Consider the following 72,089-nt stretch of genomic DNA (forward strand, 5'->3'; position numbering starts at 1 on the left):
CTGATTATCTTCCTTATTTAGATGTATTGCCATATTGGACCCCAGTTCGTAATGTGGCGCTAATATGGTCCGTTCATTAGGCGAAGATCTGACGGTAGAAGTTATGTTTAATTTAGGGATTTTTTCCCTAGAAGGCAAACTCTTGCTATATATGAGGGGATTTTATTGCATCTACGTAGATCTATATTCTGAGCGAGAAAGAGAGAGGAGATTGTGTGAGATCGAAGAGGGAATTACATCAAATCTGCTATAGGTTGTATCTCTTTAGTTTGCTGGATAATATAAAAGGAAGGACTGGATGTTTTTCCATGGACGTAGCCCAAACTGGGTGAACCACATATATTTGTGTCTCTCTTGTTTTATTTGTTTTCTGTGTTTATATTTCTGAAATATATTTTATGTGTTCCGTTGCTCTATAATATATAATTTTCTAACATATACAATTTTTAATAATAATGTTATGAATGCATACCTCTTTTTGCCCCTTTACATTTATCCCTTTTTTATTTAAGAGAATCACATGTACTACAAACCCCCATCCTCGTCTTGTTAATAATACAAACATTGTTTAATTTTCCCCTCCATAACTTCATAAAGTATTCATATGTATTAAAATTACCATCCTCTTCATCACCTTCTACATATTCTTTGTATAAGTTGTAGATTTCTCATATTGAGAAATTGTCTGGAATATGTATTGTGTCTCTATTTTGCATACACTCTCCATGATTTGAAAATAAGTTTTTCATCGATGATAATGTAGTGTTTGCTAATGGCCCAAACTGATCAGGTGCTCAAAATTATGCTCAAAAATAAAAGTTGTCAGAATGGTGTTGAACCTGAAAAACACTTAGTGCTTGTCATCCTGAATTTGGCACAACTCGTTTCGCGTGAAATAGACACCGTATGGATTCAAAAATGTGTTCTGTTCACTTTGGAAAACATGTGATTTTTTTGAAAAAAAGGGATATCCCAGTCAACTTTCCGTACTGCTGACTAGGCTTCCCAGTTGGTGCTAACCGTGCAGCTGAGGTGGCACTATAATCTCATCAGTGATTGGTTGAGTGCCACGTGGCACGTTCATACAGGCATGAGTTGGCAAGATGCTATTGGTTGAAGGATATACAGGTGGACCAATGCGAGGGTGAAACGTGGTAAACCTGGAGGCCACCACGTTCCCTCTCAAAGGTCGAATAAAATTTTATGTGCGGACACTGGGGTCAAACCCGCCACCTCACCCACAACAACACCAAGCATTACTGCGACACCTGTAGGTTGGTTCTTAACTAACATATCGCAGGAGGGTTGGCATTAAAGAATCGGCCCCAAAGCAAGCCAAGGTGCAATGTGATAATTAGAATCACACATCTCAACAAAGAAGGCATTAAAGAATTGGCTCCTAGAAGGATTAGGGTTGCGATGCGATTGCACATCGCAAAAGGAACGACACTACAGAAATCGGTCCCCAACGTATCAGGTTGCGATGCGATAAGATTATGGGCTGCAGTTGATATTCCACTGGGTCTGTTGTTTATCCCAATCACATGTCGCCCCATGCCACATTCACAAACCATAAGGCCCACTGGTTCTTGCCAATTGCAATTTGCGATGGAGTTGTCGGTGTCGATAGTTTATGACTGGAACTGTCACCTTAACCTCCAAACCTAACAACCTTGCATATGAACACTCAGCCTTAACCATAAGATAAACGAGTTCATTGGCAAGGAAGTGGGAAGGACCACCAATTTCAACGGAACTACCAAAATTAACTTCAGATAATGAATTTAACTGGCAATTAGCCAGATTTGGAGGAGAAAATTGTGGAAAGGCTGGCAGAAGTCTTAACTAAGGGAATTTTAGACCAAATGAGGAGCATAAAGAGGTTGGGATACCATTTTTTAGTATTCTGGACTCATTGGAGTAGGGTTCAGAAGCATTTGAGCATTATAAACACATATTTTTACACTTTTGAGCATAATAGAGAGGCCCAAGCCGTTGGAAGCTGGACCAAGGAGACGTAGCCCAGGAGGGGTGAACTCCTTTATCATGTTCCTATTGTAATGTGTTTTTAATGTTGTTCTGTACATTTTTATGCTACTGTTTAGTCTCTTATTTATGTTTAATTAATCATAAAAGTTAACATAAAAACTCATTTTTCACTTGCAAAAATTCATGAATCCTTAAGCACAATGAAAGCATTTTGTTTCTAATCTGAGGATGATCTTAGCACAGTAATGTAATATTCTAAATCATATCAATTTGGTATCAGAGTAGGTTTTCTTTGTGAAATAAGGATTAATTGTTGTCAATTTTATGTCATGCTTACAAGGTTAAAACTCAAAAGAGGTGAAGGAAAGCTAGTTGTAAGCACTGAAGTTGGGTCAAGGGGAAGGAGAAAAAGGTTACCACAATCTCCAACACTAGTTGTAGTTGAGACTCCAGAGATCATGTCTAAAAAAGGAGAACCTACAAACATGATAGAAGATGATAAGACCTTCAAAAAGGCTTTCTTTGACATGACAAAGATGGTGAAGGTCCTCTATGAAGAGAGGAATACCAGGTTGTAAGGGTGTTATAGACATTTTTGTGCCTTACAGCATGAAACATGAAATGTCAATAATCTGAGGGATCCAAAGTCCCTAAACATGTTGTTCTTACCCCTAGAGGAACAAGGTCAGCAAACCACAGCACTGAAAATCAGTTCTCCACCTGAAAACACTCAAAAACAAGCTATTTCTGGATCATGTCAGCTGCTCCACTGAGCATCTGCGCTGAATGTCAACTGCTCCACTCTGTACCTGCGCTGAATGTCAAAAGCAATGAAGGCTACCTGCGCTGGGCGAGATTGGCCAAGTGGCACAGTCATTCTGCAAGGTGTCAAATGCCCAGGAAGCTTCCAAAATGACACTTGGATCAGGGAATTCGCCTTGTGATGAGTAAGAGGATCTAGATCTCCAAGTGGAAGAAAGAAACTTCAAGTGGACTCAAGAACTGAAGAATAACTGAAGTGGGAGAGGACACTAGTCAGCTTCATGCCAGTCTCAAGCTGACTCATCCTTTCTCCAAAACTCCTATATATAGAGCTCTCTCATGAGGTCTATGGAGGCTGGAATCTTGTGAATGTAAGGAAGTGCTGTTGGTTTGTGAATAGAACTATTGGGTGATTGCTTTGAAGGAGGTGAAGAGGAGATTTCTTTCTGCTGGGAGGTGTTGCTGGATTGGGCCTCTTATGGTTGTAACACTCTTAGAACTTTACTTCTTCCATTAATAAAGCATTTGAGGTTCTTCTATATGCATGTGTCTCTGTGGCGTATTGATGCTTGTATATTTGATTTATTCTAATCCTTGAATCAATTATGGATGTATGCTTCTTGTAGTTTCCCTTTCTTGTGCTTTTGCAGGATCTTCGTGTAGTTGGGCCAGTGAAAGAGCAAGGAGCTGGAGCAAGCAGCAAAGAGGGAAGATTGGATCAACCATTACCGGAAGATAACGGTTAGTGGATCTCTTTCTCCTCTCTCTTACATCTCATAAAGAAGTAATCTTGAATAGCTTTGCTTTGATTGTTGCTGAGGTACTATCACCCTTAGAGTGGGATAGGGTCATTCCGTATTGGATACTTTTCCCAACAACAAATTGGCGACTCCACTGGGGATCGTATATTGTTGGTTGTTTGTGTTTTTTCTATTCATTTCATAAACAAAGGGAGTACCGAATCGAACTGTATTTGAATCTTTCAAATGCAAAGTAGAGGGCAGCTACTCTAGCTCAGTTTCTGGGCAAGTTTATGATTTGAAGAGCTGATCCACAAGGACTCTAATAAGCTCTTAGTGATAGCTTTTCGTCCTCTTTGTCATCCCTTAGTGTGTCCTTGACTGATAGCTTCTGATTTGGCCAAAAACTGTGAATTTTTGAGCAATCTGTGACCCGGAAACCAAGAGAAACGAAAGTTTCGTTCTTCAGTGCAGGCTGTGTGAAGGCTGTCTGCATTTCAGCGCAGTTCCCGAAGGGGCTACCTGCGCTGAAGGTCAAACTGCCTGTGTTCCACCTGCGCTGGACTAGTCTTGCCTTGTGCTACTGGGGTTTCCTGCTGTTTCTTGTCCTGTTTTCACTCTTGTTTTTGCTTCCTGTTACCAGTCAATGTGCCTATCTGAGACCAACTTTCCTTACCACTATTCCGCCTCGGTTGTATAAAGAAACTGTATTTGTTCTTTGTGTATTTCTTATATCATTTACAGTTTCCCGTAACGAAAGTGAACTAGTCTTGCTGTGGCCTCTTAGATCTAGACCTGTGATAAGTTTCGTTTTGATCTTAAGAGTTAGTTTGTTTGCTGTTCATAGCTGATTGAGCTTTTGGTTTCTTCATATGGTTTGAATTTATATATTTCTAGTGTCGAAACAAGTAAATCTTAAGGTGTCTTTTGATTTTGGACAAGCTTGTTTGCTTTCACTTGAAATTGAATTCAAAGTTATACAACAGCTTTCTTTTTGTATTACATCAACATTAAGAAAGAGAAAAGAAATACCTGCATTGTGCATGTGCATTTTGACAGTTTGCATGTTGATTTAGGAAAAGTGCATTAGTGTGTGCTCTATGATCTGTGTGAAAAGATGATGTCTTTCTTTTCCCTCAGTAGTTAAGATTTTCAAAGTTGAAAGATTGAAAAGCTTGGTTATCATCTTAGACTGCATTTAGGAGTGTTACTATACATCTCGTGGTGATCCATAAAGGCAAACTGCTAAACAAGATCAACCTTAAAATAAATTGAATTTACATAACAACGCATTGAAACATAACGCAAACACATAGAGGTATAAGCTAGAGACGTGTTCCGGCGTCGTTAAACGTAGTGACTGTCGGTCTCGAAGAAGGTGGGTGATTCCTCCTGAGAGTCGGTGGCACTAATACGGACTTGTGCTCCCATGTACCGTCGCGTATATATTGGGAGACTCCTATAGGAACAAAGCCTTTATCCATAGGAAGCCGTGTCGACCGCCATACTGATCGCAATGCAGTGAACACAGCATTCACGATGATCGACCACCCGTACCGTAAAACGTATTCTGTGGTTTTGCGAAAAGTTTGGCACACCCTCTGCCTAGATCTCCAGAGTAGTTTCTTTTGGCCTTTTTCAAACTCTATAATTGAAAAAGTCCATCCGAGCATTTGTCACTTCAGGCTCGTTAAAACATCGAAGGAGACTAGAGTCATCTTTAGCTTTTTCTCAACTCTTTAAAAGTGAAAAAGCAAGTTGTGTCTAAAGCGTCGTTATAAAATTTATTTTAAGCGGAATAATCATCACCTTTCCCTCGTTGATCTTCGAAGTTAGTCTATCACCAGTGAAGTTCCTGTAGAAGCGCTAGGCAATCTATTGGATAGACTCAATATGTCTGAACAACCGTCGACGTTTAGGACTGTGTCGTCCAACACAACAGCGGCAGAGCCGACTGCCGCTACTCCAACGATGTTCGCTGGTATACCATCTGTCCCAGTAAATTGTCAACAACAAGCCGGAGTCCCATCAGGGACGACGACATGGTTAGTTCCTATTTCTTCATCCGGATTATCATCTGGTATTTCTTATGTTGAAACTCAACAAATTGATCCAATGTGTCTTCAAAGGCCAATTTACCCTTTAAGTACTGGGTTTCCACCGTATGGAGGGCAGTATGCTCTTTCATTGTTCCCTCCTAGAGAACAACCATATGGGAGTTTACAAAAAAGTTCAGGTCAAACTGGAATTACATCCAGCGGTTGGGTACCAATACTGCCTCGACAACCAGGGGTTGTATATTCAATGCAACCAGTACACCCTGTGTCGGATATTCCCACCACACCTGCTATGGTGAATGCGTCGCTAGTGCAAGTGCTACCTGTTGTATGTCAACCCCAAGTTTCTCAGGTTACAATACAACAACCTCTTGTCTCAACGACTCAATCACAATCTCAGGGTAGTGCCTCCTTATTTGGAGCGACTCAGGCTCAAACAAGTAATGTGACTCCTCATCTTGGTCAATCATCCAGTATTGGTCAACATCAAATGGTCCAACAACCAGAGCTGGTTCAATCTCAACAACCGCCATTCCAACAATCATATCAAGGACCTGAGCAACAATTCTTTGTAAGTAATGGGCAACCATGCTATAATGGTTATGCCCATCAACCTTGTCAAAGTTTCCAGCATTATGCTGGTCTGCAAAGACCCATTGCTCAGGCGATACCATCTTATCCTGGATATGCTTCACCTAACCTGAACCAACAGTTGCCCTTTGTAGCAACTCTAGAATTACCAGATCTAAACCGGTTGACGAATGATCCAATTGCTTATGCCCCTTGGTGGCCAACGATTCTGCATAAACTTCCGTCAGATATTCCTAAATTTAATGGAAATCCGGGTGAAGATCCGTCGAATCATGTGATGACATTCCATCTATGGTGTTCATTGAACACCCTGAATGATGATTCGATAAGACTTTGCCTCTTCAGAGGACGTTAACGGGTCCAACGGCAAAATGGTACATTGAATTGCCTAGAGCTTTGTTAGACAACTTCAGTACCTTATCCACAACCTTTTTAACCCATTTTCAATTACCGATAAGGTATGAAACGGGAGCAGAACTCCTTACCAACTTCAAACAGACGACTGCCACCCACATATCTGATCATATACATGAGTGGCCTCGTCGTCGTAGGATGGTGAAAACATATGTTCCCGATTAGCTGTTAGCTGAATGGTTTATAAAGTCGTTACTTCCTGCTATAACGGAAGATGTGGCCAAGGGGGGAGTCGTAACAGAGGAGCAAGTTATCGCTCGTGCACAGTATTTGGACTTAGTTTATACTCAGTCTGGCACGCTCTACGACAAAATACCCGACGCTCCTAGACCGGAATTTTCAATTCCTCCTCCTCCTAAATCAAACAATGACTCTCACGCCGGCGATGGCGTGATTGGCAAGCACAAAATTTATAGTCAAAATGCAAATGAAGAACTTCTTGCCTCAGAAGTAAATGCCATGTCGACCGACAAGGGCAAACAACTGAAGCAACCAGGGGGCAAGAAGAAAAAGAAAGGGAGAAAAAGGAAACCCCCAGTAGGGTGTCATATATGCGATGAGGATCATTGGACGAAGGATTGTCCACATATATATGAAGTTAAGAAACTCTTTAAGAGTTCAAAAACCTCAGCAGTATTGACTGATCCGTTTCCCAACCCAGGTCAAAATCTGGTTGCTAATCAAAATGCTTCCCGATCCCAAGTGCTTATGTTGTCTGTCTCGAAGCAGCAAAATGATGCTTTGACAAGGAATAAAGATTACGGGAATCCACGACTGTCGAATAAAAAGGCTAATGAACAACCTAGTAGTTTGACGACAACTTTAACCAAAGTTGTGCCACCCAACATTCCTGAACCAATGATAAAGTCTCCAAAGGGAGTAGTACACAAATCGACATTTAATCCTCGTGCCAAAATAGCACAGAATTATAATATAATAGAGGACCTGGCTCAATCATCGTCCGCTATGTCGACACTTGAGGTGTCGCAAAATTGCCCCTCCCAAGAGCAAGCTTTATCATCGGCAATAGGTGGGATTGGCCCAATGGATTCCAATCTTGTGGCCTTTGATCATAAAGGATATGACCCTCAGTTACCAGCTCAACTAGCTTTCCTTATTCAAGTGAAAGCCCTCAACAAAACTGTTCATCGAACAATTATTGATGAGGGGGCATCTACATGTCTTATGTCGATGAGTTGCTGGAAAAATTTAGGCTCACCACCCTTGTCGAAATCATCAACTACGTTAAAAGCATTCGATGGACGATCATACACTCCATACGGGATTTTAAGTAACTTGCAAGTTGAACTGGGGGGCAAAACAGTAGGAATTGATGTTGAAGTAATTGATGGAAACCTCGATTACAACATCCTACTAGGAAGGCCCTGGATATATGCCATGGCCGCAGTTGTGTCGACCTACTTCAGGAAGATTGCATTTCCCTTTCAAGGAAGAATTACAATCGTCGACCAACAAACTTTCCTCCCCGACAGTTCACAAGTTACGGGAAGCATTCCAATGATCCATGGAAGCGATCATTCGCTTCAAAATATTGGGGTAGGCCTCCTAAAAGACCCTGCCTTAATGGGTACTTTCGCCCTACCACCTCCAAGCAATCTGGCGAGAGTGGCCACAGTGGAAACCTACAAAATGAAATCTTCTGTATCTAATGGATTCGGAAGATTCCTAAATATTTTGTCGGCATGGATCATCGCCCTAATAGAAATACTGTAAATACAGTGGGCTTCGAGGAGGGTTCTTATCTCGTGTCAACCTCATTAAAAAAATGAAACAAGGAGTCATGAGGATAGTTCTTTTACTGTGTCAACCTCATTAAAAAATGAAACAAACCCCCCTTCCAAATCTCAAAAGTAAACCTTCATTCCAACCACCGAGTTGAATGCAATGAAGCTTGGGGGGCGTGCACCTCGATTTGCGTTATTATGCTGGGGGCATGCAAACTTATCTTCGAGCAGTTTTAGCATAAAGTTCATGCTCGTTAAAAAATAAACGCAAGATCCGAGCAGTTTTAACGCAGTCTTCATGCTCGTTAAAAAATAAATAAAAGCAGTGAGCAATGTTTCCACCAGAGTTTAAGCTCATTTTTATCTAAAAAAAGAACCTATTCCAGTAAATAACCATTGTGATCGTAAATTTATTAGCCATAAAAAGCCTTGGTCGTGTTTGCACTTGCCACCTCCATTCCATTTGGCCGATCGTTCACCCCCATATGATTGTTTACCCATTTTGAGGAACAGCTGCGAAGAGTGATTTCACTTAGCCATCCTTGTAACACTGCCGTGATTGGAAAATTCCAACCTGTACCTGGAATCTGCTGCTATCCCTGTTTATCACTTGTTCCTCAAAAGACGAGTCTTCTTTGAGCTCTTTTCAATTGACTCGTAAAATATGAAAAGTTTGCTGAGTTTTGGCCTTCCAGCTCGTTAAAAGGACCAGAAGAGCTATCCCTCCTATAGATTTTAATCTTTTTGGACCTGAGGGATTATTTCACAAAAAGGTCGAGCGCTTGTTTTATTCGACTCGTTAAAATTATCGAAAACTCATCCCTTCTGTATTATTTTATACTTTTTCGGACTTAAGGGATTAGATGACGAAAAAGGAATTTTGGAGTTAACTTTCTGTACCTTTTCAGACTCTCTAAAAATGAAAAGACCGAGTTGTCTTTGTCACTAGACTCGTTAAAATGATTAAATAGCGACAAACTTGTCTTTAGACGAGAACGAGTTTCCCTATCGCTGGGCTCGTTAAAACATAGCGATGGGCTTGCCCGAAGGGCAGGTTATAGAACAAGCATATGTTTTTTTTTTTTTTTTTTTTTAACAAAGTCGGTTACTCATATATTATAAAAGCCAGCAATCCAATATTCTAGTACAGAAGGGGAATAGCTCTGAGAGCTGAGGTTCAAAAGTGGGTTCGCAGACCCATAATCCTCGAAGCTTCTCTTGATTGAACACAAAACTAGAGACAAACGGCTATATTGCCTGACAAAGGAACCACCTAGCCAACTGAATTTACAATGCATAAATATCAAGGGAAATGCTGAGTGACTGAATCGTCCGGGAGCTGATCCCTCCAGCTTGCTTTGGTTGAAGCTTCGGCCTGCTGGCTTTCGGTGAGGGAGCGGAGATGGTCTATGGCAGCCTCCAAATGGATGCAACGATCCTTTAAGTCTTCAATCTCTTTCTTCCTTTTCTCCAGTTTCTTGCGCTTTGAGTTCCTATCAGAGTGATAGTCATCTGTCAGCTCCTTCATCTGCTTGATCAAGCTATTAATCATGATCGTATGGGACTTGCACATATTACACTCCTTATTATTGAAGATGTTTCCCATAGAATTTCTGGGCTGAGCCTGATTGGCTGGTTGATTGTGCTGCTCCGCCATCCTGGCAATCTGGGAACCGGGATCAGCAGTGACCCGAGGAGAGGAGGTTGAAGTTACAGAGGGCAGGAGGACGATGCCACCGATCTGCTGGCACGTTAGATTATGGGAAGAGGGACTCAGACGGTGTGTGAGGGCGCTGCTGAGGACATAAACAAAACTGTTAGCAATAAGCAAAACACTGGAATGCAAAACAACGATTACCGGGGACAGAGGGTGGACGCCTGGATCCCAGAACGAGCAAACGGCCTTCAAACGATGCCTGTGCTTGAAGAGAGCAATACGGGCTGTGGGAGTCTGGTAAACTTGACTGCAAACCGAGAGGAGCTCGATGTTTACCTTAAACGAAAAGCTGATCTTATGATCCTGGGAGGAGCCCGCTAACTGAAGTCTTCGCCTGTGGAGATCACCGCGCCTCTGTCTCAAATATCCTTGCACTGTGGTGGTCCTGAGATGCTCATTGTCATTTATAGGAGCGGAGAGGACTTGCTCGTTCTTGTTTCGAGCAGTGGTGTATCTGTTCTTGGTATCAGTGAGATCTTTAGAGGTGATTTTTACCTGTCCTAGGTGCCTGCCATCAGTATGGGCGTGATCGCACCTCCTGATAATGTCTGCGCCGTTCATTGAGAGAATCCATACCCTGCCTGCATTCCTCGGATCCTGTGGGCGATATGCTGTCCTGTAACGCTTGTTTTGGCAGTCGAGAAGGATAGGAAATGATGAGGATAAAATGTGAACGGGCCAGAAGCGTTGATACGGATGCCTGAGGTGACCGATAATCTGGAGAGAGGCGAAAGAGGGCTGTCTATGGAATATCCCTTTCATAAGACTCATTGTTTTCCTTTACCTGGCCCGTGGGTCTGCCCGTTGCTTTGTTTGCCTGCTCATCCGCTTCCACGTTGTTGCTTCTTAGGATGTGCTTGAATGTCACTTTGCTGAAGCCCCTGGTCTGATCCATGATTCTGCCTTTGATTCTGTTTAAGGTTATTTGGTTAAAATCTTTTCCAGAGTTCATAGCTGCTATTATGATTGCAGAGTCGCCCAATACTAGGAGATTTTGGATGCCTAGCTTCCTGGCGATGGAGGTTCCCAATAGAAGACTGTAGGCTTCGGCCTTATTGTTCGTCATGGTACCCAAACCCCACTCATATGTGACAATTGTTTTCCCTTGAGGATCCCTAATTATTCCCCCGGCTCCAGCTCTGCCTGGATTATTTTTTGAAGCCCCGTCAAAGTGGAGTGTAAACCTCTTTTGGTTTTGGATCCATTGGTTGACTTCGTCCTTTGTCCCTCTCAGTTTCCAATCCTTTTGTCCTGGTCCTGTTATTGTATTATTTTTCGCTCTTGGTTTATAGTTGAATCTCCGAACCCATTCCTTCACCCTGTCATCTGTGTATTCCGGGTCTGCTTGGGAGATTCCCTTTGCTTCTATTGTTTCTGTGATGAGAGCAGTTGTTTTGGCCAGAATGCTGGATATGCTAGGTTTCTTATTTTTGAAAATACTTTCATTCCTTGCTAACCATAGCTGCCAACAGAGATTAGAAGGGATGCTGGTCCATATCCTCTTTGCCAGATTCATGTTTTTGTTGGCGTAAGGGAAGATTTTCCCCCAACCTTTCTGGAGGAGGGAAAGCTGATTGGGAAGGTCTCCCATATTTAGAGGACTAGTTATAAGTTTCCAACAGGACCTTGCTACTGGACAGTCAATGAAAAGGTGATTGATGTTTTCCTCTGCCTCCCTGCACATAAAACAAAATGAGGGGCCCTGTATACCCTTTTTCCTGAGGTTTTCTGCTGTTAGGATTTTGCCATGAAGCAGGGTCCAATTGAAAAGTTTTATCTTCGGCAGGCTTTCAATTCTCCATGCTGCTTTATATAGATGCCAATTGTTGATTGCTGTTGAATTTTGGAGTGCCTTGTAACCTTCTTTCACTGTGTAGTTGCCCCCGGTTGGATCCCAAACATAATTGTCCTCTGTCGTTCTGTTTATAGGGGCTGACCCTGTGAGAGAGAGCTTAAGGTCATTCCAGAGACTCTCTATTTCATTGGGGAGATGCAGTGCTTTCCATCCTATCCAGCTGTTTTGGTCCCAAAGGGAGATGTCAAAGAGGGTTTTAAGATTAGCTTCTATCATCCACTGGTGGAGGGGTCTGAAATTGTTGGACTTTTCCCTGGCATCCGTGCCCATAATTCTATCCTCCCAAATGCTGGTATGCCTTCCATTACCAGGGGCTTTAGATATGCTAGACTTGAAGAGGGGAAGAGTTTTTTTGATCAATTTCCAAACAGGCGTACAGTGTCTGTCGGTGATAACTTCAGTGAGGATGTTGCTGTTGCTCCCATTTAGATATTTCCTTTTGATGACCTCTGCCCACCAGGTCCCTTTCTCTTTGAGGATTCTCCAAGTTAACTTGAAGCCCATTGCCATATTCGCCAGTCTTGGAATTCTAATTCCTAATCCTCCTTTTTCTAGAGGAAGGATGACCTTATCCCATTTCACCAAGCTGAATTTTTTTGTGTCTTGCTTTCCCCCCTTCCATAGGAAACTTCTGATAATCAGCTCCATATGCTTATGGATGCTTGCTGGGGCGAGGGTTATGGCAAATTGGTAGATAGGAAGAGCTGATAGAATGGCCTTGATAAGTATTGTTCTGCCCGCCAAGTTGAGCCAATACATCCCCCAGCTCTGCAGTTTCCCTCTCAATTTCTCGATTAGCTTTACCCAAACTTCATTTTTGATTGATTCTTTGGCTAGAGGCAGCCCTAAGTACATAAAATGGGACCAATTTGATTGAGCTGGGATTTCCATGATCATAGAGATTCTTTGGGTTATGTATCTTGGGACGTTCCAGGTGTAGACCATGCACTTATTGTTGTTTAATTTGCCCCCGGAGGCTTGAAGGAAGAGGTCCAGGATGTTCTTGAATCTCCTGGCCATGAGGCTTGAAGCACCACCGATTAGAAGGGTATCGTCTGCAAATAAGGAGTGATTGATCCCCTTGGTTCCTCGGACGATGTCCACTCCTATTATTTCCTTTAACTTTCGCTTGTTTTCCAGATGCAAACTTAGTGTTTCTGCCATGATGATATAGAGGAAAGGAGATAGAGGGCATCCTTGCCTCAATCCTCTTGAACTTTTGAAGGCGCTGCAAGGCCTACCATTGATTAAAGGGGCTGTCCAGTTGTAGGAAATGCATTCCATGACCCTGCTGATAAAGAGCTCTGAGACACCGAAGTTCTTTAGGACAGCCTGCAGAAATGAGTGGTTTACCCTGTCAAAGGCGTTTGCCATGTCCAGCTTGATGATCATACCCTTTTCATTTCTGGCTACGCTGCTGTGTATCGCCTCCTGAATGAGAATGACATTGTCTGTTATATGTCTCTTGGGGAGAAATCCTCCTTGATTTTCGGAAATGAGTGAGGGAAGGATTTTTTTTAACCTATTTGCCAGGATCTTAGTGATAATTTTGTAAGAGACATTGCATAATGAGATAGGTCTGAACCTGTCAAAGGATTGGGGATTGGGCTCTTTTGGGATTAGCGCTAAATGTGAAGATTTGATGCTGCTGCCCATTTTACATTTTGAGTGGAAATTCTTCGCCATTCTTATGTAATCTTTCTTGATGATATCCCAATGAGTTTTGTAAAAGCTCACCGTGAAGCCATCAGGCCCCGGGGCTTTGTCCGGGGGCATACTTTGGATTGACCATTCAATCTCCTCTCTTGAGATTTCTTTGTCCAGCTCACAGTTTTGTGCTTCTGAGACCTTTCTCTCAATGATATTGATGAATTCCGGGTTTTCCTGATAGTGAGGGTCTGCTGTAAGAAGAGTTTGAAAGTGTTTAGATGCAGCCTCCTTGATTTCCCCTTGATCCATAATCTCTCTGCCTTCAAAAGTTATCCTTTCAATGTTGTTTCCAGCTCTCCTTACTTTAAGACTGTTATGGAAAAACGAGGTGTTTTTGTCCCCAGAAGTGAGCCAGAGACATCTTGACTTCTGTCTTTGCTCTTCCTCTTCTTTACGATGCTGGTTGTAGAGCGCCTTATACAGCTCACTTTCTTTCCTTTGGTCTTCTTCCGTATCTTGGCCGGCTTCCTTATCCTGATTCCATTGCTCTAATTTCATTTGCAGGTCGGTTTTTTCCTTCCTTTCCTCCAACGCGTGATTCCTAGCCCACTTTTTTATGGCAGTCCGCAGCAGTTTGATCTTTGATTCCCAAATGAAGTGTGGGGAGCCTGTTATCTCCGTTGCCCAGGCTTCTTTTATCACGGTTCTGAAGTCCTCACTAGAGTCCCAAGCTCTATTGTATTTGAATGGCAGCGGACCCATGTCTTCCCCTTTGTCTAAATGCAGCGCCACTGGTTTGTGGTCTGAAATGAAGCCCTGTATAATTGTGCTTCGAATCCTCGAGAAGTTGGCAACTATTCTCTCCTGTACCAGAATTCGATCAAGTCTCTCTTTGATATTGTTTCTACCTGTTCTTTTATTTGACCAGGTGTAGCGGCCATTCTGAGGAGGGATGTCAATAAGACTGTGTGTTTGAATGATTTCTTCCAGTTTGTCTCTTGAGGGATCAATCAAAAAATTCCCTCCTAATTTCTCGTCTGCATTCCTTATTAGGTTAAGGTCTCCTCCAAGGAAAATATTCCTCCCTTGTGCAGTCACAAGATCTGTGATGAGAGAATCCCAACAAGAGGCTTTGTCTCTGAAATGGGGAGGAGCATAGACATTATAAATTGTGTATTCCTCCGTCTTGGCTGTGCTTTGCATATCTATTCTGATCCACCATCTGTTTTTCCTGTTGTCTATGAGTTTCCATTTGGTTTTATTCCAGATTGCCCCTATGCCTCCTGAGGCCCCTGTTGCGCTCATGGCTATTCCTTCATAATTTCTACTTCTTTTTAGGCTGTTATGGAATTCTTGTTCACTGATTTTGGTCTCCTGGAGTAGGAGGAAGTCTGGGTGTTCAACTTTAATAAGGTCTCGGACTGCATTTGATTTTAGGGAGGAGCCCATCCCCCTACAGTTCCAAGAGACCAAAATCATCATTTACTTGATTTATTGTGGAACCCGCTTTTCTCCTTCATCTTCTCCCCGCTTCCTTTATTCCTGTCAAGGTAAGTATCCATTGGTTGCTGGGTCCCTGTGGCCATTTCTTTTGCTGCATTCTCATCTCTTATCTCTTTGTTTGATTTCCTTCCTACTTTTCTTGGGGGATCCGTGGCTGAGATGTTTTCCTTTGTCTTATTTCTAGTTAGAATTCTTTCCACTGTTGGAGGGGGGGAGGCCTGGAGGGGAGAAGATGGGGAAGTCCTGGGGCCCTTTGGAGACGGAGGGGGGGATGAAGGTTCCTCTGGTGCCAGGGATTCGAAAGGGTTGGAGGAGGAAGGGAAGGGAGGGCCAGATCCAGAGGGATGAGAAGAGAGGATTGGGGTTTCCGTGGAGGGCTCTGTTGATACAGGGGGAGGGTTTGTCTTTTTTTTTTTCTTGACGATTTCCCAAGCTTCTTCCGGGGCTTCATCATTGCTATTATCTATTGATTTAGATTTACTGCACCTATTAGCAAAATGCCCATATTCATGACATACCTTACACTTGAAAGGGAGCTGCTCGTAGTCCACCTGCTGAATGTGCGTCCACTGGTCTACTTTGAGTTTGATTGCCTCTGGTAATCCTTTCCCCAGATCCACTTCTACACATATCCTAGCACAAGCATGCATATTCTCCTTTGGCTCCGATCTATCAATGTATTTCCCTACCGCGTTCCCGATGGCTCGTACAGATTCATCTCCCCAACAGTGGAGCGGGAGGTGTGGAAGGCGGACCCAGACGGGGACCGCGTTGGGGACATCCATTTCTGGATCGAAGTCGGGTGTCCATCGATTGAGATAAAGGCCTCTGGTGTCCATGAAGTAGGGACCATTTCTGAAAATGAGGTTACGATCTTCCATTGATTCAAAGAGGAAGGTGAAGAACCCCCTTCCACAAAACCTTATTGCGATTTTTCCTTGGACCATTGCATTCCAATTTCTTTCCACCCAACGTTGGACCATGCGAGGAGAAGGCCATAACCCCGTGAACTGGCCAACCAAGCCACGTTCAGCAAGAGCTACAGCAGCTCTCCTTGGAAGTGCTGGGGGAAGCGAAACTTCCGGGATTGCATCTAGTTTTTTGACAAACTTTGAGGCTGAAGGGCGGATCCTTTCCGTGTTGTTCTCTGGAATGAGTGATGCAAAGGCTTTCTCCAGTTCTGCCTGCTCCTGAGAGGGTGGATCCATAGAGCCGCGCAGGGGCGCACAGCCAGCGAACGGGACGGGAAAAGGGCAGGAGGCCCAGTAGAGGAGAGGGCAGAAGGCCCTTGGCAAAGGGGAGTCAGCAGCAGAAGGATGCAGCCCAGCAGCAGAGCTGCCAGGCGCGGGCACGCTCAGAGATCTGGTCAGGGGCGCAGCAGGGCGCGGGGGCTCAGGCGCGGCGTCCTCATTTCTGTGAAAACAAAAACAACTCTTTTCGAACAAGCATATGTTATCCTCCTCAAGCTTGACAAAAATAAAGAGGTACTGGTCAGAAATGACTGGGGAAAAATTGGGAGAACCTCAAAGCTTTAATGGTAGCAAGTCACTCTTGAACATGACACTTTGTCCTCCGTATCACATCGGGTTGGGTTGTTTCATTCACCGGTCTCATCACCATGGTCCTCGCCAAAACATCCACATTTGGGGTAATGCTACCGATCCATCACATCAGTGTCATTATATGTTCAAGAGATGTTGTTCAGAAAGAGTCAACCGTGTCCCATCCACTGCCATACATTATCCTTCATCCACCCATGATTGCCACCCTGAATCATATCTCACAGATTGTTTTCACCCCCACTAAAATCATTAGCTCCGTTCCGTGTCATTGATGTGGGATTCATTAAGGCCCTCCTTTGACGGATCGCTTCTTGTCGACTTCAGCTCATTATCCAAGAAGTTGATCTAGGAACAACCCCCCCAGTACTTTGAAGCTTGCATGCCTCAATGGCAAGTTTCTCACTTCCAGCGACAGGTATACATTAATGACCTTCAACCAGAAGATTTTGCGTGGTGTTCGACGCCAAGTCCTTTATTCACACCACGTGAATTGTACTGCAGTACCTTGAGGGTCATTGTCATTATTGGTGATTCCTCTCGCGCTTGTTAACGATTTACATTATTGACCGGTAATCAAGCGATGTCTTTCCATGTTCGACTTCAGCGCAATTCTCACATGGATCGACTTGTACTTAGAGTGAAGATCGAACGAGTTTGAAGACCCCGGATCTAGTTTCATCCATCTGGGCTGCGATATATATTCAGGAAATATAAAGGCATTTGATATGTACATCATTGCAGCAGATGATCATCCTACTCAAAGGATGATAATTTCAGCAGAGAATTATCAGTCTACCATCAGATGGTCGTCTGTTATATGTACCAAAATGAATTTATAAAGCTGAGCATGGGAATGCCCGCCTCAGCTAGATCATGAAAGCAGAATGAAAAATAATGTATTGTATTGTATTTTATTACAGGGCACCTCTCAGCGATTGAATGAACTTCAGATCCTCCTGATAAAGCATTTCACCCAATAAACGACCTCATACTTTAGGGGGCAACTATTATAGACATTTTGTGCCTTACAGCATGAAACATGAAATGTCAATAATCTGAGGGATCCAAAGTCCCTAAACATGTTGTTCTTACCCCTAGAGGAACAAGGTCAGCAAACCACAACACTGAAAATCAGTTCTCCACCTGAAAACACTCAAAAACAAGCTATTTTTGGATCATGTCAGCTGCTCCACTGAGCATCTGCGCTGAATGTCAACTGCTCCACTCTGTACCTGCGCTGAATGTCAAAAGCAATGAAGGCTACCTACGCTGGGCGAGATTGGCCAAGTGGCACAGTCATTCTGCAAGGTGTCAAATGCCCAGGAAGCTTCCAAAATGACACTTGGATCAGGGAATTCGCCTTGTGATGAGTAAGAGGATCTAGATCTCCAAGTGGAAGCAAGAAACTCCAAGTGGACTCAAGAACTGAAGAATAACTAAAGTGGGAGAGGACACTAGTCAGCTTCATGCCAGTCTCAAGCTGACTCATCCTTTCTCCAAAACTCCTATATATAGAGCTCTCTCATGAGGTCTATGGAGGCTGGAATCTTGTGAATGTAAGGAAGTGTTGTTGGTTTGTGCATAGAACTATTGGGTGATTGCTTTGAAGGAGGTGAAGAGGAGATTTCTTTCTGCTGGGAGGTGTTGCTGGATTGGGCCTCTTATGGTTGTAACACTCTCAGAACTTTACTTCTTCCATTAATAAAGAATTTGAGGTTCTTCTATATGCATGTGTCTCTGTGGCGTATTGATGCTTGTATATTTGATTTATTCTAATACTTGAATCAATTATGGATGTATGCTTCTTGTAGTTTCCCTTTCTTGCGCTTTTGCAGGATCTTCGTGTAGCTGGGCCAGTGAAAGAGCAAGGAGCTGGAGCAAGCAGCAAAGAGGGAAGATTGGATCAACCATTAGCGGAAGATAACGGTTAGTGGATCTCTTTCTCCTCTCTCTTACATCTCATAAAGAAGTAATCTTGAATAGCTTTGCATTCGGTTGTTGCTGAGATACTATCACCCTTAGAGTGGGATAGGGTCATTCCGTATTGGATACTTTTCCCAACAACAAAGGGGAAAGTTCCAAACCTCCCAAAGGATAAGGCTCTTTAGGAGGAGGTAACGGAAAAGGAGGTAATGGAAATGGAGACAAACCTAGTATGGTGGGAATCAAAGACCCAAGAGGAGATTGAAAAACACGGTAAGATCTCAATTTCTTGGAATGATTTCATTTCTGAAATCAAAAGACAATTATACCCTCTAGCTTATATGCAGAGAGCCATCATGAATTGGCAGAACTTTAGACAGCTTAAAGGTCAGAATGTGCAAGATTACACCCAAGAATTCAGAAAAATGCCTTTGATGTTAGGTGTACATTTCCAATCATAGGATACATTGTTGAAATACATAGGGGGTTTACACAGTTACCTTAGGCATACTATCTTAATGTTTAATCCCAATAATATAGATGATGTGTGTGTGCAAGCTACTCATCTTGAGGCAAGACGGAAAAGCACCCCAGAGGACGGTAGGAAAAATCTATTTAAGGGTAAAGAGAAAGAAAAGGGTTTCAAGGGAAAGAAAAATGCATCCATTAAAAGGGAAGGAGAGAGGAAAATATGTAAACATTGTTCCAAAGAGGGACACTATGAAGCTCATTGTTGGAAGCTTCATCCCGAAATGAAACCAAAGAAATTCAACAACAAAGGAGAAGAAAAGACAACTGTCATCATTCAAGAGGGTTTGGGATTCGATTCGAGTGATGAAACTAAAATAACAGCCATGGGGTTAAAAGGAAAAGAATCCATTGCCAACACTAGTTCTTTAGACTCACAAAATGAAACTCCAAATGAAAAGAGGAGAATAGAATTTTTTCACATAAGGGTGATCTCAAAACACAACAAGATTGATACACTTTTCGATTGTGGCTCTCAAGATAAACTTATCTCTAAAAACATTGTCCAAAGTTTAAACTTGGAAATTGTTCCACATCATAAATCATATCCACTTGGATGGGTGTGTGACAATGCGCAATTGCAGGTTACAAGAAAGTGTAAATTGAAAGTTTCCATTACTGCAAATTTCATAGATGAAGTGGAGATTGGCGTTGTGCCGTTAGATATATGTGGCATAGTTTTGGGCAGCCCGTACCTTTATGACAGAAGAGCTATCTTCCATAGACATGAAAACAAATATCATTTATTCAAAAATGAAGTAGAATATATTGTGAGAGCTGATAGAAAAAAAATAAATATTTCGCTTGTTAATGCAGGGTAGATGAAAATATTGGTGAATTCGAGCAAGAATTTTGTGCTTCTAATGATCAAAACCAAGAATGATGTTGATAATGAAGCTTTTAAAGGTTGTGATTTGAATTTTAAATCTAAATTGGTTGACGTAGTTAACCAATATGATGAGATGTTTCAGGAACCAAAGGGATTACCTCCCAAGATGAGAATCAAACATGAAATACAGTTGCAGCAAAAGTGTCTTCTTTCTAACATTGGCATGTACAGGATGTTAGTAATGGAAAGCACAAAAATTAAGATGCAAATCTAGGGATTGTTGAATAAAAGGATCATTCAACCTTCTCCTTTACCATGTGGTGCACCTCTTGTTTTGATGCCCAAGAATAATGGTAATCATTTCATTGAATGGGATTCAATAAGTGGTTTTCATCAAAGTAGAGTTGTTGAAGGAGACATATGGAAGATGCCATTCAAAACCAATAAATGTTTTTTTGAATGGTTTGATATGATTTTTGGTCTTTTCCATGCCATTTCTAGACATGATGGTCTACTTGGATGACATTTTCATTTTTAGAAAATTTCATTATGAACATGTCATGTATGAGAAATAAATACTTGATGTCTTATGTCAAGAACATTTGTTATTGAAGATGTCAATGTTGGATAAAACTTCTTTGATGTACTTGGGCCATGATATTGGAGAAACTGAGTTGAAGTTAGACTTCTCCAAGATTGATGCAATTATGGATTAGTCAATGCTCAAGATAGTCATTTGGATAAGAGGTTTTTTGGGAGCAGCCCAATGTTGGACGAAGGATTTTGTTATTTTTTCTTCTATTGTAGCTCATTTTCATTCTTTGGCAGTTGTGCAAAAAGTCTTCCAGTGGGGAGGAAAATAACAAGAGGCATTTGATGCTTTAAAACAAAAGATTAGTTCAGCATTTATACTTGATCTTCTAAACTTGAAAAATTCATTTGAATTTCAGGTTGATATATGTGACTATGCCATGGGCACAATCTTTATGCAATGTGGTAAGCCCATTTATTTTCATTCAGAAATTTTCAATGGTGAAGTGTTTAAGTTACAATGACAAAGGCACTTCCATTGGATGGGTTTTCTTCTACTATTCCACTTGGTCAAAAGGTATAAGAAAGGTATAAGTGACAAGTTTGTTGATGTACTTTCTAGGCCTATAGTTTTTGCAACTACTTTCCTCAAACATCATGTTGTTTTACATGAAAGTTATCTTCAGAAAAATACATACTTTCAAGATGTATATTCAAGCTTGAGTCAAAGGAATCAAGTAGAGGAATTTGTTTACCATTTGCATCATAATGTATTGTATCATCTTGGTAAGAAGGATGTTGCTACTGATAGTAACATGGACAAATCCAAAGAGTTCATTGAACGACTCCAAATGGTACATCAAATAGTGTAAGATCAGCTTGAAAAGGGCAAAGACAAGTACAAATCAAGGCACGCTAAGCATCGTGTAGATCACAAGTTCCAAGTAAGTGATAAATGGATTGAGATTTGAAATGTGAGGGAACTATACCCTCACCTGATAGACAACTGAAAGTGATCTTTTGGGGTCCAAAAGGCTTCCAGTGGAGAGGAGTGATAAGGTGCTCAAAATTATGCTCAAAAATAAAAGTTGTCAGAATGGTGTTGAACCTGAACAAATGCGTAGTGCTCTTCATCCTAAATCAGGTATAACTTGTTTCATGCAAAACGAACACCGTATGGATTCAGAAACACATTCTATTCACTTTGGAAAATAGGTAATTTGTTTGAAGAAAAGAGACAACCTAGTCAACAGTCCGTACTGCTAACTAGGTTTCCTAGTTGGTGCTAACTGTGTAGCTGAGGTGACATCATAATCTCATCAGTGAATGGTTGAGTGCCATGTGGCATGTTCATACAGGCATGAGTTGGCAGGATACTATTGGTTGAAGTTTATATAGGTGGACCAATGTGAGGGTGACACGTGGAAAACTCGGAGGCTGCCACGTGCCCTCTCAAAGGTCAAATATAATTTTACGTGGGGAGGTCAGGGTCAAACCCATGGCCTCACACTCAACAACACCAAGCTTTATTACCATGCTGCAGGTTGGTTCTTGACTAACATATCGCAAGTGAGTCGACATTAAAGAATTGATCCCAGAGTAAGCTAAGGTGCGATGTGATAATCACAATCACACATGACAAAAGGGAAGGCATTAAAGAATCGGCCCCTGGCAGGATTAGGGTTGTGATGTGATTGCACATCACAAAAGAAATGACACTATAGAAATGGGCCCCCAACATACTGTGTTGCGATGCGATATCTCAACTGCATATCGCACATTGAAAGTCCCAATATATGTTACCCTTGGGCTCCGCCGATTACGATTTGCGATAATCCAGATACGATAATATTATGGAATGCAATTGATTGTTTTATCTGGTCCGTCATTTATCATAATCGCATGTTGCCCCATGCTGTGTTCACAAACCATAAGGCCCACCGGTTCTCATCAATTGCGATTTCCGGTGGAGCTATCGATGTCGATAGTTTATGACCGGAACCGTCGCCTTAACTGTAGGACCTAACCACTTTGCATATGCCCACTTAGCCTTAACTGCAAGATAGATGGGTTCGTTGGTGGGACTACCAATTTCGATGGAATTGCCAGAATTAACTCCAGATAATGAATTTAACTAGCAGTTAGCCAGATTTGGAGGAGAAAATTGCGGAAAGGTTGGAAAAAGTCATAACTAAGGCAATTTTTGACCAAATGAGGAGCATAAGGAGGTTGGGATACCATTTTTTAGTATTCTGGACTCATAGGAGTATGTTTCAGAAGCATTTGAGCATTGTAAACACATATTTTTACACTTTTGAGCATAATAGAGAGGCCTAAGCCATTGGAAGTTGGACCAAAGGGACATAGCCCAAGAGGGGTGAAATCCTTTATCATGTTCCTGTTATAATGTTTTTTGGATGTTGTTCCATACATGTTTATGATGTTGTTGAGTCTCTTATTTATGTTTAATCTCTCATAAAAATTAACATAAAAACTCATTTTTCACTTGCAAAAATTCATGAATCCTTAAGCACAATGAAAGTATTTTGTTTCTAATCTGAGGAGGATCTTAGCACAATAATATAATATTATAAATCAGATCAAAAAATCTCATTTATGATGTACTTCTAAATAAAATGTGGGATATTTTTCCAAATTTCCTTGGATTCTTGACATACGAAAACTACCAATTGAATGAAACATTTTGAAAACCTTTCTACATAGCAATAAAGACAAAATATGATAATCATAACCTGGCAATTTAGATTGCATGCAACCCATTAAATATGAATTTTGCATTCTTTCATTGATTGACAAATATATCTTCCTTTTCTCCAATGAAAACTTGAAATCCATGTGTTTCAATAAATACTTTTGATAACATTCACTTGAAATCAGATTACTAATAGAACTTCTTCTCGTGAGATATTCTGTCCTACCCCTTGTATAACTGGAATATTTTGGATTGATATGAAAAGATCTACTCCTACTCCTAGATACAATATTTGCTGGAAACATCTCCATCATTTCATCATCCTCTCTATAAGAATTTTCATCATCATTAGGAGGAATATTATCCTCACTATGATCATTTTGAACATAGTTAGGAAATTCATCACCATCATTGCTTGGAAAATATTCATTACCATCCTCACTTGCAAGAAATTCTTCACTACCATCATACTGACTTGGAGGACATTCTTCATCATCTTCATCCCACCCTTCGTCAGTGTTGCCTTGATAGTCCGTAGAATTAGGACTAAGTGGAAAATTTGACTCTCTATTTACTGGAAATTCTTCATCCTGCCTTTCGTCACTACTACTCTCATAGTGTTTAGGATTGAGACTAAGTGGAAAATGTGGCTCTCTATGTACTGGAAATTCTTCATCCTGCCCTTTGTCACTTCTGCTCTCATAGTCCTTAGGATTAATACTAAGTGGAAAATGTGGCTTTCTATTTACTGAAAATTCTTCATCCTGTCCTTTGTCACTACTGTTCTCATAGTCCTTAGGATTAGGACTAACTGGAAAATGTGACTCTATTTACCAGAAATTCTTCATCCTTCCCTTTGCCACTACTGCTCTCTAGTCCTTAGGATTAGGACTAAGTGGAAAATGAGACTTTCTATTTTCCAAAAATTCTTCATTCTTCCCTTCATCACTTCTACTCTCATAGTCCTTAGGATTAAGACTAAGTGGAAAATGTGACTATCTATTTATTGGAAATTCTTCATCACGCCCTTCGTCAGTGTTGCTCTCATAGTCCTTAGGATTATGACTAAGTGGAAAATATGACTCTTTATTCATAGTGAAATAATTCCTATTATATTCATCAATATGAATAGAATTGTTACATGACGAAGATGTTGATGCTCCAGAAAGATAAAATTCACTATCAGAAGAATCCATGACTTTCAAATAGAAGATGTTGAATGATACAAATGCACTCTCTCCCAATGAAAATTTATAGCTTAAAGATGAAAATTTCCCTCCAAAGCCCCCCCCCCCCCCCCCCCCAAAAAAAAAAAAAATATTTGCCAAAAATTTTCCCTCCAAAAATTTCGTTTCAAATATTTCCCTCCAAAATTTCCTTCTAGAATTTATTTGAAAACATTCTACTAAAATTTTGTCTTGAAAATTTTGACCCTACTTTCCATTCAAATTTTCTACACAAATTTTCCTTTAACACATTCATTCAAAATTAAAATAAATATTTTACTTAAATTAATATTTTACTTAAAATATTTAACATTTACTAGATAATTAAGTTAATTTCTATAATTTATATTATATTTTTTTTATCTCACATTTAACAAATGTTAGTGTATCAACTTAATATTAATTATATATTAATTTTTTCTAATTTTAATTTTAATCCCACATTCAAAACCCAATAAAGTAATCGCATAATCTTCGCGATATAATAAATTTTTTTGTCACTATCAGGCAAGAGTGTTGCGTCACAATGACCTGCCAGGGGGCCACTGTGCAAGTGGGATTGCCCCTGTGGGCATGCTTGCCCACAAAACAACCCCCTGACAGGCTGTTGTGCTATGACACACCCACCCAGGTGGCCGTTGTGCTTGCAGAGCTGCCCTTGTGGGCATGCCCGCCCGCACAACGACCCCTTGACAGGTAAGGGGCTGATTCCCGGAATCGACACAGGGGAGAGTTGTGACATGGGCACCCCCCACCCATGTCACATTGCCCCCCTACCTGCCAGGGGGTGCCCATGACACAACAACTCCCAATTAAAATATATTTTTGTTTTCTTTTTTAAGTTTATAATTTTAAAATATAGTTTCTTTTTCTTTTTTTTTTATATTTAGTTTCTTCTTAATATATTGTTTTCTTTTCTCATATATATATATATTACTTCAAAGAAGGTCTCTTTCAAAATTTTTGAACCAAAGACAACATTTACATCATCTAAAGTTATAGGTGGACCCTCAATGAATATTGTTGAACGAAGCCAATCTATGTCACATGGTAAAAATATAGCAAATGTCTCCTCAAATGAAAAGAACATGATTTTGTATTAGAGGAAATCATCAGAAATGAGTTGTACAAAATTTGTATGGTATGTGAAAGATAGAGAAGGTGAAGAAGCTCTGCAGATATATCTATGTGCTGGTATGATTTACGATGGTTGAAGTTGTGAGGTGCTGGGAAAACTAGTGGACATATGTCTGGTGTCGAATAGAGAAGTTGTTTATGTACTTACAAAACCGCCCAAGTCACATGAGAAGATTAAATATCATTTTGTATTGTCGATGTATGACAGAGATGAAATTTCTACAATGATATGTAAACAAATCGTAAATGACATGCACTAAAAAAGTAACTTTGCTTATTTGTATTTATGTGTTTTGCATATTGTATCATTATATTTTTTATAACTTATGGTTCACATATTATATTTTTTTTGACAAAATTTTGCTAAAGGTCTCTTGATTATGTTGGTGGGGTATTTATTTTATAGAGCGAGATATTATGGAGGTGGTTAGCAGTTTCTACATAGAGTCAGAAGAAGATATGGGAAAGAAGCACAAAAAAATACTTCATAATGCTATAAGCCTACATACAGGGGATCAACAAAGAATGTGTATAGTGGATCAATCTAGTAAAAGTAAATAGGTTACTTTTGAATATGAGGAAGATGAAGTTGAAGAATATGTTTCCATTACTGAGAATGAGATTAGAACTGATGTTGGAAAAGAGAAAAGCCATAAAATACCAAAAACAAAAATGCCTAGTAATGTCTCTCTTCCAGTTGATGATGAGGAGATTGCTTATGTAGAAGAAAATATGATAACCCATAGGAGGAAGAAATCAAAAGTTGATCATTCTGAAAAAAATTGTGGGAAACAGTGAAGATCAAAGTGAAATATCAAAGGGAAATAGGGAAATCATAACACCAGGTGCTAATTTAAAGGATGACATTATGAAAACAACACAAAATTCCATTCAAAGTCGGTACAAACTTAGTTGAGGGCAGTTGTACATTTCAACTTAATGTCATCCAATTCTATAAACCAAATGAAGGAAAATCTAAATATAAAATTATAATGCCACACCACCTGCATGTTCATAACTTGAAAACATTGTTCAGGTACAATCCATATGCACATGTGGTTGCTTATGTGGTTCTTGTTGATCCAATTCAAGTTCCTAACAAAGAGGCATTTGAAAAGTCAAAATGTTTTGAATACAAATATTATGTAATTGCGGGGAACTACTTTGCAGAGGCAAGAATAAAACTGATGGAGGAATATCCCAATAACTCGTGTTTTGAAATAGTGAGATGTATCATTTATGTTGGTTTAAAAGATATAAAGGAAAATTATTGAAATGGTATCATAATACATATAATGAGTATAGAGTGTATATGAATTTCATCCAAAGGTTAGATTTATTCATAGTGAATTTGAAGAAAAATATGGTGGGGATAAGACAAATGTTAGTCTAGCCTTTCAGAAGGAATGTTGTATGGAAATAGGTTATCAAATTGAAGAAAAAATCAATTCAAAAGGTGGAAAAGTAAATTCAGAGATATTCAGAGGTATGGATAACATTTTCTAGTTGGCATTTAGAACTGGAGAGATATGGGAATTGATTAATGATATTTTCGACATGTGGGAGAACATTGCCATAAAAAACCAGAAGGTTAAAAAGTCTAAACTAGTGATATGTACCAACAATAAATCAGGTCCTAAAATGAAGCACCTTCTAGATGATATGACTATCACACCTTAGAGAACAATGCAAGGAGTGAAGGATGAAAACTTGTCAAATCGTGTGAAGTCAGGTGAATTATCACTAGACGAAATGTGTGATGGATTTCAAAAGTAAGTTTGTTGAATTATTTTTACTTATTTTTTTATTATAATTTTCTTTTAAATATAACACATTGTTGTTCGTAATATTTTCTATACATATCACTATATTAATATTTTTCACTTTATCTATTCAGTCACAAGGTGTATATGAAAATACAAGAACATAGGGTTAAATTGTTGAATGAAGATAGTTGGGATGATGTTGTATGCAACTACCCAGATTCAAGTTCTACATTAACATTAAAATATTTTTATCTTGCATTCAAAAAGGTATGTTAATTTATACATTCATTTTTATTCATATGTACACTATTTTTAGTGTATAACTTATACATATATTTGTTTATTTGATTATAGATGTTGAAGAAGGATGCAAATGGAGTACTAGATAGTTTCAAAAGATTTACTGAAAAAATTAAGTTGGAAAGGAGAAAAAAGCAGCGTCTTAGGAATGCTGAACTTGATCCTAGTTTTACTCATTTTATCTGAATGGGCTTGACACTATCCAATATCAAGTAATACAAGGTGATTGTGAATACATTGCAAAACTCATACCTAAAAGTGATTATTCCCTAGTTATTGCAGATATTCTTCACGGTTTCAATATCCCAAACATTGAATATGATAGTGAGTCTTATACTTATCGAGATTTTAGTAAAGAATTTACGAGATTTCTAGAAGTCACAAGGAGATCTGTGACATTTTATTCAGACACACAATTTGGAATGTTATTATCAAGCTTCAAGGGAAAAACAAACTCAAGGATGGAGCTTACATGGTAAGACATTGAAATTGTACATTTTATTAATGTTAAAAAAACATTTATGTATAAGTTAATTGAACTTTTACTATTTCATGTTACAGGAAAAAGTCAAATCTTATTAGTTATGGGGATCATCCAATTATAAGTGATTGTGAGTTCATTTGTGTTGAATGTTGGACAAAAGATGATAGCTATAAGTATATGCTTTTGAATCGAGCAGATGGAAAGAGTCTTAGCCAAGTATTGGTTCATGATGTTGTTGTAAAAAAGCTAATATATGAAGATAAATAAGAAAAAGGAGATATAGTTAACATTTATCAAAAACCACAGTCATCGATTAACTATCTTATATATTTATGTTCAAATGAAGGAGGTTGGGTTTTGGATTTATTCTCAGGTTCATGTAAGTTTTATTATATAAAATTGAATTTCAATCTTTTTTCTTATGTGTTTATACTAATTTATTTAAGTATTTCTTTTGTACTTGATGATTAAGTACAACACTAACATGTTGCCTACAAAAAGCAAGAAATTACATTTCCATTGAAAAAGACTCACTACAGTGCAATTTTATTCAGCAAAGAATCAACGCTATTCAATTTCTTCCAACGTGAAATGCAAGAAGTTGGTTTGAGGAAAGGGGATTATACTGAATCATGTGTGGCAAAAAAGGGAAAGGAACCTCAACCACCGTTAAATGGAATGATTGACAAGGGATACTTCGGGAGATTCGCAAACATCAAAGATTTGTTAGAAGAGGAAAATGATCAAACTGAAGTAGAAAAAATTGTGGAAGAAGATAATTAAATGAAACTCTAGAAGATGATGAGTATGGATTACATGATGTTATTGATTGAATTTAAGTTATGCTTGCAAATCAAGTTCGTTTTTTGTAACTATTCATTAGTTATACTTGCAATGTTTTGAATTTGAGATTTTATGAGAAAAGTAAATATTCAATTATTGTTGTTATATATTTAATATTTGTATTATGTGATTTTCACCCTTTTTTTTTGTTGACTAGCGGAATTGGCAATGGTGGTGGTATCATACTCGTGTTACACGGGGTCGAATCCCACCGACTGCCACTATAACCTCTAGGAGGAACCACCCAGCCCGCAAGAATGAGCCTCGGGTAAGACGAGACTTGAACTCGTGACCTACATAGCGGCACGGACGGCTTAATAGATTGGTCGCTAGCCATGAGACCAAACCTTTGCAGGCATGTGATTTTCACTTTAATTTTTATGTGAATCATTATTTTTTGAAAAACAACTGTGATTATTATTTTTTTGGACATAAAATTCATAAAAATTGTTATTTTTTAATTTTTTTTTGTTAAAATTATCTCATAAAAATCATTTATTGACATGTCATTGTTAGCATAAAAGTCTCAAAATGTGTATTTTTTTTTGTATATCTATATCCAAAATGTGTTTTTTACATGAAATGTTAAAAATTATTGCTATTTTAGTGACAATTATTTGACATGCATTGAAATATTAATTAACGATACATATATATATAGAAAATCGTAACTTTAAAATATGTTGTACAAAAAGAAAAGATCTCACTAAAAAATTTAAAAGAAAAACAAAAAGAGTGAAGGGATCTCTAATTGAATGGTTCATGAGGCACAATACTTGCTAAGGTTTTGCAAATGGGGTAGCAAGCTAAGTGGGCTTGATTGTGGGGAAAACTCCATAGTTAAGCGTGCTTGAGCCAGAGGTGATCTAGGATGGGTGACCTCCCAGGAAGTCCTGGTTACCGGGTGCAAGCCCCGGAAGTGATGATTGACGCTATGTGATTCATTTCACTAGTTTCAATCCCACTTCTTCACCCCTATGAGCATCACCCGATGCAATGAGTGCTAAGTGAACTATTCAAAAATCATGAGAAATTAGTCAGTTACGACTACCTCTCATGGAAATGGTCATACGTGAATGACTTACTTAACACAGTTGAATCCCAAAATGGTATCTAATTAATGCACTGCGTAAACCCCCATACTTAAATTCAAAAAGAGTGAAGGGATGTCTAATTGAATGGTTCATGAGGCACAATACTTGCTAAGGTTTTGCAAATGGGGTAGCAAGCTAAGTGGGCTTGATTGTGGAGAAAACTCCACAGTTAAGCGTGCTTGAGCCAGAGGCGATATGGGATGGGTGACCTCCCAGAAAGTCCTGGTTACCGGGTGCAAGCTCCGGAAGTGATGATTGACGCTATGTGATTCATTTCACTAGTTTCAATCCCACTTTTTCACCCCTGTGAGCATCACCGGATGCAATTAGTGCTAAGTGAACTATTCAAAAATCATGAGAAATTAGTCAGTTACGACTACCTCTCATGGAAATGGTCATACGTGAATGACTTACTTAACACAGTTGAATCCCAAAATGGTATCTAATTAATGCACTGCGTAAACCCCATACTTAAAAAAAAACATAAACCTGAAAAACACTTCAAAATAAATATATCAGGGAAGAAGAAGAAGAAGACGACGACTACTTCAAAAATTGTTAAATTAAAAAAACAATTATCCACACTTAATACATTAGAAAATTTAAAATGTCGAAAATAAGTCTTTTAAAAAAAATGGGTTGATGTTGCATCAACAATTTTTAAATCTGCATGAAAATCACTAAATTTTTAAAAATATTCTTCATACTTGATACATATGAAAATTTGAAGTGTCAAAAATATACTAAAAAGAAAGAGGTTAATTATGAATCAACACTTTTCAAAATCAGATGAATTTTTGCTATCTAAAAAAACGGGTACTCGGTACGGTTCCCATTTCAAAGTTTACATTGTTGCATGATGAGATGCTTATGATATACAGAGAGAAGGACTGATCGAGAACACTAAGACCACTCTTCCCCCTTGTCTAAGCTCCTAGGGTGAGGAATTGAGATGGAGGGCTCCTGGGTTTGAGGGATATCTAGACAATAGGGTCGTAGATTGTGCTCTCATATATGTCATCCATAGGGTGTGTGTGATATTTGTCCATTTTGATAAGTTAGGTATCTCCCCCTATCTTAGTCTATGCAAACTATACCCTAGTTGGCATCATACCCAAAAAATGGGCTTGTTGGGATTGTCCCACCCTGTCTGGTCAAAAGATTGAAGAGGCTTAGGGGTGTGTGATCCTTACCTTTGGTAAGTCAAGTATCTCACCCAAGCTCAAATTATGATGCAAGTTTTCTACCACATGAATCTTGAGGATCATTATTTGGAGGAATAGTGAGCAATGGGATGGGTTGAGATGTGCTCCACTATATCACCTATTGCTCGATATAGGGTTGAAGCTGTTTTTCTCCCCCATGAGGTTTTGGGTTGAGATGTGCTCCCCGATGTGGTTTCAGGTTGATATGTTTTCCTTGAGGTTGTTTTGGATTGAGATAGGCTCTCTAATGGTGCAGACAATAGGGAATGCACTTAAACATCTACAAACATAGAAAAATGTAGATAGCTAATGCATTCCAAATATCAAATCAATTAATTAAACAATAAAATATTTACAAAGAACTATTGGTCTCTCATTCCTCTCTTTGATTCAGACACCCCTTCACATGACTCATTGATTTATACAGATGGATCTGAACCCAAAGTTGGTTCTAGATCCTAAAAAAACTCCTATAATTTCTCTCTATATCCTCCCATCATCCATAAAAATTTGACCAAATCCCTTATCTTTATATGAGATCTAACTAACCCTAAAATCTCTCTACTCTTCCCAAATATTCTCGAACTCTCTCCTATATACAATAATTCTCATTCTCTCCTAAAATTATAGGAAACCACATTAAGTAATTAAATCCTACCTTAGGGAACAAATTTCCTTGGCAAACTAATAACCCCAGGTTAGATGCTCTTGTATCATCCTCCCCAAGTAAAAGAAATTCATGGTCTCTCGACCATATGCCTTCATAAATTGATCAAAATTCCTCCTGGATCCCATATTTTAGTCTGTAATAGATTAGGTGCTCAAGTTTATGCTCAAAAGTGAAAGTGTCAGAATCTTGTTAAACTTAGCTTCAATCAAAGAGCTCTTAGGTTCAAATTGAAGAGCTCATTATTTTCAATCCAACAATGTGAATGACAATCAAATCCGAGCTCATATGCAGAAGTTAGAGCAAGTCAAAGTTCAAGTTTGACTTGACTACATGGCAGGATTGAGATGATGTGGCAAGGACTTAAGAGAATGAGGAGGTGCCAAGTGGTAGGATTTCATTAGCCCCCGCATTTCAAAAATCATAGTCGCAGGCAGAAAGGTGTTAAGAATCAGCCCCGATGCAAACAGGTTGCAATGCGATCTAATCGCAATCACATATCGCAGGTGGATAAGAATTGGCCCTTAGCGAAGCCCGGTTGCGATGCGATTTATCACATATCGCAAATCGTAGGAAATGGTTATGTTATGATATGGTTTCAGCAGTAATCACTGATTGCGAAAGCGATAAGACCTCGGATGTGAGATGTTATGATCCACAATTTATACTCCCGTTGGGTTCGCATTATCGCTATTGCAACATTCCATTATGTTAACAAGACCTTCAGTCCGCCAAGCCTTGCCGATTGCAATTTGCGATATGGTCGACAGGTTATGGCCCACGGTGTGGTGAAATATTCACTCAGTTAGCATATTTTGCAGTGGAAATGTGGGTTTATGCCAGTTTTGGAGCATTTCGTGGAACAAATAGTGGGAGAACTCGGATAATTCATAACTTCTTCAGTTCTTATCCAAATTGGATGCAAAAAGAGGCTAGATGGCCATTTTTCAGTATTATGAACTCATTGAGATAGGACTCAGTGACATTTGAGCATTGTAAACAAACTTTTTTTCTGTAATTTTTAGCATATTAGAGAGGCCCAAGAATGGGAAGTTGGACCAAAGAGACGTAGCCTAGGAGGGGTGAACTCCTCATCAAATCTCTGTGTTGTGTGCTATTTTTGATGTTCTTTGCTATTATTTTTTCTGTTGTTTAGCATATGTTTTATGTTAAATTGTTTATAACATTTACATAAGAAACTCTCATGGGAATCAATTAATTAAGCAAAAATGGTGAATCCTTAAGCATTTGATAAGAAAATGATAAGCATCTTGGGTTTTATTCTAAATGGTGAATTAGCACAACATTACTAATTTACTCCATTTCAAATCAAGTTGGAATCAGAGCATTGAATTTTTCTTACTAGATTTTCTTTTTGAAAGAAGGATTTAATTGTTTGCAAGTTTATGTCATGCTTACAAGGTTAAAAATCAAAAGAGGAGAAGGAAAGCTGGTTGGAAGCCCTAAAGTTGGGTCAAGTGGAAGAAGAGAAAGGCTGCCAAAGTATTCTACACCAGTTCAGCCTCAAGTTGTAGTTGAGTCTTCAGAGACCATGTCTCATGAAGGAGAACCTGTAAACATGACAGAAGATGAGAAGATCTTCAGAAGGGCTTTCTTTGCTATGACCGAGATGGTGAAGGTCCTCTATGAAGAGAGGAATATAATATTTCAAGGAGAAAGTTCTAAACCACCCAGGGGTGAAGGCTCTTCATGAGGAGGAAATGGAAAAGGAGGCAATGTAAAAGGAGGTAATGGGAATGGAGACAAGCTTCCACCCTCTCCACCATCTTCTTCATCTTCTACTTCACAAGCATTGTAGAGTCTGAAGATTGTCCGACCATGATATCCTTTTGCCCAATAATCCTCTCTTTTTCATATATATTTACCACTTAATAAAAGCATATCTACTGGGTTTTGATGAAGGTATGCATTAGTATGTTTTCTTGTTCATATTCAATTGTATACCCTATTGTTTTAATTAAAGTTGTAATTATCTACTGAATCAGTCTATTTCCGCAACTAGTCTAGAATTTCGTAGTTGTCTTCATTGTTCGCAAGGTTCTAGAGTTCTAGGTCAGCAACGAAAGATGCAAATGGATAGAGGATGACTCCCTCATGGATACCTTCCTATCCACTCGAAACTGTTTGCTAAAAGAGGCACATAAGATCACGGTCAAACTCTGAGTTAACTGCTGGATTAACATAGAACAGAGCACGAGATTAGTTGAAACCTTATTGTTTTTCTTTCAAAATAGCAAAATGATGGTTTCACAATATAAGTTTATATAGGATTAAGATATATTAGGCTTAGGATCTTCATACAATTATGCAAAGATACCTTCTATAAAGCTAATGTCCACACTGTTATTTGGGTGCGCATCGAATGATATGTTTTCTAAACAATTTGTGAATTTCGTGTGAATGAATTTGGTTTTTGTGTGCAACCATTGTACTGATTTGAAGCTCTGAACTGATATGTGGAGGGCCCCTACAAAAAATGGCAGGTTTTAATCAAATACAATCTGATTTCCTTTAATTATTCAATTTCTCTGTTTTGTGTGATAATGTTGTATAATGATCTTGAATTGTTATCTGCATAAGAACTTTAATTTGCTTTATACCTAGATTAGACTGTTATTTCTTTGCTCTATACTTGGTACTACACATTTATTTCCTTTTCTTATTATCCAATGTAATTGAGGTGTGTTCAATTCATAGATGTTGCTTGGATTACTTTGTTTGAGTAGAAATTGAACAAGCGAGAAGACCTCTCCTAAAACAATTAAGTTCAATAGTGTTCCTTCATAGCTGATAGAGTAAGGTTTCATTTTGCACTTAGAGAAGTAGGAGTTGCAGAAAAAAGATTTAAGGTCAAATCCCAACAATCTAACACAAGTAAAATCACCCTCACATCATCCACAAACTGATTAGATAGAGATTAATTCCTATGAAACTTAATCAACATCCCTAAGAATTACAAAACTAATATAATTGAAAAACATCGCCGCATCTTAAGTTTAGACCTTGACAAATACATAATGACCTAGTAAACAACTTCTAAGCACATATTTTGCATCTATACTTCATCAGTCTACGCACCTCGGTTCACAATTTATGATTGCCAATTCAAGGACATTGAATTGACCAAACTTTTTGGTGCCATTTCTGGGGAAGTACAATTAGAAGTAAAAGAAAACAAACAAAACCATCATTAATTTAAAACATGACATGCGTAAGGATAGAGACACTAGGGGTAGATTTGTAGGATGAGTAAGAAGTTTAATTCCCACAAATCCATTCACTCCACCACGATTTCGAGATTCCACACCACCTACTCAAACTCGAATTCCATTTAGAGGTCGACAAAGAATTCCTGAAGTTTGAAGATCAAAAATTAAATCCAAATCTTCACCTACTTCTTCTACTGAAGCTGTAATTGAAGAAAATCCTACATCCCCAACCATAGGAGTAATATTTCTGTCCCCCACTGGTGAACAAATTGTGGGAGAAGAATTAGAAATTCCTAGTGAAGAGGAGGAATTGGAAACTTATTCTGAACAACCATTGATAGAGGAACCAGAAAGATTAGAAGAACACTATCTTAGCTCCGAAGAATCTATCATGGCTGAAGAAGAAGGAGAAGTACACAATGTCCATGGTGAAGAGGATAGGATTGGAGGCAGAGGAAGAGGAAGAGGTAGAGGTAGAGGAGGGGGTAGAGGTAGAGGAAATCAAGATCCTTCGGGATTCCATATTCTTGATGAAGATACAAACCTCACAATGAAAAATATATCACCCTCGATTCTTCCTAATTTCCATGGGAAAAGAAAATATCCAGAGACACTTCTCTTCGAATTTGAAGTATTATGTAGATCATATGACTATCTGCATGATGCTAAAAAGTTGAAATTGTTCCTTGCCACATTAAAAGACTCAACATTAAAGTGGTTCATGAGTCTAGGAGTGCATTCCATAACAACATGGGCACAGATGAAGGACGCTTTCTTGGGCAAGTATAAAGATTATTGTATGCCTAGTAACCTTAAAGAAGAAATCTTCAAAATGACACATAAAGAAGATGAGAATCTTGAACACTTGGTAGAAAGATTTGTTTATAATGCTAAAAGATAAAAAATGGATCATTTGGGTTAAGAAACCTTAAAATCTCTTTTACTTAGAGCCGTTAAAGATGAATGTATCGATCTAATTAACTTAACAGGGAAAGGAGATATTTCCCAACTACCATTTGCATATATTTGTGATTTATGTGTACACATCTCAAGGGGCAAATCAAGAGTTGGAAAGAGTCTTAGAGACCCTCTCCTATCAAGAATAAAAAAGTCTGTAGTTGGGACAGTTAGTAGGGTAGAAATAGGAAATCTTCTTGACACCTTTAAAATAGATATTTTTAGGGAGTTTAAGTGAACAAATAGACATCCTTAAAATACAAAACAAGAAAAATTATGAAAATGCTGCATTATCTATCTTTTGTCCCAAATGTCAAAAGAAACATGCTTTGAGAGAGTGTCCCTTAGACTCAAAATCCATAGAAACCTGTGTCATATGTGCAGATAATCATGATACAAAGGAATGTCCATCCTTACCAGGTCTTAAGGCTGTATTCAATGATGAAGGAATCTAAGAACTAGTAGAACCTGTCTACTTTATAGCCAAAAGACCATGACAAAACCCCCAACTGAATCAACCACAAGGATTTAGACCACAACAATTTTCCCAATCTTCACAAAGTAATTGGAATTCAGCCTGACAACCTTGGGCTCTGCCACAATCACAACCTTGGAATCAAGGATGGAAAAATCCTTATGGAGCCTATGCTCAATATCAACAATACTCACCATCCTACATTCCACCACAATTCTTAACCTCGTCCAATAAAATTCCTCAAACCAATCAATTGCCACAAGTCCCAGTACAGAGTCAAAACCCACAGCTTTCCCTACCATTTCCACAAAAATAAAATCAACTACCCGCTCAACCACTTCCAAATCCTAATAATAAAGTACCATAACAACTAGTATACAACATGGAGGGTCAGAATCCTCAAACTTATGTAATAACCTCACTAGACCTAAACAATGTCCAATTAAGGTCTGGAATGGTATTACCAAAAAAACCTCCTGTTGTCATTCAAAAAACAAAATCAGATCTTCAAAAACATAAGAATTAATCAGAAGAAGGGGATACCTCTCTCCCTCAAAAATAAACTAGACAAACAGAAGAAATTCCAATAAATTCTCCCATCATAGAACAACCTTCAATATCAGTTAAACCACCTTTCCCAGAAAGGTTGAAAATCAATGAAGGAGTAGAGAAAAAAATTATATTGCTTGATTACAATATGATGGATGAATTGAGAAATGTTTGTATTAAGAGTCCTTTATTACAAGCCATAAAATAAATACCAATTTTTGCAAAAACAATTAAGGAATTAAGTACACAACGATCAAGGAGAAGAAGAAAAGATATAAAAAGAATTCAGTTAGTCAGAAAAATTGTAGACATTATGATGGGGAGGGCCACAATCCAAAAATATGTAGACCTAGGAAGCCCCATTGTAAAAATTCACATCAACGGAACTGAAATACCAAACACACTGATTGACCTAGGGGCAGCCATAAACATAATGAGTAATCAAGTTATGAACACACTTAGGTTTCCTAACCTTCAATACACACCAACTTTGTTGCAATTAGCAGATAGATCTGTTATTAAACCAGATGGTGTGTTAGAGGACATTTGTGTATCCTTAGATTCTTGGGAATATCATGTTGATTTCATGGTCTTAACACCCAAGAATAATCTAGGAGGACATCCCTTAATTCTAGGAAGGCCTTGGTTGGCTAAAACAGATGCTTTCATTGGCTGTAGGTCAGGTGACATGTTTATCTCAGATGGAAATTCTACAAAGAAATTTACATTATACCCCCCTGCAAGAACAACAATAGATACAAAAACTGAAGAATGGGTAGAAGATGGAGAAGACACAACCTATTTTTGTCACTGAACAAGTAGAAGAGGAAGACAAACTTTTAAATCTGCTAGAAAATAATGAATCTTCCTCACATTATGAGTGTAGTCGAAATGAATATCTCTCCTCCAAACAAGTATCATTGTTGTCCATGGAAAAATTTGGGAATTCCTCGATAGAAATCTTTCCAGGAAAAACCTTAAATGTCAATGAAAACTTGGAAGACATTCAAAAGAAACAATTGATAGAAATTTTACAGAAACATTCTTCTGATTTTGCATGGGAATATACTGACAAGAGAGGGATTGATCCTAAAACTTGCTAAATCATATCTACATTGAATAAAATGCAAGACCAGTTAGACAACCTCAACGAAGAATGAACCCAAATCTAAAAGAAATTGTTAAGGAAGAATTGCAGAAATTATTAAATGTAAATTTCATTTATCCAATATCTAACATTCAGTGGGTTTCACCCCTAGTAATCATTCCTAAAAAGAATGGAAAATGGACAGTATGCATCGATGACAGGGAGTTGAATAAAGAAACATTAAAAGACCACTTTCTGCTACCTTTCATAGACCAGGTCTTAGATACTTTAGTAGGAAAAAAATATTTTTCCTTCTTGGATGGGTTCAGTGGATACAACCAGATTCAAGTTGCCCTTGAAGATCATGATAAAACCACATTCACTTGTCCATGGGGAACTTATGCTTATCGGGTACCTCTCTTTGGGTTATGTAATGTTCCCACAACACTCCAAAGGGCAGTCCTTGGAATTTTCTTTAACCTTATCCATGATTGTTTGGAAGTATACATGGATGATTTCACAGTCTATGGAAATTCTTTCAATGAAGCACTAGAAAACCTGGAGAAAGTATTAATTAGATGTCAAGAAACAAACCTCTCATTAAGCCATTAAAAATGTTTCATGATGTTTAATGAAGGAATTGTTTTAGGTCACCATATTTCCGCAGATGGAATTAAGGTAGACTCATCTAAGGTGGAAGTCATTTCCAAGTTGTCAGTGCTAAGTTTTCAAAAGGATGTAAGAACTTTTCTTGGTTTTACCAGATACTATAGAATATTTATAGAAAACTTCACAAAAATTGCATCCCCACTCTTTAAATTACTTACAAAAGACTCTGAATTCAGTTGGGATTCCGAATGTCAAGTTTCCTTTGAAACAATGGAAAAGAGAATTTATGAAGCAACCATCTTAAAAGGACCTAATTGGAAATTGCCTTTCCATATCTCAATATATGCTTCAAATTCAGCCTTAAGAGCTGTTTTAGGACAAAAAGACCTCACTCATGCCATTTATTATACTAGTAAAAATTTAACCCCTGTAGAGTTAAATTATACTGTAACCGAGAAGGAGTTCTTAGCTGTGAATCATGCCATTAATAAATTCATACATTATATAACTGGCTACGAAACTTTTTTCCACACAGACCATTCTTCCATTAGATATCTAATGAATAAATCAGTCACTAATGGAAGAATAACCAGATGGATCCTACTTTTACAAGAATTCAACATAACCATTCTAGATAGGCCAGGAAAACAAAACACAATTGTCGATTTTATATCTAGAATACAAAATGAAAATAATGATCGACCTGTAGAAGATAAATTTCTTGATGAATATCTTTTTGCAGTATCTACTAAGTCACCTTGGTATGTAGATATTGCTAACTATTTGGCCATAGGAAAAATGCCATTTCATTTAACTCCCAGAGAAAAAAGAAGAATAGTCCACAATAGCACATCCTACTCATGGATAAATGAGGAATTATATAAGACATGACCATACCTCATCATCAAAAGATGTGTTCGAGAGGACGAAATACCAGAGATACTAAAAGCTTGTCATGATGAGCCATGTGGAGGACATTTTTTTGACAAGAGAACCTCTTGAAAAATCTTGCTTTTAGGATATTATTGGCCTTCCATTTTCAGGGACACCAAGGAATATGTTAAGAGATGTGACAGTTGTCAGAGAATGGGTAAACCTACTCCTTAAAATGAGATACCATTGAAACCACATGTACTTATCGAACCATTTGAAAAATGGGCACTGGATTTTGTTGGAACAATCATCCCACCTTCAAAGCAAAAGAAGTATATTCTGGTATGTATTGATTATGTCACTAAATGGGTAGAAGCTAAAGAACTTCCTCTTGCTACTGAAAATACTCTAGTTTGATTTATTTTTGAGGATATTTTTACTCGTTTTGGTGTGCCAAGAGATATTGTAACAGATCAAGGGACACAATTCACATCCAAACTAGTGCAGAAGCTTGTGGACCAATACAAGATAAAACATCGAAAGTCAACTCCATATCATCCACAAGCCAATGGACAAGTTGAGTCCACAAATAAAGTGATCGAGGCTATCCTTACAAAGACTATACATCTACGCAGGAAATACTGGGTGGAGAAACTTCCAGAAGCATTATGGGCCTATAGGACTACATGGCGGAATACTATAGGACATACTCCCTATGAACTTGTTTACGGGAAGCAAGTCTTACTTCCAATAGAGTTCCATATCTAGACCTATACGACAACAATCCAGTTAGATCTTGACTTGTCACAAGCCCAAAATCAAAGGATGACACAATTAAATGAGCTCGATGAAATCAGACAAGAGGCCTTTCAGAGGACCAACATAGTGCAACAATAGAGGTCAAGATGGCGTGATAGGTACATTAAAGAAAGGAAGTTTCATCTGGGAGATTGGGCATTGCTGTTTGATTCAAAATTCAAAAATTTTCAAGGGAAATTCCAAACCCATTGGCTTGGACCTTATGAGGTTGAGAATTTCTTTGATAATGGTGTAGTTAGAATTAGGACTATTGATGAAGAAAGAACTCCTCTATTAGTAAACAGACATGGACTCAAGCTTTACTAGAAACCATTAACAAGAAAGGAATTTGTCAAAATATTTCAAGATAATTCAAACTGAAGATGGTCAAGAAGAATTCTTTTTCTTTTCCTCAGAAATTTTCATTCAGTTTGTTCTTCAATATATATATATATATATATATATATATATATATATATATATATATATATATATATATATATATATATAACAAATATATAATAATATGAAAAAAAATATAAATAATAAAATTGTATAGACATGAAAACCAACATGTTGTTGGCATGTTTATACAGAAAATTTAAAGTGAAAACCAATTTATTGGCACTTCAAATTTTATTTTAAAAAAAAATATATAATAAAGCTCATCTACTAAAGATTTCTTTCTCTTAAGCTGCAGAAAAAACAACTTTCCACAGCTTGGACAACTTTCTGCAGCTTGGACAAGTTTCCGCTGCTAAACAAATTTCTGTAGCCCAATAATTTTGAAGTCTACAAGAATGCTTAGTGATCTGGATTAAAGGAAAATTGACAACAATGCACCTGCAGAAGATTAAAGGACAACAAATAATGTTAGAAACAAAAAATTAAAGGTACTTGCTGCGTTAATTTAACAATAGGGAAAGATATATAGCATTTATGAGTAAGAAAATATAGTACTAAAGTGCAATCATTATAACCTAAGGGTAATGGCCGTCTAATGAAATATCATATGCCACCACTCTAAAATTCATGTCATGACCTTGTGCCAAATCTGCCAAATTAATTACCAAATCATAAGTTTGAATGCACCTAACGGTTGAATCCATTCCCATAATCCTCTTGATAACCCATCCATTCTTCCCTATTCCTACACTCCTTTATTCTTTCACAATCACTCCATCTTTCCGCCAACTAGAAAGCCCTACGAGTCCCATTTTCCTATCAAGGTAGCCAATATTTGAGGCAAAGCATCCTTCAACATGGGGGTAATTGTTCGAACTGAGCCAGCAGGGAAGCAATTCCTAGAGGGGTACCCACAAACTAGGGAGTTGCTGCAAAGAAGAAAATGGTTGCAGTTCATTGAGAAATTTAGCAGTTTCCACAAAGAGGTAACCAAGACATTTGCACATTCCTTCGATGGAATGGAGGCTGAAATTGGGGACACAATGCTCGCAGTAACAAAGTCTATGATTGCTGAGGCCACCGAGTTGCCAAAGCATGGAGAAAAATGGTTTAAAAACAGAGGGATTGATAGCAAGGACTGGAAGGTTTTCCTCAAGAATCCAAACATGGACACAATGGTCTACAAAAAAGGTATTCCAAGCTTTGCTCTTAAAAATAAATGGAGAAACTTATTGCTTGTGCTTTAGAAGTTTATCACTTGTGAGGGTAGGTTTGGACAAATGTACTTTTATCATGTTAGAATGATGATGCACTTCCTTGAGGATCATCAGATGAACCTCCCCTATTTTCTCTTGAATAGCCTCAAGAAAATGGCTACAAATGTTCAGAAGAAAATTCAATGCATAGAAAACACCATGTACCATCATGGTCTGGTGAAAATATTGGTCGAATTTCACCTCTAAAGTACAGGGGATGACTGGGAAAGTTTCTTAATAAGGAATCATTTCGAGGAAAAATCCCCAGAAAAACCAAGTAGCAGTAGGGCCCTCAGAGGGAGAAAAAGAACCATAGAAATGATAAAAGAAAAGGCACCTCAAACTCAAATAGAAGTAATAGAAGAAGAGCTGCCTATAGTGAAGGTTTTGCAGAGAATGAAGAGGGGAAGCCCTAGAAGAAAGAAAGCTAGCCTAGGTAAAGAAGAACTCTCACAAACTAAAACCTCTCCTCTAAAAGAAAAATCAGAGAATAAGAGGAGGAAAGTGCAGAAAACACAAACCCTAAGGTTGAGAAGGAGCACGAGGTTGAGCACGACTCAACAAACAACCTCAAAAACTACAGGACACATTAACCTTGAGGAAAATGAGCCAAATGGAAAGGAGTCAACTGAAGAGGAGCCAATAGAGAACACTCCAATAGAGATTGAGCCAATAGAGAACACTCCAGTAGAGATTGAGCCAAAAGAGAACACTCCAACAAAGATTGAGCCAATAGAGGATGAGCCAATTGGAAGCAGGGAAAATTTTAAGAACCCCCCCTAAATTTATAAATATAATAAATGGGCGAATCTCCATGGTATATAGGAAAAATGGAAGGCGATTTTATCAATAATATAATATGTATATATAATTTTTTGGCGAATCTCTCACCAGCCATGGCGAATATTTTACTCAATTATAAAATATTGTAAGATCTTGGCGAGTCTTTCACTAAATAATAAAACTTTGTAAATTCCTAGTGAATCTTAGCATAGGCTACATGCTGGTTTAATTCCCCCATTTAAATAGGCTACATTCCAGGTGAATACCATGGGTCAATACCATGTGCCATTTTGGTGAATACCATGGGTCAATACCATGTGCCATTTTTGTTTTTATTAATTCTAATATTAGGGTTAATAATGGTTTTTTGGTATTAATAACAATCTAGTCCATGGTATTTGTCCCATAGTATTTTGGACATAGGTTTCACCTAAATATAACCCATTTTTTGAGTGTTCGTAAATATAAGGTGACTTATGGAGTAAATATAAAAAAATGTTTTATTTGTTTACCATACCTCTTGTTTATTTATATTTTTATTAATTTACCCTACCTTTTTTACAAATATGGTATTTGGCCCATAGGATTCACTTAAATAAAACCCTTTCTTGAGCCTTCATAAATAGAACGAGGGTTATGGACTAAATATAAAAAGAGGTTTTATTTATTTACGATAAGTCTAGTTTATTTATATTTTTATTTATTTACCATACCTCCACTTTACTTATATTTTTATTTGTTTACACCCTTACATGTATATAAGGTGACTTATGGAGTAAATATAAAAACGTTTTATTTATTTACCATACATCCACTTTACTTATATTTCTATTTGTTTACACCCTTACATGTATATAAGGTGACTTATGGAGTAAATATAAAAAATGTTTTATTTATTTACCATACCTCTCATTTATTTATATTTTTATTAATTTACCATACCTCTTTTATAAATATGGTATTTGGTCCATAGGATTCACTTAAATAAAACCTATTCTTGAAAATGGGCGAATGGATTCACTTAAATAAAACCTATTCTTGAAAATGGGTGAATGGAAGGTTGTAAGTCCTAATTTCAAGGGCTAAATTTACCTTTTTTACCCTCTCCCTTAAAATAAGGTGGGCTATTTGAGGTGATTTGTAAAAATGTACTATGATACAAAATATTCGCCCACTAAAAATTTAAAACCCCTTAATTTCGCCAAAGGGCGAACATTCGCCCCTAAAATGATCCTTTATTGGAAGCCCTGGGAATTCTCCAAAAGGGTAATCAAGATCATCACCACAACCTTACAGCTCACCTCTAGGAAGCCCGATACATAGTCTAGGTATTGACCCCACACAAGAGGAAACATGTGACTACATAGAGTCACTGGAAAGGAAGGCGACAATAACAAAGGAGACAATAAAGAGCCCTGGAGAAGGAAGCAACCAGGTGAATGAACAATCAACCTCAAACATCATGAAGCAGGAGATCTTTGAACTAGAAACACTGAATTGGTATCTTAAAAATAAAAATCAATCCCTGAAGACACAGAGTGAGATACAGATCACCAAGAGTGATAATATAATCCTACATCTAAGCTTGTGGTATAAGAAAAACAAGAAGCTGAAGAAAGAGAACAGAATTTTGCAAAGAGAGATAATCAGTTTAAAGTACAAAATCCTAATGAGGAAGCCTAAAATTCCAATCTCTGCCAAAAAGAAGAAAATAGTAAAACAGGGAGATGACAAACAAGAGACACAAGCAGAAGACAAGGAAGAAGTGTATGAGGACATACAACATCTCCAGTCTGGAGGAATGTAGAGTCTGAAGATTGTCCTACCATGACATCCTTTTGCACAATAATCCTCTCATTTTCATATATATTTACCACTTAATAAAGCCATATCTACCAGGTTTTGATGAAGGTATGCATTAGTATGTTTTCTTGTTCATATTCAGTTGTATACCCTATTGTTTTAATTAGCTACTGAATCAGTCTATTTCCACACCTAGTCCAGAATTCCATAGCTTTCTTCATTTTTCGTGAGGTTCCAGAGTTCCAGGTCAGCAACGAAAGGTGCGAATGGATAGAGGATGAATCCCTCATGGATACCTTCCTACCCACTCGTAATTGTTTGCTAAAAGAGTCATAGGAGATCGCAGTCAAACTGCGCGTCAACCGCCTAATTAACGTAGAACAGAACCCAAGATCAGTTGAAACTTTATCGTTTTGCTTTCTAAATAGCAAAATGACGGTTTCACGATATAATTTTAGATAGGATTAAGAGATATTAGGCTTAGGATCTTCATACAGTTATGTAAAGAGACCTGCTATAAAGCTAATGGCCGCATTGTTATTAGGGTGCGCGCCGAATGATATGTTTTTTGAACAATTTGTGAATTTCATGTGAATGAATTTGGCTTTTGTGTGCAAACATTGTACTGATTTGAAGCTATGAACTGTTATGTGGAGGGCCCCTACAAACAGTGGCAGGTTTTAATCAAATACAATCTGATTTCCTTTAATTATTCAATGGCTCCATTTTGTGTGATAATGCTGTATAATGATCTCGAATTGTTATTTGCATAAGAACTTTATTTTTCTTTATACCTAGATTAGACTGTTATTTACTTTGCTTTATACCTAGTACTGCACAGTTATTTCCTTTTCTTATTATCCAGCACAATTGAAGTGTGCTCAATTCATATATGTTGCTTCGAATACTTTGTTTGAGCAGAAATTGAACAAGCGAGAAGACCTCTCCTAAAAAAATTGAGTTCAACAATATTCCTTCATAGCTTCTAGAGTAAGGTTTCCTTTTGCACTTAGAGAATTAGGAGCTGTAGAAAAGAGATTTAAGATCAAATCCCAACAATCTAACACAAGTAAAATTACCCTCACATCATCCACAAACTAATTGGATAGAGATTAATTCCTAGGAAACTTAATCAACATCCCTAAGAATTACAACACTAATATAATTGACAAACGTCACCCCATCTTAAGTTTAGACCTTGACAAATACATAATGACCTAGTAAACAACTTCTAAGCACATATTGTGCACCTATACTTCATCAGTCTACACACCTTGGTCGAAAATTTATGATTGCCAATTCAAGGACATTGAATTGACCAAACAAGCATCTTCACACTCTTTCATTAAAACAACCCTTATACTCATAATCATTATGCAAAAGGAACTGGTAAATCACCTTTACTAAAGCTTAATGTTAAATTCGAGTTGCCTATGTACAATGGAGAAGTTAATGCATAAAAGATGGCTAACTAGAATTTAGAACCTTCAAGAGGATGGTATCAAAATTCAGTTGGTTTCATTGAGAATGGAGGGTGCAACACTCATTTGGTGGGGAGCAAGGACTCAAGACGAGAACAAAAAACATGGTAACATCTCTATTACTTGGTCTAATTTCATTGCTGCTATAAAAATACAATTCTATCCTTTAGTCCAGATGCAAAAAATTATAATGAATTGGCAACATTTCAGATAGTTAAAAGGTCAAAATCTGCAAGATTATACTTAGGGGTTTAGGAGAAGATCTTTTATGCTAGGAGTAGACTTACAGTCACAAGATACTTTGCTGAAATATATAGGAGGTTTGCATAGCTATCTTCGACACACCATTCTTATGTTTAATCCCACGAATCTTGATGCGGTCTATGTTCAAGCTACACACCTCGAAGATACAAGAAGAAGGTAATAAGAAGCCATTGTAGAGTGGTGAAAAAGGGAAGAAATTTAAAGGAAAGAAGAAGAAAAATGCTTATGTTAAGAAAGAAGTGGAGAAATCTGTGTACAAGAATTGTTCCAAAGAGGGCCATGATGAAGCACATTTCTGGAAGCTTCATCCTGAATTACAACTGAAGAAATTTAACAATAAAGGGAAATAGAAGACCAATGCAACAAGAATTGGGTTCTGAATCAGGGGATGAAGCAAAGATTGCAACCACAGTCACTAAGGGAAAAGTCGTGGCAAAAGCAAGAAAAGAGGAAGTCATTGCAAGCACTAGTGCAAAAAATAACTCCAACAACGTTTCAAATGAGGAAAACAGAATTGAGTTGTTCCACATCCGAGTTATTTCCAAACACACCAAGATTGATATGTTGTTTGACAATGTATCCCAATAAAATTTAATTTATATAGACTTGGTCAAGAAATTGAGTATGAAAACCATGCCTCATCATAAACCGTATTGTTGGGTTGGATAACCAAGGATGCAAATATTCAGGTCACAAGGAAATGCGTTTTCAGGTTTTCTATTACTGCCAATTTCATTGATGAAGTCAAATTAGATGTGGTGCCACTGGATATTTCTGGAATTGTGTTGGGAATCTCGTATTTGTATGAAAGGAAAGCCATTTTCCATAGATTTGAGAACAAATATCATTTGTTCAAAGATGGAGTGGATTATATTGTGAGAGCCCATCGTAGGAAGCTTAATCTATCTTTGGCAAATGCAAGGCAAATGAAGCGACTAGTCAATTCCAGCAAGAATCTCATGCTCCTTATGATCAAGCAGAACATGGAGCAGGAATCCTTTGTAGGTTGGGACACGAAGATAAAACTTGAATTGGTTGATGTGATCAATCAATATGGAGACATGTTTCAAGAACCAAAGGGATTTCCACCAAAAAGGGGAATTCAACACGAAATTCAGCTACAACAAGACTGTCCACTCCCAAACATCGTTATGTATCGAATGTCAATTATGGAAAGCTTAGAAATTAAGAAACAAGTCCAGGAATTGTTATATAATTCACCCCTCTACTTCGCCATGTGGTTCACCAATTGTTTTGGTACCCAAGAAAGATGGAACCTTGCTCATGTGTGTAGATTATCGAGCTCTAAATAAAATTACCATAAAGAATCGATACCCACTACCTAAAATAAATGATTTTCTAGATCATTTGAAGAATGCAAAAATATTTCACTAAATTAGACTTGAGAAGTGGATATCATCAAATTAGAATAGCTGGGGAGGATATTTGTAAGACTACTTTTAAATCCAAACAAGGATTGTTTGAGTGGCTAGTTATGCCTTTCGGTCTTTGCAACGCTCTAGCTACATTCATAAGAATTATGAATGATGTTTTAACATCCTTTCTTGATGAGTTTGTAATTGTATATTTAGATGATATTTTGATATTTAGCAAATCACGAGAAGAGCATGTCAAGCATGTGAGGAAATTGTTGGATGTCTTGAGAAAAGAATAGTTATTTCTGAAGATGTCTAAATGTGAATTTGGGAAAAATTCATTAGTATATTTGGGCCACATAGTTGGAGGAGGTGAGCTGAAGATTGACCCCTATAAATTTTCAGTCATTGTGAATTGGCGAATACCCAAATCAGTCACAAAAGTAAGGAGTTTTCTGGGAGCAACACAGTATTGGAGGAAGCTGATTGCCAATTTCTCTTCCATAGTAGTTCCACTATATGCTTTGACCAACGTGAACGTTGTCTTCTAGTGGGGAGGCAAACAGAAAAAAGCATTCGATGCTTTAAAACAAAAGATCAGTTCAGCCCCAGTTTTAGCATTGTCGGATTTGAAATAACCATTTGAAATAAAAATAGATGCAAGTGACTACGCCATGGGTGCAACTCTTTTATAGCATGGTAAGCCCATTTCATTTCATTCTGAGATATTTAATGGTGCTGTTATTAATTATTCTACGTATGATAAAGAAATTTACACATTGGTGAAAAGTGTGAAGAAATGGAAGCATTACTTGATGGGAAAAGAAACCATTATTCACACCGATCATCAACCTTTGCAATATCTACAATATTAGACAAAATTGTAGCAACCAAGGCACTTTCGTTGGATGGGATTCTTACAACAATTCCACTTGGTAATCAGGTATAAGAAAGGTATTTATAACAGAGTTGCTAATATGCTTTCTAGACCCGTTGTTAATGTAACCATTTTACTCAAGAATAATTTTGTTTTGCTTGAAAGTTATGCTCAACAATATGCACATGATGCTGACTTTCAAGAGGTATATTCAAACTTGAGTCAAGGCCACCAAGTTGAGGACTTAGACTACCATGTACATGATAATTTTTTGTATCATTTGAGAAAACTTTGTGTTCCACAGGGAGAGAGAGTAAATGTCACAAGGGAAGCGCACACTTGTCTTATTGCTGGACATTTCAGTGTAAGTAAAAAAGTGGAAAATCTTCAGAGATATTTTTAATGGTCTCATATGCTTGAAAGTGTGTCACGTTTTATCAGAGATTTTTCATTGTGTGTAGTCAGAAGCCTAGCAATAGGAAACTACGATTGTACACACCACTTCCAGTGCCTTCACATCCATGGGAGAGCGTTTCTATGGATTTTGTAGGAGGTCTTCCTTTATAAAGAAAAGGTCATGATTATTTTTATGTAGCTTTGGATAGGTTCAGCAATATGTGCATGTTAATGCCTTGTAAAAAACAAATTATAGCTGAACAAACAACTCAACTTTTCTTTCAAAATGTATGGGTTCATTTTGGTTTACCTACTTCTGTTGTAAGTGATCATGATTCCCGATTTGTTAGGAAGTTTTTGTCAAGTTTATGGAACTTGATGGACACCAATATGAAGAAAAGTATAGACTTCCATCCGCAAACAGATGGTCAAACTGAAGTGGTTAACAGGACAATTATTCATTTGCTAAGAGGATATTGCAGCAAACATCCTAAGTTGTGGGATGAACAGTTGCATTATATTCAACTTCGCCTTTTTAGGCATGTCTTGGTTATTTTCCTAAATCGCCTTTGGATTTCATCTTTGAGAAAGATGTAGTTGTACATAGCAACATAGATAGAGCAAAGAATTTCATTGAGAAAATTCAGTTGATTCACTAGATAGTGCAAGAACAACTAGAAAAGAGTCAAGGAAAGTATAAGGCAAGGCATGATAAACATCGTGTGGATCATCAGTTTCAAGTAGGTGATGAAGTTTGGCTATAAATTAGCAAGGAAAGGCTTCAAGGTGAAGGTAAAAAGCTAAAACCAATCCGTTATGGTCCATTTAAAATTATGGAAAATATTGGTAATAATGCTTTCAAGCTTGATTTGCCTTCATATATGAAAATTTATTCTATTGTTAATGTTGAAAATTTGAGATTGTATGAGCCTCCTTTGATTGAATATCAAGGAGAAAGTGTACAGATTCCATCAATTGAATATTTTTCTCCAGAATTTCTTGATGAGCTTCAGCAAGACACCATACTTGACAGAAGAACGAGGTCATCAAAGAGGGGAAATTTTGATTATCTTCGAGTGGGTCTCAAAGGTAAAAATCCATTAAAGGCCAAATGGATTGAAGAGAGGAAGGTGAGGGAACAATACCCTCATTTGTTCAATAACTAAATATAATCTTTTGGGGTCCAAAAGGCTTCTAGTGGGGAGGAGTGATCAGGTGCTCAAGTTTATGCTCAAAAATAAAAGTGTCAAAATCTTGTTAAACTCAGCTTTAGATCAAAGAGCTCATCATTCTAAATCCAACAATGTGAACGTCACTCAAATCTAAGCTCGTATGAAAATGTTAGAGCAAGTAAAAGTTCAAGTTTGAATTGTCTACATGGTAGGATTGGGATGATGTGGCAAGGTTTTCAACGAATGAGGAGGCACCAAGTGGCAAGCTACCATTGGTCCCCTCCTTTCACAAATCACAGTTGCAGGCAAAAATGTGTTAAGAATTGTCCTTGATGCAGATAGGTTGCGATGTGATATAATCACAATCTCATATTGTAGGTAGATAAGAATCTTCCCTTGGCGAAGCCTGGTTGCGATGCGATTTATCGCAAATCATAGGAAATGGTTGTGTTGCGATACAGTTCTGGCAGTAATCGTTGATTGCAAAAAGTGATAAGACCTCAGACGCGAGATGTTATGAGCCACAATTTATACTCCTGTCAGGTCTGGATATCGCTATTGCAACATTCCGTCATGTTAACAAGACCTTTTGCCTGCTAAACCTCGCCGATTGCAATTTTTGATATGGACGAAATGTTATGGCCCTAGACACAATGAAATATTCACTGGGTTAACAGATTTTGGAGAGAAAATGTGTGTTCCCACTGGTTTTGGAGAATTTTGTGGAATAAATAGTGGGAGAACTAGGAGAAGTCATAACTAGGAGTATTATGAACTCATTGAGACAAGTTTCAGAGGTATTTGAGCATTGTAAACACACTTTTGTTGTAATTTTGAGCATAATATAAAGGCCCAAAAATTGGAAGATGGACCAAGGAGACGTAGTCTAGGACGGGTGAACTCCTCATCAAATCTCTTTGTTGTGTGTTGTATTTTGATGTTCTTTGTTGTTATTTTTGTTTTTGTTCAACATATGTTTCATGTTAAATTGTTTATAACATTTACATAAGAAACTCTCATGGGAATCAGTTAATTAAGCAAACATGGTCAATCCTTAAGCACTTGATAAGAAAATATAAGCATCTTGGATTTTATTATGGATCGGGAATTAGCACAACATTACTAATATTCTCCATTTCAGATCAGTAACTGATCATTCATTCTTTATTGTTCTGAATCAATTGCTATAACTTCTAATTCCTCAGGATTCCAAATTTTGTTTTGCAGTATTCCATTTATTTTGATGATGTACACTTGAGTTCTCAAATGTATCATGTTGTTTTCCTTCTGCCTCATTTTGTAATATCTTGGTTTATGTATTGTTTCCATTAGTTTCCTTAATTCTTCAATTTCAATATCCAATCTAGTTTATGACTGAAATTTACTGTTGTTATTTGGGAACATCAATTTATATTGATCAACATTAAATTGTAAATTACATTTAGGTGAAACATTTTTATTTCTTGAACATTTCTCTTCTTTATCCAAAACTTGATTAGATTAAGGTTCCATCAATATATTCTCTAGCAATTGTAATTATTCTTCACATTTCATTAACATTTTATTGTCACTTTCAGAAATCATTTCAACATAATAGTCTTCGTCCTTGCATGAAACAAAATTAGTGTCTTGTCTATCATCTACAAGAAATCGTGCATCCACACACCAATTGTCAGATTCAAAAACATAAGGCTTTATAGTCTCGGCAGATGATTTTGTCCTCAAGTCTTTATGTTGATCTTCCAAGTCATTTTTTTCATCATATGCTGACCCTTGTCTAGGTGCATATATGAAAATTTATTCCTCATCATCCTCGCTAAGCATTGGTCCTTGCTCTGGTTCACAAATGCATACATTCATCTCATTTATCTAGATTTTTTCCGCTTCCCTTAACAAAACTTAAAAGTTTTTCTTCTATCTTCTTGTAATCAACCACTTGATTGGCCATCTAGTTGTCCTCTTCATTATCCATCCATGTTTCTAACCTTGTAGTAGGTCCATCAATAAGTCAAGTCATTCCTTCAAATCAACAATCTCTTTCTTAAATTCTTCATCATTTACGCCAAGTGCTATGGCATCATTATGGATTTTCCCTTAATTCTACAAATGACTATCCATAGTCATATTCATCTTTTCCATCACGTTCACCATCACATATGCTCTTCATTTAGCACAGGCTAGGGGGCCTACCATAATAAAACACACACAAAACACTAAAAAATATACACAAAAATATATTTCACAATTGATGAACATATTCATTAATAAATAAAATATTTACAAGATAATTCTTGACATCATGCTTTAATATAATTGTTAACCTTTGTGCCTTTCCACGTGATAGAAAATATAGAATAAACATACATGCATTTAATGATGCATTAATAATTCATTCATTGATTTCAAACTTTAATGGAGTTAAAACCTTTGACATACACAAATAACTTTACCTCTCATCGAATCAGTTTCTTCTCTAGGAGGTTCACTACCAGCACCCCAACGAACAATTTTAAAAATATATCAACACCACTACAACTTTGAAGAAGTTAATCCCATGAAATCAACTCAATCTCCAAAGGGTGTTCCAGCGAATCGATGGTCTCACAGATTTGAGGCAAATTATTCGGTCGACGAAAGCAGATTTGACTTCTGCTCCAATATTTTTTTGTTGAATACCCTTTTGAGATGCATGCATTAGTTGTAACGAGGACCCAAAAATGCACACATTCAAAAACTTGTTGGATAGATAAATTACACATGGAAACCATAGCTCTCAATGCATCCATTCATCAATGCAACTCTTGTCTACCTACATTCCTCTACGCATATGGGTTCTTAACAGTTTCATGTGATCGAATCGGTCTATTCTGCTCTTGATTGCATAATAGCAACAATTAACGTACAATGACCTCATACGTCCATTTCAAGTCATTTCAATAGTGTCACATGATTTGGTAGAGTGCTAGCATGGGAATGTTGGCTGCTGCACAAATTCTCCTCGTGGGAAATGGCTTGTACGGTGGATCTATCCCTGAATTATCTTGCAACACAACCTAAAATTTGACCTATAGATTGATCTTTTTCATGGATTATAATTTTTTTTGCCTACGCCTACTGCTAATGTTTTTTTGAGCTTGACCCCTATAACCATATTTTTCTGCAATTCTAACAACCTATGATATTACAATACAAAATAACAATTACAAGAACAAGACTGGCTCACAATTTTCCACAAGAAATCCACACACCACACCTTATTGCTTCTTTGTGCATATGTCTCGCACCAAGTGTCAATAGAAATATATCTAACTCCACAGGTAGCGACTCCAACTTCTAAGTATATCGAATTCTCCAAAAATAGAGAGATGATATCTCCTCCACTTTTTTTATTGTGATTCTGTGCATTTTGAGATTTCACAAATAGAAAATAATACAACAAATTGCTGATTTTCTCTCACCAATAATGCATGATCTCAATTTTGAGATTCCATATCAACAACAAACAAAACAACAATCACTCGCAATGGTCTTTACACACATAACCTTGCTCCAACAACGTTTCCCTCTTTGCAACAACAAGAAAAGCACAAAAACAATTCTTCACACATTGTTCTCCACAGTTTACAAGAAATAAATCTCAATTAGGGCTTTGATACCAAAATGATGGCACAAATAATAGGGCCTACACTTAAACATCTACAAACAAAAAAAAATTCACACAACTAATGCACTCCAAAAATCAAATCAATTCATTAAACAATAAAATATTTACAAAGAACTATTGGTCAAATAATTGGCCTCTCATTCCTCTCTCTCCTTCACTTACATGCATCATGGACTGACCTAGATTTATACAAATGGATATGAACCCAAATTTGGTTCTAGATCCTAAACAAACTCCTACAATTTCTCTCTAGATCCTCCCATGATCCATAAAACTCTCACCTAATCCCTTATCTCTAGATGAGATCTAACTAACCCTCAAATCTCTCTACTCTTCCCAAATATTCTCGAACTCTCTCCTATTTACAATAATTATCATTCTCTCCTAAAACTATAGGAAAACACATTAAATAATTAAATCCTAACTTAGGGAACAAACTTCCTTGGTAAACATGTAACCCTATGTTAGATGCTCCTACCTCACTCTCTGATGTTGATGCAGGTTATAGAATTGGCTCCCTGTTGATGTTTCCTAGGTAGTAGCGTTGGACTCCCCACTAGTACTGATTATAAGTGGTAGCAGTGGCTCCTTGAAGGATAGAGGGTCATAGGTTAGGCTCCACTCCGATATCAAATTCTTCTTCTTTTAGATTTGAGAATGTTCATCATATGAGCAGAGACAATCATGCGATAAGCAGGAAGAAGCAAAGATGAACTGAGATGAATAGTGATGACATTTGATGATGAAATTCTTGAGATTGGATATGATTTGATGATAGGATACTTGCAAAAATTACATGACGCAGTTGGAATTTCTCCCTAACTGAGAGGGATTTTTAATTTGGCAACTTAGTGACAAATTCCAACCATGGGATGTAGAGATTACTCTTTTCAAGAGGATCAATTTTGACTATTGAAGTGCTCAATTTGGACAAGGGAAAGTGTATTTTTGAATTAAATCCCACATGTGCATATTTGATCAGGTCGACCCTAAAAAAAATTGGACACCCTTGGAAGGCTATAAATACAAGTGACCTCAACCTCATTTGGACATGATCATGAGACATTATTCTATTTTCTTCTTTGGTTTGTCTCGCATAGGTCTAAGCCAAGTTTGCAGAGATTGGTTGGCACAGGTCTGAAATTGCAGGGTCCAAAGCTTGCATCTCTATTTCTTTTAGGGTTTTGGGTCTCAGGCACAAGCATTTCATGGAGAAATTTCGACTGCAGGTGTTGTAGGTTTTAACCCCATACAAAAATTACCAACAAATGAATTCTTAAAAGAAGAAAATAAACAATGGTGAGCATAAAACATAAAACATATATACACAGATATTTTCTCCTGGATCTTGTTATGGCCACAAAAACCCCCCTCCTTATTTAGTATTAGCAATAACACTAGGTAAGTGGGGACCCTTAGTAAAAATTCAAAAAATTTAATTAAAACTCATGTATTATACTCCTTAAGTAAATATCGCATTGCGCGAAGAAGATAGGACATTTCCTTGTGAGTAGAATGATAAACTGTGAGAATGTGACACGAAATCCATTGCATCGCATGCATTAAGAAACACTCATAAACAAAAATTTTAAGAAATCACCGATGGCCGATATGCAATATCGCATACCGCAACATCGAAAAAAACAGCACATAACTATTTAACAAATTGTAATGAATTGCGATCTTGCGATAATGTGATAATGCGATCGACGATCTTGCGATTGCGCGAAACAACAACTTGCAATCTTGCGATTGGCATGATCATCTAACCCTGCGATAACACATATTGATAAAATGCGATAACGCGATGATGTGATGTTGCGATGCGAATCGCAGAAATCGTCCATCGCAGATTTTCCCCGGCTCAACATTCAAGAAAATTGAATACGCGCGTTAATGAAAATTAATGAATGTACGCCAAGTGTTAATGAAAGACAATTTTGTGTTCTTCAAAGAGTTAGTTCACGTCAGGTGGCATGTTTTTGTACATCCGTAGAGCTCAGAGCTTTCTTGTCAATTTTTATTATCATTACGCTCTCCTTATGTGTGAACTGTAGGAAGGAAAGACAGAAACAATATGAAGCAATGTGCAGGGAGCGATTAAGGAAAAGGTAAATCTCTGATACTCGGAAGCTGAGAAGAAACGCCCTCATGAACGGATACCGCATGCAACAGAGCCGCAAATTTCAGAGCGCTACTGAGCTATTCATTGCAGATCTATCAGTCAGAGCCATGGTTCAATGAATGGTTGAACAATGCTAATATCAATAGGCGATTTAACATTCAAGGGTAGAAGTTCACAAAAGCAGTATTTTTGCAAATTTTTAAAGCTTATACCCGGTGAAGGAAAGGCGCTAAAGGTGAAAAACGCACCAGAAAGGCCCGGATCAAAGAACAGAGGCAGTTTTCGATGCGCGATTAGCGCATCGCTGAGAAAATTGCTCAAAAAGCAAAGTCCTTAACTGCTTAGTCACTCGTAAGCCCAGAAGTGCAAGAAAGCAGAGGCAGAGGAAATTTAAGGGTTAACCAAGTGGAATTTGGGTTATTACTGAGCATACACAGTAAATCCACATAGCCAGAGATGATTCTTAAGCATATCTACTATTTTTCTGGAAAAAATGGTGCCAGCGCTTGCCATTTCTGTTTGTTTAGCTCAACCAAAAGCGGAAGACAGTCAGTCGACTCTACCTAGGCAAATATTGAATGCTCGCAACATTAAGGAGCAAATACAGAAATAGTTAGATATTAGATTTAATTTTTAGAAATAATTTTGCTTAGAAAAAGGGCGGTCATTTAAACCGTATCCTGAATATGTGTAATTAAGTTATTTAGTTAGTAGTATTTAAACCCTTCTCATGCATTTATAGAAGGGTCCAGAAATTTATCAAAAACTTGTCCTCAGAACATGCACTTTTGCACCCTCAGAGGAGGTTTTGGTGAATGAATGGATCAAGATTTGTTAATGTTTGCATTTGATATCTGCTACTGATGTTGCACTTTTGTACTCTTAGTAGATGTTAGAGCAAGGAGAAATAAATCATTATTGCTTGAAGGCTATGAGTAGGACCAGTCATAAATGGTACTTTTATCTCTTGACCATTTCTGCTTATATGTTAAAGTGATATACAGTTTTCAGTTGTTTATTGTTATTGCATGAATGATTGAGTTACCATTTGGCACTTTTGTACGGTGGAACTATTTATTTATGTTTAATGTATGAATAGCTTATTATGTGATATGCTGTTCACAACTGTTTTGCCTAACTTCTTATGTGAAATAGTTCATCTTAATTGATTTCCTTTCTTATAATCGCTGAATGATCTTTATTACCAGTTGTTATATGAAATCTCTTTAGATCGCATAATAGAAGAGTTACATCCCGGGTTAGCATAGATTATATGTGCTATTTTTATTAGATTACCATAGCATAGAATTAGATTAAAGTTTGAATTAGAATAGCTTAGATAGTTATTGATAGATCAGCAACATCCAATTCTACACACACACACCCACAGATTGGGAAACTGGTCCCATTATCCCTAGTCGGACCCGCTATACCAAACCGATAAGGAGCTGCCAACCAAGGTTCGGACCGGGCGGGTATCCCCCTTGTTGTCGACCCGATTTTTGGGTCTTCATTATATTTGGCACTAGAAGGAGGGCCTGAACTATGAATGGCAAGTAAATCCAAATCTGAATACCATTCTGAGAGTAAGTCGCCCTGATCATCTCCTCCGACTTCCCCATTACATTTAAATTGAGAGTCAGAAGTTGCTCGAGTATCAACCGCTGCTACACACCCTGATATTTCAGACCAATCTACCATTGAACCTCCTGAAGTCGAATCCTTGATTCACAAACTTCAGCGATTTTCCATCTCCCCTCAGAGGTCTGATAAATCTCAAGGCAGCGTGACTTCGCAGTACAACCCTGCTCATCCCCTGACCAGACTAAAGAGTGAAAAGTTTGGCATTCAGCCGACTGAATTACCTCTTCCCACTAGGAAAAGAGTAAGGAAATCACCGCAAGAGTCTGACAGTGAGACTCTTTCGTCCGCATCATCCATCTCAACTACTTCACCGCGAATTCAACCATCCACACCTCCACTCCAGATCATCATTCATTCATCCACTGTAACTCCCACAACCCCTATTCAATCATTTAGTATCCTCATCCTCCCAGCCACAGGCATCATCTTCTGCACTTTCCTATGTTAGCAATTCAACGATGACCCAGTCTCCATGGAACAACCCTGGGGCAGTCTTAATGCCTGCACCTTTGAGTCAAATACCGGCCCATCTTGAGAAATGGCTGCCCAAATTCAATCTCGAGGTAGGTATGCTAGCAGAAGAGCACATAAATAACTTCATGCTTTCCATTAATCTTAATGGGGTTACTAATGAAGATGCTGTTGTTCAGATTTTTCCCTATACACTGCAAGGGATAGCCGGGTCATTGTACTTTTCATTACCCTCTGGATCCATTACAAGTTGGGATATCTTCCAGGACCAATTCCTAACCAAGTTTGGTGATGACAGATCAACGACAACGTTAATCAATGACCTATCCAATCTTAAAGCTGAAGCTAGAGAGCCTATTAAGGATTTCAATTTACGGTTCAACAAAATTTTCAACAAAATTCCTACTGCTTCTCAGCCCAGCGAAGAAGTACGATGCGAATGGTATATTACCGCTCTGCCATCGAACATAGCCATCTTCCTGGACACGGCAAATAAAACAACCTTAGCTGAAAACATGAAAGAGGCGATAACAGTAGAAAAACGAATAATAGCCCTGGAAAAGAGATCCGCGATAGAGGAACGTAAGTCCAAAAAAGTCACCTTCAAGGAAGACTCCAAGAAGAAACAGCCAAAAGATCCTTTTGATTTAGAAGGATTGCAGAAAGTTCTAAAGACCATGTCCAATGAGATGGTCGACATAAAAAAGCAAGTAGCGGATACTTCTTCGAAAAGGCCCTACAGAGCTTTTAAAAGAGGTCCTTCAATGGATGCAAAGCCACCCAATGCCATTTCAAATGCTAAATCCGAGGAAGAGGAAGAGGAAATTGCCACTGAAGGGCAGACCAATGACGAAGAAGTTGTGGAATTACAAGGAATGTGGGACTTCATCCTCCCACAAGAGGAAGATCAAGAAGTATTTCCAGTTAGCACACGAAGTAAAAATCAGCTTGATCCTCCCCAAACTACCCCTAAGCAAAAGAGTGCAAGCTCTGCAACAAAAGATAAAGTCGCAACAAAGAAAACGACATCCAAAGCGACTCAAACTAGCCCAGTCCAAGCAGATGAGATGACTCCATCAAAAACACTGATAGTGTCGGATGAAATGGAGTACAATATTATTAATGACATGAAAAAGACTAGGGCTAATATCACCCTTTACGAATTGAGCAAATTGAAACATCACCAGAAGATAATGAAGAAAGAATTACATGCCGTGCCAGATGCACCTTTGCCTACCGCTGTACTTTCTCAAGCTTCCCACAACATGGGAAGACCTCCAACGAACGCGATCAGTAATATTGACCCAAATGTCATTGCCTTGATTGGAGGAAGATCAAAATCTCACACTCCCCTGTTTCTCCTTACTTACGAAATATTCAATAAAAATGTGCACAATTGTTTAGTAGATTCCGGTGCTTCATCGAATATTTTACCCAAATCTATATGTGCCAAATTAAATATTCAACCATAGAAATCCGTAGTGTGCATAGTTTCAGCTTGATCGATCTCAAGTCGAAGTGATCGGCGAACTAAATCAAGTAACCATAAGATTGTCATCCAACCTGAAAGTATGTCAGGTTATTGATATTCTAGTTGCTGACATCCCAGAATTCTATGGCTTAATTCTTAGCAGGGATTGGTCAGAGAAACTCCATGGATACTTCGCAACTGATTGGTTGCACATGTGGCTGCCCTACAATGGTAAACCGAATCAAATAAAAGTTGAACGAGAGCTACACCAGAAGTACATAGTAACGGAGTTAGAGGGAGAAAATGAACCAGTAGCATATAACAACAGTATCATTGGCAATTACTCAGTAGATTCCTTCCTCGGCAATTTCAATGCTCATGCGTCACCTTATTTAGAAAATTCTGTTTTGTCCCAAGTTGAGAATTTTTCTTGAACTGATAGTTCGAAATGTATTAATTTTTTAGATAAACCTGTAAATATATCTTTGTTTTGGAAATTATTTTTTGATGGCTCTAGATCTAACGAAGGAGCAGGACCAGGGTGCGTTCTGGTTAGTCCAGAAGGAGTAAAGATCATGCTCACATGCAGACTCGAATTTGATTGCACAAACAATACAACAGAATATGAGGCTTTGGTTCAAGGCCTGTATAAGGCAATCAGGTTAGATGTCAAGTATCTTCAAGTCTTTGGAGACTCTGAGATTGTGGTTAAGTAGGTACGTAACACTATACATTGCTTATCAGGTCACTTAAAACGCTATCAATATTTAGTACAAGATCTGACTGAGCATTTCATAGCGTTTAATATTTCTTCAATCCCCAGACTCCAAAATGCAAGTGCAGACCTTTTGGCTAACGTAGCTTCTAATCTTATTCCCTCCGAAGATTTTAGTCAAGATAGATTCTCAATAGAATTCATCTTTAGACCATCCATTCCTGACAACATCACAAATTGGAGAGTATTCAATGATGATCCAGATATCATAAATTTCCTCACATTCGAAGGATCCTACTCCAATCAAATAATCGACGAAGACCAGCACGATCGAAAATTGCAACAAAATAGCCCTAATAATGCTATACCAAAGTCGGTGGTTAAGTTAGAAGACTTATACGATTTGAAAGATCGGTTTAAGAGGTCTACTAATTCAAAACTATACAGTTCAACTTTGAACTACGAATTAGTAAAACTAGGGACCAATGCTAAACCACAAAACATTAATCTAGGCCTCAACCTAGCCCCTGAAGAGAAACTAGCATATATTCGTCTTTTGAGACAATATAAAAATGTTTTTACCTGGAATTATGATGAGCTGAAAACATACGACACTTCTATCATCCAGCATACTATTCCTATGATTGATAACGAAAAACCTGTCCAACAAAAACTGAGAAAGATCCACCCCAATTTAGAAAATCAGATAAAAACCGAGCTCAACAAGTTACTGAAAGCCAGGATAATCTTCCCCGTCAGACATTCCAAATGGGTCTCCAATATGGTACCCGTTAGAAAGAAAAATGGAGACATTAGGATTTGCATTGACTTTCGGAATCTTAACAAAGCCTGTCAAAAAGACAATTTTCCTCTTCCACCTATGGAGCAAATACTGCAGGCGGTGGCAGGTTCAGAACTAATGTCTTTCTTGGATGGATTTTCAGGGTACAATCAAGTGTTGGTACATCCTGATGATCAGTTGAAAACCACATTCAGAACTAAATGGGGCACATATGCATATCGGAAGATGCCATTTGGTTTGATTAATGCTGGTGCTACATTTCAGAGAGCCATGGACATTGCATTCAAAGGTTTAGTCAATAAATCTGTAGTAATTTATTTGGATGATATAACAGTGTACTCCAAGAAGCGAAGCGACCATCTCAAAGACCTGAAACAAATCTTTCAATGGTGTCTAAGGTATGGAATTTCACTTAACCCAAAGAAATCTTTTTTCGCATTAAGTGAAGGGAAACTTCTAGGATTCATAGTGTCAAAGTCCAGTATTCACATTGATCCCGACAGAATCAAAGAAATTTCTGAAATATCCCTACCCCATAACAAAAAAGCCATGCAATCTTTCCTTGGTCAAATCCATTTTGTAAAGAGATTCGTTCTAGATTTTTCACAAATCGTGTCTCCTTTGCAGACCATGATTAAAAAGAATTCAAATTTTAAATGGGGTCAAGATGAACATGAAGCATTCAACCTGATTAAGCAAGCTATTATTAATGCTCCATCTTTAGCAACCCCAAATTTTTCAGAATCTTTTATTTTATACACATTTTCCTCAGATAAGTCATATGTCGCGATGCTAACTCAAGCGAATCAAGAAAAAGCGGAAGCTCCAATTGCGTTTTTTAGTTCAAATTTACAATGTGCTGAACTCAATTATTCTGACGTGGAGAAACAGGCTTATGATGTTTTCAAAGCAGTCAAATACTTCAGACCTTTCTTACTTAAAACCCATACTAAGATCATAGTACCGTTTCCAGTGGTAAGGAATCTTCTAGTGCAGAAGGATGTGGGTGAAAAAGGGCCAATTGGGTTACTGCCTTACAGGAATACGACCTTGAGATAAAACCAACAAACATTGTAAGAGGTTAAGGCTTCTGCAAAATGATGGCCGGAGCATCGAAAATTTCTGAAACTCCATCTGAAGAGGTACAAATGGGTGAGGTAAGCCTAAACGAAGTAGAATCATTATATGCTGATATCATTTATTATCTTAGGAACGGGTATGCTCCTTCACACCTTGATCATAATAAGAAAAGAGCTCTAAGATTGAAAGCTAAACAATATTAGCTCATAAATGATATTCTTTTCAGAAAAAATTATGATTCTGTTCTTCTTAGGTGTCTTGAAAAAACTGAAGCTGAAAAAGTTTTGCAGGAACTCCATGATGGGCCAGCAGGCAGACACTATGCTGAGGATGCTACTGCACATAAAATCTTACGAGTAGGATATTATTGGCCCACGCTGTTCAAAGACTCGCACAGTTACGTGAGAAGATGTCAAGTCTGCCAAACTACTGTTGGGAGACAAAAGAAGCCGTCCCTGCCACTACAGCCGGTAAACATTGAGCAACCTTTCAGTCAGTGGGGCTTGGACATAATAGGTGAGATCGTTCCTCACTCTTGTAAGTAGCATAGATAAATCCTCACAGCAACAGATTATTTCACAAAATGGGTAGAAGCAGTTCCACTCAAGACAGCTAATTTTGAAAATATTATTGAATTCATAGATCAATTTATAATCACTAGGTTTGGATTGCCATCTTCTTTAATTTTTGACAATGCATCATACTTTTCTGGAAATGCAATGACCGATTTTGCACTTAAAAGAGGATTCAAACTTAAATATTCGGCCAATTATTATCCGCAAGGTAATGGGTTAGCTGAGTCAACAAATAAAAACCCAATTAGGATTATTAAAAGAACAGTTGACCAGAATCAAAAGAATTGGCACAAAGCTTTGGTATATGCTTTATGGGCAGATAGGATAACGCAAAAAGCTTCAATCGACACTTCTCCCTTTAATTTAGTTTATGAGAAAGAAGTGGTTCTTCCAACTCACTTAGCCATTCCCTCTTTGTCTTTAGTACAATACATTGATGAAGTACCAACTTCCTCCTTACAGTTGAGACAAATGGAAATAATTAAATTAGAAGAATAGCGAGAACAAGCTAAGAAAATGCATGCTCATCATCATGTGCTTGTAAAATCCTCTTTTGATTCAAACATAATGACCAGAAAATATTTTCAGATGGGAGATTTAGTTTTAAAGTGGGATAAGGCTCATGAAGAAAAGGGCAAACACACAAAATTTCAAAGAATGTGGCTTGGTCCTTTTCAGATTGTTGAAGTCATAGGTCCATCAACATTTGTGTTATAGGATTTAGCAGGTAGGAGGGACCCTTTGCCTGTTAATGGACAAATTCTCAAAAAATATTTTCCATAGAAAATTATTCTTCTATTTTTTGTAGAATAGTTTTTCTTTTCATAATAAAACCAGTTGTGAGTGGTTACATTAGGTATTTACGAAAAAGACACCAATTCTCTTTCAGATTTTGAGCTTTTCGCTTGTATAAATAGCAAATATTTTGGAAAATTGATCTTTATTATTGACAGATACAGTTAAAAACTTTAGCCTAGATATGATACGAGTTTCAACTTCAAGGAATTTGATGAAAGCAACCTTTAGTGAAGAAACTGTTCTATATCAGCGTAATTAAAGGTATCAATAACAAAATGAAGATTCTCTGTAGAAAAGATGTTTCCAAAAACTCTATTATTATCGTCCAGAGCCATCTTAAGGAAAAAATGACTTCCTCCCTGCTAGAGGAAGATTGCAGCTTTCAGAGGGATAATCCAAGGATACACTATATCTTGAAGAATAAGAGGTCTCATCATGAGCCGGCTTATCATGATCACAGATATCATAACTTGCTGACTTTTACTGTCTACCACAACAGGGCAATGACTCAAGATTGTTGCAATCAAAAGACAAGGGGTTTCATCATGAGCCAGCTTGTTCAGCAAAGTTATGAATCAAGTGAGTGACTGTGTCATAATTTGGGTACCAAACCAAGACATTGTTCTTTAAGAATAAAAAGAAAGTCAAAGCAATGAGTGTAAATATGGATTTTTCTTTGAAAGTTTTAGGTCACCTTAAGTGGGATACAGGATCATTGCTGGGTAACAGGTAACCCTGTCGAGGCTATAAACACCTGCTGGTAGCAGAGGTTCTACCTACGACAAATGAGCATATTTAAAAACCGGTTTACAGATGAGACTTTATTTTATCTTTACAAGACCAAGTAATGACTGATGTAAATACAAGGACTGGCCTAAGGAAGCAAATAATTAGAATGAAAAGAGGTGGAAACAAACTATCATTGATAGTTTAAAGCATAATGTACTCTATCTGTCCATAACAAAGTTTAATTTTCTAAAAAAAATTCTGCTTTGGAAGTTTGAAAAATTCAATAAGAAAACAGAGATAACTGTTTCTTCCAAGTGAATCGCCAATTGTTGTGGCCACCAACAACCCCCCTCCTTATTTATTATTAGCAATAACACTAGGTAAGTGGGGACCCTTAGTAAAAATTCAAAAAATTTAATTAAAACTCATGTATTATACTCCTTAAGAAAATATTGCATCGCGCAAAGAAGATAGGACATTTCCTTGTGAGTAGAATGATAAACTGCGAGAATGCGACGCGAAGTCCATCGCATCGCATGCATTAAGAAACACTCATAAACAAAAATTTTAAGAAATCGCCAACGGACGATATGCGATATCGCATACCGCAACATCGCAAAAAACAACACATAACTATTTAACAAATTGTAACGAATTGCGATCTTGCGATAATGCGATCGGCGATCTTGCGATCGCGCGAAACAACAACCTGCAATCATGCGATCGACATGATCAGCTAACCCTGCGATAACACATATTGATAAAATGCAATAACGCGATGATGCGATGCAAATCGCAGAAATCGTCCATCGCAGATTTTCCCCGGCTCAACATTCAAGAAAATTGAATACGCACGTTAATGAAAATTAATGAATGTACGCCAAGTGTTAATGAAAGACAGTTTTGTGTTCTTCAAAGAGTTAGTTCACGTCAGGTGGCATGTTTTTGTACATCCGTAGAGCTCAGAGCTTTCTTGTCAATTTTTATTATCATTACGCTCTCCTTATGTGTGAACTGCAGGAAGGAAAGACAAAAACAATATGAAGCAATGTGCAGGGAGTGATTAAGGAAAAAGGTAAAGCTCTGATACTCGGAAGCAGAGAAGAAATGCCCTCATGAACGGATACCGCATGCAACAGAGCCGCAAATTTCAGAGCGCTACTGAGCTATTCATTGCAGATCTATCAGTCAGAGCCATGGTTCAATGAATGGTTGAACAATGCTGATATCAACAGGCGATTTAACACTCAAGGGTAGAAGTTCACAAAAGCAGTATTTTTGCAAAATTTTAAAGCTTATACCCGGTGAAGGAAAGGCGCTAAAGGCGAAAAACGCACCAGAAAGGCCCGGATCAAAGAACGGAGGCAGTTTTCGATGCGCGATTAGCGCCTAGCACTAATCGTGCATCACTGAGAAAATTGCTCAAAAAACAAAGTCCTTAACTGCTTAGTCACTCGTAAGCCCATAAATGCAAGAAAGCAGAGGCAAAGGCAATTTAAGGGTTAACCAAGTGGAATTTGGGTTATTACTGAGCATACACAGTAAATCCACATAGCCAGAGATGATTCTAAAGCATATCTGCTATTTTGCTGGAAAAAATGGTGCCAACGCTTGCCATTTCTGTTTGTTTAGCTCAACCAAAAGCGGAAGACAGTCAGCCGACTCTACCTAGGCAAATATTGAATGCTCGCAACATTAAGGAGCAAATACAGAAATAGTTAGATATTAGATTTAATTTTTAGAAATAATTTTGCTTAGAAAAAGGTGGTCATTTAAACCGTATCCTGAATATGTGTAATTAAGTTATTTAGTTAGTAGTATTTAAACCCTTCTCATGCATTTAGAGAAGGGTCCAGAAATTTATCAAAAACTTGTCCTTAGAACATGCACTTTTGCACCCTCAGAGGAGGCTTTGGTGAATGAATGGATCAAGATTTGTTGATTTTTTCATTTGATATCTGCTACTGATGTTGCACTTCTGTACTCTTAGTAGATGTTAGAACAAGGAGAAATAAATCATTATTGCTTGAAGGCTATGAGTAGGACCAGTCATAAATGGTACTTTTATCTCTTGACCATTTCTGCTTATATGTTAAAGTGATATACAGTTTTCAGTTGTTTATATGTTATTGCATGAATGATTGAGTTACCATTTGGCACTTTTGTACGGTGGAACTATTTATTTATGTTTAATGTATGAATAGCTTATTATGCGATATGCTGTTCACAACTGTTTTGCCTAACTTCTTATGCGAAATAGTTCATCTTAATTGATTTCCTTTCTTATAATCGTTGAATGATCTTTATTACCAGTTGTTATATGAAATCTCTTTAGATCGCATAATAGAAGAGTTACATCCCGGGTTAGCATAGATTAGATGTGCTGTTTTTATTAGATTACCATAGCATAGAATTAGATTAAAGTTTGAATTAGAATAGCTTAGATAGTTACTGATAGATCAGCAACATCCAATTCTACACACACACACCCACAGATTGGGAAACTGGTCCCATTATCCCCAGTCGGACCCGCTATACCAAATGGATAAGGAGCTGCGAACCAAGGTCCGGACCGGGCGGGTATCCCCCTTGTTGTCGACCCGATTTTCAGGCCTTCAACAGATCCCAAAACTGGGACTCCCAGATTGATTTTTCATTATATTTATTTCAATGTTACAATACATATATATACATGCCGAAGCATCTATAAACCCAATTCCATTAACCCTGGATTAGAACATAACCGTAGTTCCCTTAACTAGATTGTCAATATACCATGGACAGAAAACCATCATGCCCAAAACCATGTGTGAAATCCAAGCAAAAAACCATAGGTAGGTCCACCCACCTAATATAAGGTCCAAAAGAAAATTTCCCGGGGTGTTGCCCTGAACCCTGTAGAAGGGGCTACTGCCCCCGTTAAACCCCCCTGGCTTCGCACGTGGGGATAGTCGTGGAAAGAATATAACACACACCCAACATTCTCCCACTTGTTGTTTCTTTCCACAAGGAGCCACATGAGAGCATATTCATTGGTCTAACCCTACAACTCCCATTGTTTCTCTCCACCAAGAGAAATTCTCAATGCTCACAGACTTTGTCAATGCATTTGCAATATTCTTCAAAGTGTCCATCTTTACCAGCAACACCTTTTTATCCTCAACCATATCCCTCACAAAGTGATACTGAACATCAATGTGCTTTGCCTTTGAATGATAAGTAGGGTTCTTTGCAAAGAGAATTGCACTTTGGCTATCACAGTCTATCCTTATAGCTCATTGTACTAACCCCATACTTGAACGCAATCTATGCAACCAAACTGCTTCCTTGCTTGCATGAGTGGCTACCATGTATCCTGCCTCTGTAGTTGAAAGTTTCACTACAGAATATCTCTTACTCATACAATTGACATCACCTACAAATGGGTTAAACACATACCCACTTGTAGATCTTCTTTGATTCAGATATCTAGCCCAGTTTGCATCAACAAAGCCACGAATGTCCAAAAATATGTCCAATCTTGGTCTTCCTTGGTAGCAAAAACCATAATCATTAGTGCCACGCAAATACCTGAAAATCCACTTCACTATTGTCCAATGCTCCTTCCTTGGTTTTGACATAAACCTGCTCAATACTCCCACTGCATTTGCAATGTATGGTCTAGTAAAAACCATTTCATACATTAGGCTATTGATTGCACTTGCATATGGAACACGAGACATGTCCTCTTCCTCTTATTGTGTCTTGGGACACTATTCAGTAGATAACTTTACACCTACAAGAATAGGAACCTTCAACGATTTATTATCCTACATATTAAAACTCTGCAATATTTTCTTGACATACCTCCTCTTGTTTAACCAAATCTTCCTCTTTTCCTGATCTCGTTTAATTTCCATGCCCAAAATATAGTTCGTAGTGCCAAGATATTTCATGTCAAATTTGGAGGACAATTGGGTCTTCAATTCCTATATAATTTCTTTGTCATTTCCAACCAATAACATATCATCCACATACAAGACAAGATAAATAACATGGTCACCAATTAATTTAAAATACACACAGTGATCTACTTTTCTTTTGGTGAAGCGAAGTCCTCATATAAATGTATCAAATTTCTGATACCACATCCTTGGTGACTGTTTTAACCCATACAAAGAATTTTTTTACTTGCATTCACTACAAAGGCTTCAGGTTTATTCATGTAGATCTCTTCTTCCAGATCCCCGTGAATAAATGTTGTCTTCACATCCATCTGTTCTACCTCAAAATCAAAAGCAATAGTAACAGATAAAAGTAATATAATAGAAGCTACCTTGGCAACATGAGAAAAAATATCACCAAAATAAATTCTCAGCACCTGGGAATAACCTTTTGCTACTAATCGATCTTTGTATTTCTCCAACTTTCCTTCTACATTCATCTTCTTCTTAAACACCCATTTTCTTCCAATGGGTTTCCTTCTAGTTGGCAACTCCATTAGATCCCAAGCCTCATTTTTGTGCAAAGATGCCATTTCATCAACTATGGCCTCTTTCTAGAGTTTTCCATCCTATGAATCTACTACTTCCCTCACAGTTCTGGGATCATCATCAGTAATAGATAAAGAAAAATTTTAACAGAAAGCATATGGACTATACCTTTCTGGTTGCCTTCTTTCTCAAGCCAATCTTCTCACGGCTAGAGTTTGTGGCTCTTCATCTTCTGATTCCTCTTCTGTTGTAGATTTTGATTCTTCCTCCTTTATCTCAAACTCTATCTTCTTAGGTTCCCTTGGTAGGGCTTCATGTTTAATAACATATTTCACCTCTCTAAACATCACATCTCAGTTGTACATAACCTTCCTTGTTTCTGGGTTCCACAACTTATAACCTTTTAAACCATCCTTATATCCAACAAAGATGCACCTTTCAAATTTACTATCCAACTTGGTTCTTTTCTTCTTTGGAACATGCACATATGCATTACATCCAAATACCCTTAGATATGGAAGAGGGTTTCTTACCAGTCCATACCTCTTGTGGAGTCTTATCCTCCAATGATGATGAAGGTGATCTATTGACTAGGTAATATGCGGTCTCCACCACCTCTACCCAGAATTATTGTCCTAACCTGGCACCACTGAGCATGCTTCTTGACTTTTCCATTAGCATCATGTTCATCCTTTCTCCAACTCCATTTTGTTGAGGTGTGTATGGAGTAGTCTTCTATTGTGCTATACAACACTTCTTACAGAACTCTTCAAATTCCTTCTTGCAAAATTCTCCGTCATTATCTGTCCTCAACACCTTTATCTTCTTCTCTGTCCGAGTTTCCGTCAGAGCCTTAAATTATTTAAACTTGTCAAAGAATTCATATATCTTATTGAGGAAATATATCCATGTATTCCTTTAGAAGTCATCTATAAATGATACATAGTACATAGACTTACCCGGTGATGGAAACGACACAGGTCCAAACACATCACTGTGCACAAGCTCTAATATTTGTTTCTCCCTCTTAGCAACAGAAGGGAAATTAACTCGTTTTTGCTTCCCATATGCACAATTTTCACAGAAATCAAAATACAGAGAGAAATTAGACATACCTTCTACCATACCATTACCATGAATTATTCGAAGGCCCTTCTCTCCAATATTTCCAAGCATTTGATTCCATAGCATGGTCTTTTCTCCATGGACCACTAGATTTTTTGCCCCACATTCAGGAACCACATAATTGTTGCACCCATCAATAATAGTGCTACCGTGAATCTTGTACAGAGTTCCAATCCGAACTCCCCACATCAATACCAGTGCTTCTCGAACTATCTTGTAGGTATCTTTCTCGAACACTGTTTTTACACCTGCATCATCCATCTTGCTTACATAAATCAAATTTCTGGCCAACAAAGGAATATACAGAACACTTAGAAGTGTTCTATTCCTTCCACATTGCAACTTCAACTTGACTTTTCCATGATCGAAAATTTTAGCCCTCCTGTCATCCCCTAGGAAGACATCACCACCATCATATTTCTCATACTCACAGAACCACTCCCTATGGGGAGTGAAGTGAAAGGATGCACCTGAGTCAATCAACCATGCCTTATGATCTACATGTGTACTTTAAGAAGAAGCCAAGTACACATCCCCACCTTCATCTGAGGTGGTTTTTTCCTCTACAAAAGGAGCATCATCAAATCCCTTTCCTTTCTCAGGAGCTTTATATTTAAAGTTCCTTTTGAAGTGCCCTTCCTTTTCGCATTTCCACCACACCTTTACGGGTTTTCCCGAAGATTTAGATCTCCCTCTATATTTAAATCTCCCACTCGAGGAATTATTTTTGTTTCTATTCCGGGACCGTCCTTGTACAGAAAATGCATCACCATTCTGGCCTTCCATATTTTTCCATCTGATCTCCTCCAATAGCAAGAATGATACTATTTCATCAAACTGCAAGGCAGTTGCATTGCTACCTATTGCAACAACCAGACTATCCCACGAATCTAGTAGAGAACACAACAAACTGATGCACTTATCTTCATTTGAAATTTTAATATCAACAGATAACAACTGGCTTACCACAGTATTAAAGGCATTCAGATGCTCTATCACCGAGTGTCCATCTTTAATCCTCAGTTTATACATCTTTTTCCGTAGGAAAAATTTATTCACCAGAGACTTAGATTGGTACAAAGTCCATATCCTGTCCCACAGAGCCTTTGTCGAAGCTTCCCCTAATACATTCAACAATATTGAATCTGAGACACACAATCGTATTGTTCTCTTTTCCTTTCGATCCAACTTCGTCCAATCTTCAGCTGGTATTGATGTTGGTTTAGTACCTAGATCTACTGCGGTCCACTTATATTTATCCACCAACAAATCCTCTATCTTGAGTTTCCAAAACTCAAAAATCTGACCATTAAATTTCTCAATATCTATCTTTCCACTGCTCACCATCTTCTTTGACCACCAGAATCGATCTCGCATATCTCCCACTGAACAGGGTCTACCACAAGGCCAAGAAAAACCCCTTAGCAACAAAGGCGTTCCCTTGAATCCGAAACAACTCTAACACAAAATGTAGGTTTTAACCCGATACACAAATTACCTACAAATGAATTCTTAAAAGTAGAAAATAAACAATGGCGAGAGCATAACACATAAAACATATATACATAGAGATTTTCCCCTAAATCCCAAAGCCAAGACTACTAGATTGATTTTTCATTATATTCCTTTCAATGTTACAATACATATATATACATGCCAAATTATCCATAAACCCCAATCCATTAACCTTGGATTAGAACATAATCGTAGTTTCCTTGACTAGATCTAAAAAATTCCATGGAAAAAAAACTATCATGCCAAAAACCATATGCGAAATCCATGCACAAAACCATAGGTAGTTCTGCCCACCTAATATAGGGTCCATTTTTTTTTACTCGAGGCACTACCCTGAACCTGTCAGGCCCCTATACTACTAGTGTAACCCCTTATTGTTATTAGTACAACCTACTTATTATATTGATGTACCCATGTAGTGCCCATATTGTTACTATTGTGCCCCATAGAAGCCCACTATTGTTATTATTGTGCCCTTACATTATTATTGTTATGTCGGCTCTGATTATATTATGACCCCTTAGACTCCTATATATAGAAAGGAGGTCTTTTAATTTGTATCATCGAAGAATTGTTCATTTGTGTAATTTAAAGGAGGTTGCCCCCTCGAAGAGGCTGAATTTTAAGGCGTTGATCTATCTTTTCTATCTTTTTGTGAGCTGGTTTCATAACATTTCGTAT

The sequence above is a fragment of the Pinus tabuliformis genome, chromosome 5_2 (assembly GCF_031772625.1).
Source record: "Pinus tabuliformis cultivar Carrire ecotype Pingquan chromosome 5_2, CPIR1, whole genome shotgun sequence".
Lineage (NCBI taxonomy): Eukaryota > Viridiplantae > Streptophyta > Pinopsida > Pinales > Pinaceae > Pinus > Pinus tabuliformis.